The 72089-nt window shown below is 34.1% G+C and overlaps 6 protein-coding genes across 7 annotated transcripts; 4 read left to right on the forward strand and 2 right to left on the reverse strand.

Annotated features, from left to right (window-relative positions):
* Positions 1–12419: 12419 nt before the first annotated feature.
* LOC120133626 (receptor-like protein kinase FERONIA) lies at positions 12420–15183 on the reverse strand. Its single transcript, XM_039150179.1, has one exon. The coding sequence runs from the start codon at positions 15159–15161 to the stop codon at positions 12669–12671; it is 2493 nt and encodes an 830-aa protein (XP_039006110.1). The 5' UTR covers positions 15162–15183; the 3' UTR covers positions 12420–12668.
* A 9657-nt stretch (positions 15184–24840) lies between these two features.
* Positions 24841–35534, forward strand: LOC120133722 (probable UDP-N-acetylglucosamine--peptide N-acetylglucosaminyltransferase SEC). Its single transcript, XM_039150245.1, has 9 exons — positions 24841–24847; positions 32401–32457; positions 32952–33071; positions 33301–33363; positions 33469–33547; positions 34211–34455; positions 34539–34606; positions 34691–34793; positions 34903–35534. Exons 2-6 carry the CDS (start codon positions 32431–32433, stop codon positions 34243–34245), a joined length of 324 nt encoding a protein of 107 aa, XP_039006176.1. The 5' UTR covers positions 24841–24847; positions 32401–32430; the 3' UTR covers positions 34246–34455; positions 34539–34606; positions 34691–34793; positions 34903–35534.
* On the forward strand, positions 30856–32244 carry LOC120133721. The gene is made up of 5 exons (XM_039150244.1): positions 30856–31223; positions 31573–31673; positions 31758–31856; positions 31962–32012; positions 32114–32244. Exons 1-4 carry the CDS (start codon positions 31107–31109, stop codon positions 31999–32001), a joined length of 357 nt encoding a protein of 118 aa, XP_039006175.1. The 5' UTR covers positions 30856–31106; the 3' UTR covers positions 32002–32012; positions 32114–32244.
* Positions 35535–48198: 12664 nt separating the features above from the next.
* LOC120133719 (probable UDP-N-acetylglucosamine--peptide N-acetylglucosaminyltransferase SEC) lies at positions 48199–50834 on the forward strand. The gene is made up of 8 exons (XM_039150241.1): positions 48199–48299; positions 49276–49346; positions 49426–49501; positions 49583–49784; positions 49871–50038; positions 50279–50389; positions 50471–50557; positions 50639–50834. The coding sequence occupies exons 5-8, from the start codon at positions 49973–49975 to the stop codon at positions 50768–50770; spliced, it is 396 nt and encodes a 131-aa protein (XP_039006172.1). The 5' UTR covers positions 48199–48299; positions 49276–49346; positions 49426–49501; positions 49583–49784; positions 49871–49972; the 3' UTR covers positions 50771–50834.
* LOC120133720 (probable UDP-N-acetylglucosamine--peptide N-acetylglucosaminyltransferase SEC) lies at positions 50748–51892 on the forward strand. Its single transcript, XM_039150242.1, has 6 exons — positions 50748–50766; positions 50850–50931; positions 51035–51140; positions 51231–51377; positions 51516–51636; positions 51725–51892. Exons 2-5 carry the CDS (start codon positions 50916–50918, stop codon positions 51634–51636), a joined length of 390 nt encoding a protein of 129 aa, XP_039006173.1. The 5' UTR covers positions 50748–50766; positions 50850–50915; the 3' UTR covers positions 51725–51892.
* Positions 51893–56077: 4185 nt separating this feature from the next.
* Positions 56078–57298, reverse strand: LOC120133571 (germin-like protein subfamily 1 member 13). Of its 2 annotated transcripts, none has more exons than XM_039150134.1 (2): positions 57149–57298; positions 56078–56721 (listed from the first exon to the last, which is right to left on the reverse strand). In XM_039150134.1, exons 1-2 carry the CDS (start codon positions 57273–57275, stop codon positions 56183–56185), a joined length of 666 nt encoding a protein of 221 aa, XP_039006065.1. In that variant the 5' UTR covers positions 57276–57298; the 3' UTR covers positions 56078–56182. The 2 variants fall into 2 exon arrangements, with proteins under 2 accessions (XP_039006065.1, XP_039006064.1); XM_039150133.1 differs by having other exon boundaries at positions 56078–56727.
* Positions 57299–72089: the final 14791 nt, after the last annotated feature.

Raw genomic sequence — 72089 nt, forward strand, 5'->3', positions numbered from 1 at the left:
TGCACCACCTTTGTTAGAGGAGCTTACAAAACTTGAACAAATGGAAGATTTCAGAGAACTGAAACATAAGTGTTCTGAAAGGTCTAGCCATTGATTATGCTAGTTGTGTCATTTTGTTCATCTCCGGTTAAAATAACAAATCAAGAAAGATGGGCATACCATGATCTTCACGATGACCAAATCGATGAAACAAACCCACCTCTAAACCAACCTTTTGATCTTGATATTTTTCAAAGATTTGTAGCTATCAAAGATTAAAAGAGAATTTGATTCTTTTGATATCCAATGAACTCATGTTTTATGATTTGCTTTAATTGTAAAACCTAGAAAGAAGTAACAATTTCAAAAATTCCTTTCGATAATTTTCAAGATTTTGAAAATACGAAGAAGGAAAACATTTTCAAACAAGATAAGTTCTCTAGAAGCATATCTTGAAAATCAACGAATATATCTCCGAAGCTCAAAGATTAAGGATGGGGCAAGAGAAGCCAATTTTTTGGGGTAAAATTTGTTGGAGCAAGATCAATATTTTGTACATCAGATTTAAGCATGTTGAAGAATCCAAGATCAAGAATAAGAAATTCAAGATTCCAGGGTCAAGAGTCATCAAGACTGACAACCAGAGATTGAAATTTCTTTCCAAACCCTAACATATTTCGCATATGCATCAACACATGCATACATTACTCATGAAATTTGCATCTTTGCATTCATCATCATGTGCAATAAAGACCTTGATTTTTCCTCTTTTGAGGACAAATTCAATAAAACAGCAAATATATTTCATCTTGGCATACATCAAACATCCATCATCATGATAGTTGCATCCAAATATATTTTATAGATCTTTCAGGAGAAGATGAGATTAAAAGACAACAAGGCATCCTCATCAAGAGGGAACAATCATCTTCAGATTCAACATTTCTGATATAAATTGTGTCTCGCTTGAGACAATCTCATTTAATACAGATGATTTGTCTCACTTGAGACTGTTTTACTTGAAAGAATATTTATTTCCCTTGAGATTGTCATTCTTAAAACATACCTTGTCTCACTTGAGATTGTTTTACTTGAAAGAAGATTTATTTCCCTCAAGATTGTTTTTCTTAAAACAGACTTTGTCTCACTTGAGACTGTTTTACTCGAAAGAAGATTTATTTCCCTCAAGATTGTTTTTCTTAAAACAAGATTTTATCTCGCTTGAGATAGTTTCCCTCAAAATGGAAAATTTTGTCTCCCTTGTGATAGTTTCTCTTGAAACATAAACAAGATTTTATCTCGCTTGAGATAGTTTCCCTCGAAACAGAAACTTTTGTCTCCCTTGAGACAATTTCTCTTGAAACATAAACATTGAAAACATTTCCCTTGAAATGAATTTTGTCTCTCTTGAGATAGTTTCCCTTGAAACAAAATTTTGTCTCCCTTGAGACAGTTTCTCTTGAAACATAAACATTGAAAACATTTCCCTTGAAATGAATTTTGTCTCTCTTGAGATAGTTTCCCTTGAAACAAATTTTGTCTCCCTTGAGACAGTTTCTCTTGAAACATAAACTTTGAAAACAGTTTCCCTTGAAACAAAACCTTTGAATATGTTTCTCTTGAAACAAAATTTTTCCTCCCTGGAGACAGTTTCTCTGGAAAAAAACCTTTGAAATCGTTTTCTCTTGAAACATAAAAAACCTTTGAAATCGTTTCTCTTGGAACACAAAAAGAAAACCTTTGAAATTGTTTCTCTTGAAACAAAAAAGAAAACCTTTGAGCATTTTTCTCTTGAAACACCAAAGCTTTGAGTTCGATTTCAACTTCACAACGAAAGATATCGTGCTCAGAAGTTTCTAATTCATCTCAACCTCACGACGAGGGAGATATTTCATGATTTAAATCTAAAAACCAGTCTTAATATCGGATTTCAACTCTAAGATAGAGGATATTCGATATGGACAAAATTTGTGTCTTTTAATCTTTGCTCTATTTTTGTTACACGATAATGAGCAAAGAGGGTCAGCTGAAGACATCAAATTTTGACCCTTTCCATTCAATTAAAATTATTATATTTTATAATACACAATATGTTACTTTATTTACAGGCTTAAAACACGTGGCCCAACATCCCAGCAGCCCGTTTGGTAGACCCAAATCCACGTGTGCAGCCCAACAGCAGCTTCCAAGATAAACTCGTGCAGACTTAGGGTTTCTAAAAAACCCTAATGCATCACTCTCCTTCCATCGCCTTACCCCAGCGCCGTTTTGAGACTCCAACAGCCCGCGCCCGCATTTCACGGTAACACGTCCCCACGTCCGATTTTCACAGTGCCAACGTCCATCACTAACAACCAACAGAAAATAAAAGCATTAGAGTTGGAATAGGACTCCAAAAATAGGATTTTTACTCCTATAAAATGCTATGTAATTAGACCTATAGGAAGAAAAAAATGATATACGATATTAGGCACAAAAAAAAGCACTACGAAATATACAAGGATTCGAAACACTTGTACTCTTCGAAACGAGAAATAAAGGTATTATTTGTCTTACCTTTCGATTCAGTTTGTGTGTGGCTTGCATGTTGATTTTCTTTGGTTTTAAACTCGAAACGGCGAGGGCCAAAGGGGGTGGTTGTCGAGATCATTTTTGCTAGATCTACACTCTCACGAGGCATATTTTGAAAAACAAATTTGATATTTGAGTTGGGGAGGTGAAGGGCTTTTAAAAAACACAAAAAAAATCATTTTTTACCGTCGATAAACGGCGGCCGGCGCCGTTCAACAACGGCCGACTAGACGGCGCAGGGTGGCCATGGTGGCCGGATTTTGAAAATAGTGGCGGTGTTCATGTGTTCATGAAGAACACATGAACCAATTCAGAGGATTTATTTTTTAAGTTTGATTCGGTTTGGGGGGGAAATGGAAATGAGAATTGTTTTGTGGTGTTTGGGTTAATATACAACCCATTAAGCTAGCCCGAACCGACCCATGCGACCCGATCCATTACTAGGTAACCCGTGTGTTTTGCTTTAAAGAATGGTTAATAGCGTTTTTGTCCCCTTGGCTTTAAAAACTCCCATTTTGGTCCCAAAATTGAATTTGAACTCCAATTTTCTTTTGATTTGGCCACTTGATTTGTTTTCCTATTCAATTCAACCCCCTGTTAAAGTCAATCTGTGTTTCATTATTTTAGTTTCATTTATTTATTTTATTATTTAATATATTATGTTTTATTATTTATTTTATTATTATTATGGTATATTATTTTATTCTTATTATTATTGTTATTTTCCTTTTCATTTCTCGTTTATTTATTATTATTATTTAGTATTTTATTCCATTATACATACATTTTTATATTTGTATATATTCTTTATTTTATTATTTTATTTATACTATTTATTTATTTTCATTGTGTTTTTAGTTTCTTTGCTCTTATTATTATTTTTCATTTTTTTAAAACACTTTACCTTTTTTTATTTTTTGTATATATTTTCTCTTCATTTATTTTAATTTATTCAATTTAGTTTTTTTCAGTGTTTGTTTCACCCATCTATTTTCTGTTTATTCTTATTGACTTCATTTATTTCTTTCATTTACTCTTTAGTTTCGTTACTTTCTTCTATTAATATTATTTTCTTTTAACATCTTATTTTAATTTTTTAACGATATTTTTGTAAACTCATTAAAGGTAAGTAATTTGGGTCGATATTTTACCTTTTAATTTAAAGTTACAATTTTCTTAATTTAAGACAACTGGAAATTACGTATTACCGAAAGGGCAGTTCAAGGGTGTTAATCCTTCCTTGACTGTAACCGACTCCCGAACCTGACACATCACTGGTAAGACACATATCAGGAAAGAACTAAGGTATCCGATCTACCCATTTGTCTTGAAATAAAAGATCGGTGGAGACTCTAACCCATTTAATCCGAGTCGAAGACCAAATTCGGGGCCCAACCGAAAGACGGTTCCGACACTTATGATCCGTAAAAATGTAACATTTCTCTCCAAAAAGATAGTGTCTCCAGATCTTCAAGACAAATATCACTACTGCTACCTCCAAATCATGGGTCGAATAATTGCACTCATGCGATCGTAGCTGACGGGACGCATAAGCCACTACCTTACCATCCTATATTAGAACATAGCCGAGTCCTGAGTGTGAAGCATCACTATACACTGTAAATCTTTCTCGGACTCTGGTTGAATCAACAATGGTGCGTGATTCAAAACCGCCTTTAATTTCTCAAAGCTCTCATGTTGTGCTTCGCCCCATTCAAATGGGACATTCTTCCCCAACAGCTTCATCAATGGAGCAGCGATGATGGATAAACCTTCGAAAAATCGTCTGTAATAACCTGCTAATCCCAAGAAACTACGAATCTCAGAGACATTTTTTGGTCGCTTCCAACTCACAATAGCCTCAATCTTGCTCCGATCGACTTGAATACCTAGCGCAAAAATAATATACCCTAAAAATGACACTTCTTGAAGCCAAAACTCACACTTGCTCAACTTGGCATACAGGGCATGCTCTCTCAAGATCCGTAGAACGATCTTCAAATGCTTGTTATGCTCCGTCTCAGTTCGAGAATAGACCAGAATATCATCAATGAATACTACAATAAACTGATCCAAATATTGTCAGAATACACGATTCATCAAGTTCATGAAAGCTGAGGGAGCATTCGTCAGACCAAAAGGTATCACCAAGAACTCATAATGCATATATCTAGTGGGAATGGCAGTCTTCGCAACATCAGAACATTTAACTTTTAACTGATAATACCCCGAACGAAGATCAATCTTAGAGAATACAGTAGCACCTCACAATTGATCAAATAAGTCATTAATCCTGGGTAGTGGGTACTTATTCTTAATTGTCATCTTATTCAACTTCTAGTAATCTATGCATAGCCTAAGCTATCAATCCTTCTTTTTCACGAATAAGACTGGAGCTCCACAGGGTGATGTACTATGTCTGATAAATCCTCGATCAAATAATTCTTGTAACTGTACTTTCAACTCCTTAAGTTACTTTGGAGCCATGTGATAGGGTGCCATGGAAACAGATGCAGATCTTGGATAAGTCTCAATCTCGAACTCTATCTCTCTATCAGGATGTAACCCTGGAAACTCTTCTGGAAAGACATCAGGAAACTTGTTAACTGTATGAATCTCCTCAATCGTGGACAAGGAACCTTTAGTGTTCAAAATACCAGCAATGAAAGTCTCGTATCCCTTCCGGACCATACGATCAATTTCCATACCTGAAACTATATTGGAGAGATAACCACGACGTTCACCAATTAACACAACAATCCGGCCATCGGAAGTCTTTAGAGTAGCTCTCTTGTGTTCACAATCCAAATTAACCTTATGTTTATTCAATAAATCTATCCCCAAAATTAAATCGAACTCCTCTAAAGGAAGCTCCATAAGGTCAGCGAGAAAATTTTCTCCCTGAACCTCTAGAGGACAACGCCGAAATACCTTATTCACCAACACATATTGTCCTACTGGAGTCGTAACCATAACAGTATTATCAGTGTCCTCAATCAGAATCTAAAGGTTTCGAGATACTAAACTCGATATGTAGGAATTGGTGGAGCCATTATCTAGTAATACAAAGTATGAAACAAAATATATGGTAAATGTACCCGCAATAACCTCTGGCTCATCTCTGTTATCTCGACGTCTAGTAGCATACACTGTAGTTGGTTGTTTGGCCTCTGAAACTGTAGGATCTCAACTCTGCTGGGGTCGAGCTCTACTATCAGCTCTGGATGATGATCCGAAAAATTTTCCCTGACTACGACATCTGGCTGGAGTTTGAACTGATGTCTGGGAATGCGCAGGAGTCGGGTTAGTTGTCCTCTCAGATAAAGATAATTGTGGACAATCCCTCCAGAAATGACCACTAAATCCACACTGATAGCATACCCCATTTTCTTACGACACTCTCATGTGTGTCTCTAGCAGGAGCTAAGATCTCTACCTCCTCAACATCCTTCGCTTTGCTTACCAAAACATCAAATATCTCATCCTGGTGAGTCACAACCTGCCGGCGTAATTCATATTTGAGTCCAAGAGCGAACTTGTGGCATCTATCTCTCTCGGTGGGAACAAAGCTAGTACCATATTTTAACAACTTTAGAAATTCCATCTCGTACTCAGAAACTGACATATCCCCTTGCACCAAATCCTAAAATTATTTTTTGTCTCTCAACCAAATAATGTTCTCTTAGAAAACGCTTCCTAAAAATGCTCTTTAAAGAAATCCCAGGTCAAACGATCAGTCAGAACATTATTGGCCACTGACTCCCACTAGGTGTGGGCATTGCCATCTAACATCACTACTACACCAAGATATCTCTTAGTTGGGTCCAAACCAAAGTGATTCATACGTCTTTCAGTATCCTGGAGCCAATCTTCCATTTCAGTAGGATATCCATCAATCTGTCCTCTAAAAGTTCTGACTCTATTAGAAATCAGTGTCTGAAAAATAGGAACTTCAGATACAATGCCAATAGCTTTGACCGCTCTCTGAATCAATTGCAGAAATAGTCTACTAAAATTCTCATTTAATGTAACTCTGGTAGACTCGGGCTCAATATCGGTCGCTCTTCTAATCGGATTAGTCATGCCAATACCAGAGGCAGAAGGTAGATCCGTCGGGTCGTAGGAGCAGGATCATCTATCGTAGGCGAGGGATCTACACATATCTCATCTACCGGGTCTGCGAATTTAGCCACTCGGCCTCGCCTACGGCTAGTTCGATGACCACGTCTAGCACTCATCTTGGTGAATCTCGAGTTTACTACATAAGATAAAACCTAGGGTTAGATTGGTACATGGAGTCTCAAACACAATTTAAAATCGTAAAAACTTTATAACATGACCTTAGTAACTTGTTTTGTAAAACATTTCAAAATTGTATTTTCAGTTTTGACTCATTCACAGTCCGATGTTTAAAAACAAAAAGCTCTGATACCATTAAATGTAACACCCTAGACCCAACATATGCATTTCGAATAAGTCTAGAAGATTACATTAATGATTCTTAAAGACATTTTTCTAAAAACGTTATTTAATAACTTGAATAATTTTATAAATTGACATTTATAAAAGTATATAATAATTAGCGATAAAAACCCAACTCATGAATATAAAACTAAAAAGAAACAAATTAATTTAAAACACATCATAAAATATGAATCATGATAAACCGATTATCAGTAGCAAAAGCAGTAGTCGTTATCACATCAAATACTTCAAAATAAAGGCCCATGTTTCAATAATAAAGTCAACTTGCAAGATAAAAAAATTACATTCAGCTGGAATGTACGAAATGCGTCGATCCTCCAAGTGCTTGATCCGTGGTGTTTAACCAAAGTATCTTAAAAGGGAAAAACATTTTGAAAAGTGAGCTAGGGCATAGTGTGTCCCAATAGTACGATAAAATCATGGTAGGTACAATAAACCAATAATGGTTTAGTAAAACCTCATAAATCATAATGTAGTTTAGTTTTTTTTTAAACTTGTAGTTTAAAACCCTCATCCCGTACACTAATTGTAGTTCCCCAGAACTGCATCCATAAGGCTTACCCTAAGCACACAGCAAAAGGGAGCCAACCTGAGGATATGCCTTGTGGCCTATGTATCCTTAGGTTCGTAGCGCTTACCCTAAGCACACAGCAAATGGAGCCAACCTAATGGAGGATCTTGGGGCCCGAGAGCCTATCCAAGAGTCACATTAGGTCCATAAGGTTTACCAACTTGATCAGAGTTGTACCTCCGTACTTCAGTCCTACCCAAAATCGGTATATCAAAAATATAATTTATACAGTAAGCATAATTTCCATAAATCTGTAATCATATACCAGTGAAAACCAATAATCATATATCAGTCATAGTCCATAAGCCATCACCAGTAAATCATAAATTTTGGGGTACCACATGTCAAAACAAATAAAACAATTAAGTGATACATAGGGAACACACCTCGATAATAAGGTCAAACTGTAGATCTATTGAGTATTGGCCTCGCCACGCTCTGCTACAGTTTTCGAACCTAATTCATAATAATACTACATTACTAGTGGGTAACATAATTAATTTATGAAATTGTAAGATTTACGGGTCATACGAGTGAATACTAACACGCGCGGTCTAACGGATTTAGAGGAGCTGGGTCTAGCTGTCGAGCGATTAGGAGAGTCTTTTGTACCTTCATATAACAATAACTAATCAGTCTCAAGTCTTAATTTAATCATTCAAAGCTAAAACTCTTAAATATATATATGCATGTTCGGGTTTAACTGATAATTTAGAGGCTTTCGAGTTCGAATTTGGCAAAACAGACTTCGGATTCGAACTCAGGACGTCAAAAACATAAAATATAATTTTTCAAAATTTTTGACTTTTTAGTCAAAGTCAACGGGTTTGACTGACAATTTCGAGGCTTTCGGGTTCAAATTTGACAAAACGGACTTTGGAATCGGACTCAGGACGACAAAAACCATAAAATATATCTTTTCGAAAATTTTAACTTTTTGGTCAAAGTCAACGAGTCGGGTCGGGCAGTCAGGTCCGGTTGGACCAGGTCGGGTTCGGTTGGACCGGGTCGGGTCGGTCAAAATGGTTCGGGTCAACTATTTCAAGTTGTCCACTACGCGTGGACCTTCCCCACACACATGTACGGCGTGTGGGGGCGCGTGCGCTCGCTTGGGAGCCCGAAAAATTTCTAAAATTATTTAATGGGATTTTGAGACACTTACCAAGCTCGGTTCAAAATTTTGAATGGTGGAGAGCTCGATTTCAACACGTCGGAAACTTTAACTTCCTCACCTCCCTTACGCGCCGGTGATGACGGAGACAAGAAGGGCACCAGTGGACTCAGAACGACACAAGGAACACGATGGTGCGAAAGGTGTCGAAAAGGGAGCAACGATCGACGATGAATTGACGATTTTCCCGGTGGTGGTGTTAAAAAATGTCGAAACTTTGAATCGAAATTCATGGCGTTAGACAATTTTTCACTACAATCGGTTTACGGGGTTTTGTTCATCGGTCGAAGACGAACACAATGGTGGTTTCAGATCGACAAAGGATGGTCGGACGATGACTGAATTGACTTTGGAATGAGAGGTGCGGGAGAGTAAATGTTTAAGCAATTGTTTCTGATTTTGAAATCAGAAACCAATTTTGAACGCATTTAACAAAGGGTTGTTGACACTAAATGGGGGAATTATGGGTTAGGTCCCTGAATTTCCTTCAACTTCTAAAACAGCCTACAAGTTCTGGAAACTTTTAATTAAATCTCCAAATTTCTCCAAAATGCTTAAATATAAATAATTTTTTCCGGGTTGTTACATAACGAACATGAACAAAAATTTGTTGTTGTTCATTTATGTTCGTTTATTTATTAAATGAACGAGCATGAACATACCTTCGTTCGTGTGCATTCGGTTCGTTTAGAGGCCTACATGTGTGGACTAGAGACTAATGAAAATGTTTCGACCATTAAATGACTAAAGTGTCCCTAAAAGTCTATGGAGGATTAGATGTCTAGTTGTTTCTAGATTTACCGATATTAACTAGGGAGAGAGCCCATAACTGTGATTTAAATTACAGTTTCCATAAGGCTTAATACAAAAATAGGTCCCTAATATATATCCTTTTTTATTTAGGTATCTAAATTGTTTTCTGATCAATTTATATGTCTAATGTTTCCAATGTTACATTTTAGGTTTTTGGACCTTTACCTCCGCTAAATTCCTCCGTTAAATAACACGTGTCACATTTATAATAATTTTGAAAATTTTATTTAAATTGAAAAACATATATATATATATATATATATATATAAAGCCTAAAATTTTCTCAAATTAAAAAAAACTTTGATTGTAATATTAAAAATTTTGGCTAGTGACCAAAATGTAAGTTTTGAAAGTTTAGTGACCAAAGTATAAACTTTATAAAAGTTTAGGAACAAAAGTGTGATTTTTAAAAGTTATATATTTTGACTCGTAAATGAATAGTTTATTTTGAAATTGATGTTTTTGTCGGAATCAGAATTTTGATTCGAGATTTGTACTTAAAGCTATAAAGCAATAAAGTTCGATAAGAATTTGGATAATCGAATCGAATCAAAATTTCAAAAAATTCTCAAGGATGATAGAAAAAAGTTAGAAATATCATCCATAAATTAGAACGGTGAAATTTAACATTAATGAGTGGAATTAAGGTTGATTTTCTATGTTAAGCCAAAATTATGAAATTTTGTGATTAAATTGTAATTTTTGAAAATTGCAAAAGTCAAAGGTGGAAGTCGATTTTTATTTTTTTATCTTTGACTTTAGAATATTAAAACGGAAGATATTATGGTGGCAAGTTGAAATTACCATATTTCATGTAAGGTATAATGGTAATTTCCCATTGAATGAATTTTAAATTCATTTATATTAGAAATAAGTCAAGTGTATTAGGAAATAATTATAGAAAAATCAAGAATTTACTGTTTCATTTTACTCAAGCCGTGAACCACTTTTTAGTATTTAATGAAAGTAATGAATTTACTGTGTCGTTTATCTTAGTTTTGGAGACCCGTATTGTGCAGGTACTGCGGACAGTAACAAGGAGGAGGCATTTGATGACTACTTTTGACGGATCTTTGTGTTTCGGTTTCTTCATATCTATAGATGACGAATATAAACACAATTCCAATAGCATTAAAGTGTAGGCACGCAAGACTCGACCAAACTATTACATACACCACTTACAGAATTTGTGTATAGGAGTATGATTCCTTTAGGTCAAATAGTTAGCATCACACTGTATGCGTGTGTCACAATTTGATTAGAGAATTAAATTTATTAAATTAAGGTCAAATTGAGAGAATGTATAAATATTGAGGATCAAATGTATAATTAAACCAATTTGTTAATTGCCACACCATTAATTACGTTAAATACTAACGGCTAGAACATATATTGAACTAATTTAAATAGTTCAATGATCATATTGATACAAATTTGAATATGGTGATCATTTTGATACCAATCTCATAGTTGGGTGGTCATTCAAGTAGTTTACCCTAATAATAAATGTAATGTCACACAAAATAATTATAAAATAATTTAGAGTGGTCATTCAAGTAGTTTACCCTAATATTAAATGTAATGTCACACAAAATAATTATAAAATAATTTAGAGTGACCAAAACATAAGTAATCTAAAAGTTCAATGAATAAAAATAACTGAAAATATAATAAATGAAATAGAATAGAGAGTAAAGTTCAATTACTAAAATTATAATTTACCCTAAAAACAAGTAAAGGAATATCCCTTTGGAAGAATATAATATTTGTGGTGTAAAAAACTAATTGTAGCATAACCAAACTCTAAAACTACGAAAATCGCATCATATGATTGATTTTTCTTTTCTTTTTTAATAAAAAATGCTTTATATTTTTTAAGGGAAAATGACACATTTAGTACCCAACTACTTTTGTTTTAAAATCATATCTAATATTAGGTTTTGGTTTTATTTTAGTTACCCATCATTAAAAAATTAACGATGATTCTAACTTGTCACTATAAGATAGTGTCACATCATTATTGATTTTTCAAATGCTATGTCAGCAATTCTATTGCTTTTTAACATTACGTATAGGGATGAGCATGGGTCGGGTTGGGTCGGGTTTTTGGTCCACCTGACCCGACCAGAGAACAAGAAATTCTCCACCGGAGATCCGACCCGACCAAAACAAGATTCCAACCGACCCGAACCCGATATATAACTTAAAAACCCGACCCGGCCCGAAATAATAAAAAAATATTATTTTTATTCAATAAAGACAGTGACTTTATTGAAAAAAATAACATATAGAGAGGGGTATTATTATAATTATTCCTAAATATATAAGGTAAAATTATATTTTTTCAGGTCGGGTCGGATATTTTTTAGCCTAAACCTGAACCTGATCCGACCTGAACATCACATTGAAAAGAACTCGACCCAACCTGAACACGAACTTCTTTTTAAAAAACCCGACCCGACCCGATTAGGTTGAGTCTGATCAGAACCCGTCGGATTTGGGTCCCATACCCATCCCTAGTTACGTATGATTTAAAAAAATAAATAATAGTTAAGTTGTCAAAATAGAATAAAAATAACAGTTAAGCTACTAAACATGTAGCTATTTTTAAATTTTGGTGAGGCTGGAAAATTTCTATCTGAAAGACATGTTTAACTTAAAATTTGTCTCAAAATATTTGAAATTTAATAAAGTTGTTTTCCTTTTGTAGCTGTCAAAACCTTTTTCACAAAGGCATTCAGTACGGTTACCCGCTAACTCTCCTAGGTTTCCTCTACCTGTTCAACTTGCTTCAGTGAGTGTCCCTGCAACAACAAAGACTACAACACAGACTCATCACCACTTTCTGAATGTCCAGTCGACATAAGATTATTATTACCGTGAACCTATTAAGCGGCTTTAGTTGTATAAAAGAAGGTTATTTTCTTAACCTATTGACAATACACATACCTTATAGAAGCTCGAACTCAGGATGTTTATATGGCTCAACCATCAGGTTTCAAGAAGCAATGACAGGGTGGTACTATATATACTGTACAATTAAAACTATATTTATGGATTATTATAGCTTCGGAATTCTCAACGCCCGATCGGAGCTATGATCTCGGAGAACTCTACTCCTGGACTGAGATCTGAAGTGCCCTCTAAATGCGCTCCATTAACATCTATTATCGCAGACGATTCATCAGCTGCACCGCCGTCGCCATTGTTTTGTAAACAAGCACTCTCCTGCTGCAGCCAAGCCTGCTCCAAATTCCACAACACCTCACCCATTGTTGGCCTTTCAATGCCCTTATCACACAAACATTTCCTTGCAATACCTGTGAATGTTGTCAAACATGTTGGATCTATTGCACCTTGTAGATATGGATCAACAATTTCATCCAACCTCCCTGATTGGTAACAATGCAGTGCCCACTCGGCTAAATTTATCTTCTCTTGCTCTTCCTCCAAGTGTTCTGTTCCTTGTAGAATAGCAGGCCTAGCACATAGTACCTCAAACAACACTACCCCAAAGGAGTACACATCTGATTTCTCGGTTAACTTCTGACGCTTGTAATACTCCGGATCCAAGTACCCGAAGTTGCCCTTCACCATCGTAGAGACATGCGTATTCGATTGAGTTAGCATGTTGGGGCCGATTTTCGATAGTCCGAAATCTGAAACCTTTGCCACCCAATTTTGATCTAACAGTATGTTGGTGCTCTTCACATCACGGTGTATGATGCAGTGCTTTGAACTCGTGTGAAGGTAATGCAGCCCTCGAGCTGCACCGATGCAGATTGCGAGCCTTCGCGTCCATGGAAGTAGAGGCTTCTTCATATTGTATAGATGATCACGTAAGGTTCCATTTGCCATATAGTCATACATGAGTATCATTTCCTTCTTTTCCTTGCAACTTCCGATCAACGAGACTAAGTGACAGTGCCGGAGCTGTGACAGAAGAAAAATTTCGGTTTGGAACTCATTTAGCCCTTGGTGAGAGCGTGGATTGGCTCGTTTTATCGCAACAATGTCGGTGCCACCATTAATGAATCCCTTGTAAACCTTCCCATAACCCCCAGTCCCAAGAAGTAAAGCAGCAGAGAAGTTGTTAGTGGCTAACTTTACCTCATCAAATGAGAAGCACCGGAAATGGTCCGATGAATGGGACTGCAAAAATATTTCTCTCTGCCTTCTCCAACAAGAAACCACTAATTGCCATAGAGTAGTTAGAACAAGAATGCTGATGAAGATTCGACCAGAAATTACGACAGTTAAATAATTTCCACCATGTCTTGTCAATGGATTCGAGTACTTTCCAATTCCAAATGAAAATGATCCTGCAAGACTGTTGTTGAAATTGGACAACTTGAAAATTTCTAATCCGTTTAAGATCGCTGGCATGGATTTCTCGATTGAACCATTGCTGTTTCGTATTGAAACTGACAGATTTGTTCCCCTCTTGGCATGTTCGGCAAAGTATACGACGTAATCTCTATAAACCGGAACACCAACTCCATGAGACCAGAGAAATATATCTGCCTTATCTTCAGCAGTTTGATCCTCAATATAGACATGGAAAACTCTTTGACCAACGCCCTTAATCTTATTTGAGATCTCACAAAAATGGAGTCTAACAAGGTAATAGAAACCAGAGTCGACTGGCAGTAACCATGTAGCTCCATTTTGATTGCTTGCATCATAAGCAACTGTCCTTGCGGAAGCATAAACTTTCCCTGGAGCAACGTATGCCGACATCGTCGAACTTGGCTTGATTTGAACATTCGAAGAAAGGATAACCGTTGGCAGCCAGTATCGATATTCATCTGAAGGATATAATTCCCTGTTACTTTTATCAGTCGTCAAAAAACTTTCATCGGACACCCATTTCCGAAGCATGCCGGTATCTTCTTGCTCAGGGATCAAATCTCCACCTACGTTCAGTCGGTACATCATCTCGAGAGCTGTCGAGTTCTTGATATAATATGGGGAAGGTTGTCCAATCAAGGGCAGCGAAACGACTTCTCGGATGTAAAGATTCGAAGGCATGGAGACAACCTGAATCTTGTTCACAAATGCATATGCATCAGCAACATCCGGTGACGGGGTGAATGTTACATTAAGCTCCTGGTCGTCGACATCGATGCAGAACTCCGTCACGATGTAACAATCATCCGGAAGGCATTTAGAGTACGAAGCAGTGGATGTTTTCAGAAGAGTGAAGTGAGCAGCACTGACAGAGAACAATGCTTTGGAAATATTAAAGCCTGAATATGAGAAGGGATTGAAATGAAGGCGAATTAAATTGGGACCTGGAGATACAGGAAATTGGAACAGCAGCGGATGTTTTTTAGTAGTAACGCAAGGCTGTAGCTTTTCACTGTTACCTGGATTTGTCCCATAAACTTTGGACGCATGAGAAGATGGTTCATCAAACGAGGAACAGTCATAAGAAGATACTGCCTCAACAGAGATTGTATGCGTTACTACTAAAAACCAGATGAAAGACGACAAGAACATACCAAACTTAGAGGGTATTGAGCTTCTGGTTGTGTTTTTGCTCTTTTCAGACATACTCGAAGGTTTCATGTAGATCAGATACAGATACACTAGTTTCTTTGTAGGATTGAATATTTAGTTGTTTCAAGATTTATTGTATTTAGGGTAAACTACCCAAATGACTACTTAGTTATCGGGTTGATGTTAATATGACAACCATACTTTTAATTTTAACAATATGACCACATAACTACTTAAGTTGTTTCAATGTAGTCACTTACCATTAAAAACAGACGGTGTAACTTATAAGGACCTCTAACTAGCCATTAGTCAATAACAACCACATCAGCTACGCCCTCTATTTTTAACGGAAGGTAGCTACATTGGAACCACTTAGTTATATGGTCATATTGTCAAAATTGAAAGTACGATGGTCATTTCGACACTAACCTCATAGTTAAATGTTCATTTGAATAATTTATCCCTGTTTTTAACCACACACAGAGAGAGTCCATTACAGTGATTGGAATTGCACTTTCCATGATTTCGAAGTTCAAAGCTATAAAGATGATAGAGATCGGATAAGGCTAGAATTGAGAGAGTCTTCGCCGTGTGTATTACTTCGTGGCGTATACGTTGTAAAATAGCAATGGAATAGACCATATTAGCAGAGACAATATTACCTTTTGACTAAAATGTAATGAGTCTGCTAAAAGATATGTTGTGATGAGAAAGTTCATTAAATTCATTTTATTTTTTATTCAAGTTGGTTATTACGATGTCGATACGACATTAAAGAGATTGATATTGTGGTTCATTATATTAATGTAATAGTTTACACGTGAATAATGATTTAGTATAGGGGTTGAATTGATTTTTTAAATCGAGTGTGAGCGTATAATTGATTTTTGACCAATTTTGAGGGTATTGTAACGATCTAAATTTCTGAGTTAATATTGGAGTATTGACTCCAAACATGGATTACCTAATTAGTATGTGTGATTAGAGTCGCTATATAAAATATGGGCCAAATTAGATGAAAATTGAGCTTAATTTAATGTAAAAGTGGATTCTTGAATTGAGATTAAATGAGTGATCATATAAGTAATTAATCCGTTGATGAAAAAGGTTGATTTCTTTTTTATTTTTCCTCTAGGTCGTTCGGGTGATTATGGGTTAAAAATTGAATAGAGCTCGGATTTTAAAATCTGACCACTTAGTTATGGGATTGATGTTGATATGATCACCATACTTTCAATTTTTGCAATATTACCACAAAACTATCTAAGTGATTTCAATCTAGCCACTTACTGTTAAAAACAAATGGTGTAACAAATGTGGTCATTTGAATAATTTACCCCTGTTTTTAACTAGAGAGAGAGAGTCCATAACAGTGACTGGAATTGCAGTTTCCATGATTTCAAAGTTCAAAGCCATAAAGATGATAGATATAGATCATATAAGGCTAGAATTGAGAGAGTCTTCGCCGTGTGTTTTACTTCGTGGTCTATACGTTGGAAAATAGCAATGAAATAGACCATATTAGCAGAGACAAAATTACCTTTTGACTAAAATGTAATAAGTCCGTTAAAAGATATGTCGTTTCATTGAATTCATTTTATTTTTTATTCAAATTGATTATTATGATGTCGATACGACATTAAAGAGATTGATGTTGTGGTTCATTATATTGGTATAATAGTTCACATGTTAATAATGATTTCGTAGAGGGGTTGAATTGATTTTTTAATCGACTCTGGACGTGTTGGAACCGTCTTTCGGTTGGGCTCCGGAATTGGGTTTCGACTTGAATTTAACGATTTGGAGTCACCATCGATCATTTATTTAAAAGTAAATAGATTGATCGGATACCTTATTTATTACCTGATCTGCGTCTTACAAGTGATGTGTCGGATTCGAGAGTCGGTACAGTCAAGGAAGGGTTAGCACCATTGAACTGTCCTTTCGATACTATATAATTTCCAGTTGTCTTTAGTTAAAAAATAATGTAACTTTAAATTAAAAGATGAAATAGCGATCTCAACTACTTACAATTGATTAATTTGAAAGCGTACCCTTTAAAAGTTAAAATATGTATTAAAAGAGATAAATAAATAATAAAGAAAGTAAAACAAATGAAATAAGGAAAGTAATAAAAAAATAAAGTAAATATAAAAATGAATAAAATACATAAAATAAATAAAAATGAAGAAAAATAATAACACTAATATATACATAGCAAACAACTAAATAAAAATAAGATGATAATGTAGATAAATAAATAAAACAAATAAAAGGAAGATAAAAAGATAAAAATAGAGAATAAAAATAAAAGAAAATAGATAAATAAATAAATAAAATATAAAAAGGTAAAAGTATATATATATAAGTAAAAAATAAAAATATAAAATGGGAAATCAAAAGTAAGAGTATATAAGTAAAATAATAAAAATATAAAAATATAAAAATATAAAATGGGAAATCAAAAGTAAGAGAAAATATATACATATACATATAGGAAATAAAATAGGAAATATAAATATATATATATATATATAACAATACTAATAATAATAAAATTAGTGAAACGTAATATATATATATATATATATATAATAAGAAAAACAAGTAATTAAAAGAAACAAGTAATTAAAAAAACAATTAAAATTTAATAGGTAAATTGAAGTTAAAAGAGGTTAAATTGAAAAGAAAGGCAAATTGAGTGGCCAAATTAAAAGAGAATTGGGGTTTTAAAATCGATTTTGGGTCAAAATACAAGGATTAAAGCGACGGGGACTAAAAACAGGATTACCCCATTATTATTTAAAAATGTGCGGGTTGTTTTGGTTCCGGATCAAGTCGTGGGTTACGGGTCTTGTATAAAGCCCAAGTCAAGGCTTATTATTTTCATTTGTTTCATTTAGCCGAAATCAACCCCCTTCAAAATACTCTCGTTTGTTATTCCAAATGAAGAACAGGGACTGGCCATCTTCAGAAATCGGCCATACGCCGCCCTGAGCCACCTCGCCGCCGCCGTTGATCAGCGTCGGCCGCCGGTCATCGGCGGTAAAAGTTAAAAAAATTCCTTTTTCCGAAAGCTCTCTCCTTCCACTTCTCAAAAATCAAAGTTTTTTTAAAACCAAGCTTTAGGGAAGAGTAGATCTAAGAAATATTTTTCAAAAATAAGGGCCTCACTCTTTTCATCGGCAAAAACTTTTTGTTTTTTTCGAGCAAATATAACAAGGCAACCACGCATACAAGGAAGAATCAGTCGAACTAAAGGTAAAAAGGTATTACCTTTCTTTATTTCTTTCTTTTCGAACGTTTACAAGCCTTGGATCCTGCGTATTTTGAGTATTTCACGTGCAATATCTAGGTATTTTCGTGTGTAATCCATGCCTAATCTCTCCGTCCCTTGTGTGGTAATTACAAGGCTTATTTATAATACTAAAAAACCCTATTTTAGACTAGTCTTTGAGTCCTAATCTAACTCTTGTTTGTTGGTCTGCTTTTCTTGACTTGACTTGTTGGTTTGTTGCCGAGGAAACCAGCGTTGGTAAGACGTGGAGCATGAGAAGATCGAGAGCTTCGCGTGTGGCTGTTGCGATGATGAGGGGCATGTGGCGCTAATATCTTCGGGGTTCAGTCGAGCAGCGCTTGGGATGCTAGGGTTCTGAAAACCCTAGCTTGTTGTATGTTTGGGGTCTGTTGGGGTGTACGTGTTTGGGCTCACGTGTGTGTGTGGTAGAACACTCTGCTGGGCCACATGCAATCCAAGTTTGGGCCTAATAGAGAAACAATATAAATGTAAACGTGTTAATGTAAAACAACAATAATAATACTTATATATATATATATATATGTAATATATACATAATATATAAATATATATGTGTTTATTGTGGTCAGAAAAAATGTGTCTACAGCTGCCCCTCTTTGCCCATAGTCGTGTAACGGGGATAGGACAAAGATTAAAAGACACACTTTTCGTTTACCATAAATGTATCCAAATTTAACATCATCCATATTGGGGTCAAATCCCCATCGAATATCCTCTTTTGTAGAGTTGAAATCTGATGCTGAGATTGATTTATCAATTTGAATTGAATCTTGAAATGACTTCCTCGTCGTGAGGTTGAGTTATGTATGACTCCTTAGTTGCGATGTCGGGTTCATCTTGAATTGGAATTGAAGCAGCAATTCAGAATTTGAATCGGAATGTGGCTTATTGTTGCCAAATTGTAGTCAACTCCGGTCTTCTTCTCGGTTTAAAGACCTTGGTTTGAAAATTTGACTGGAAAATAATTCTTTGATTTCACCATGTGGTTGATAGACACTCAAGCTGAATGAGATCGAACTCGAAAGGTCTTCGTTGACATATAGCTTTTCTCGACTTAAGCTATGCTACCAATGATGTGCCTTTGAGCTGAGCGTAACTGAACTCGAAGATTTGGTGTTTCAAGAGAAACATTTTCAAAGGTTTTTTTTTGTGTTTCAAGAGAACAATTTTAAAGGTTTTTTTGTGCTTCAAGAGAAACTGTCTCAAGGTTTTTTGTGTTTCAAGAAAAACTGTTTCAAAGGTTTTTTTTCAAGGGAAACTGTCTCAAGAAAGACAAAATTTGTTTCAAAGGAAACTGTCTCAAGAGAGACAAAATTTGTTTTAAGAGAAATTTTGTTTTAAGAGAAACTGTCTTAAGAGAGACAAAACTTTGTTTTGAGTAAATTAGTCTTGAGCGAGATGCCCCCTTGTTTCGAGAGAAACAATCTCAAAGGTGATCGATAATCCTTTCAGAAGCTTTAATCGTTGACTTAAGGAAGTTAAATCTGTGGATGGTATGTTTATTATGACACTAAATCACTTCATCGGGCACGATATCATTCTTCGTGAAGTTGAAATCGGGGATGGCTCATTCGATATGAAGTTTAAATTGACTCTAGCATAAATCTGCAAAATTATGCATATATGTGATGCTATGGATGCGATGCTCTTATGTATGCCTAAAATGTATATTCGAAACATGTTATTTTAGGGTTTGGAGAGAAATCTCAATCTCTGGTTGTCAGTCTTGATGACTCTCGATGCTGAAATCTTGAATTTCTGATTATTAATCTTGGATTCTTCAATATACTTAAATCCGATGTACATAATGTTGATTTGTGAAGGGAATAATTGCGTGAGGAGTCTTCATTCTCTCAGTTTGTCTTTATTTCCACCGTGGTGTACTCTTGTAAACCTCAGCCTAAGACAATTTGTTTTCCTTTCCCTATCAAAATTTTCCCCAAAAATTTGGCTTCTCTTGCCCCAGTTTCAACCTTGAGCTTCGGAGAGATATTCGTTGATTTCCAAGACATGCTTCAAGAGAACTCATCTTATTTGAAAATGCTTTTCTTCCTTTGAATTTTCAATATTTTGAAAAATATCAAAAGGATTTTTGGAAAATATTGTCTCCTTCTAGGTTTCAGAATTGAAGCAAATCATAAAATAAGAGTTTATTGGATATCGAAAGAATCAAATGTTATTTTAATCTTTGATAGCTGCAAACCTTTGACAAATATCAAGATCGAAAAGTTGGTTTAGAGATGGGTCATTAAGGTTTGTTTCATCGATTCGATCATCGTGAAGATCATGGCATACCCTTTTTCTTGATTTGATATTTTGATCAAAGGCGAACAAAATGACACAACTAGCATAATCAATGGCTAGACCTTTCAGAATATTTCTGTTTCAGTTCTCCGAAATCTTCCATTTGTTCAAGTTTTGTAAGCTCATCTAACAAAGGTAGTGCAGAAATATCGGTCTAAAATTGAGATTCTTGAGTTCTTGTGTGTATTTGCCTATAACATGTTTTCCTTAACTCCCTTAGTCCATTTTTACCGAAACTTCTTATTTAGATTTACCATTAAATGGCTAGTTGGATCCATAAAGTCGGGGCGTTTTACCAATTGCTCTAGAGGAACAAATCAATATGTAAATACCTTTATCAAGTTAGCTTAATCTTATCCATAAAGCTGGGGCGTTTAACCAATTGCCTTAGAGGGACATCTCAAGCTTTATTGTATAGTATAATCATCTTTATCAGGCTAGCTGAATATTATCCATAAAGCCGGGGCGTTTAACCAATTGCTCTAGAGGGACAACTCAAGCTTTATTGTATATAAATAATATTATAATATGGGTATATGGGTCCAATTCCTTAAGTTTGTTAAGAAGAACCTGTTATAGTCTAGGTGTTTTTGAAGGTCAGAAAATCTCATCGTTAGAGTTCAATTCCCAGGCAACTGACCTAAACTAGATTCACATACTTGACTATTTCATCTGAGAAGATCATGATCATCACTGAACGTCTTAAACAAAAGTATAAACCAATTAGCTTTGCAATCTCATGTGCTAGTTGCCCCATTTTGTTCACTCCTAACACATACCTGAATACCAAACATTTGATGGACTCTTCATGAGAAGAAAAAACTAGCTCGATCCTTGTAAGAGAAGAGCGTGTAGTCTGATGTATCTTTTAAATTAGGACCAAGGGGTCTTTGTTTTGCAGGGTTTAATCTTGTTATTTGTCAAAGATTTACAACCTAAATTATTAAACATATTTTAATTAAGGTGATATTCAAGGAATTCAAGATTAAAATTTGTTCATTTCCTCAAAAGGATGCATTTTATTTAAATGTTTGAACGTCAAGTGAATTTTGAACATAAGAAGCACAAAAGAAAAACAATTTCAAACAAGATGAGAACACAACAAAACTCTTGATGGATGCCCCCAATCAACTCAATCAGAATGCCACATTACTCATTGAAAGTCAATGCCCCTGAATCGATCAGATTATAGACTATACGTTTCAATGCCCCACAGTTCTCAATGGTGTGCCCTGAGCTCCCGATATGATAACTGCATATGGCGTTAATATCATGGCCTTTAGGATATGGGGCCTCTCTAGGTTTGAATTGAACCGGAGTCACAAGATTCTTCTCAACTAGCGTTGGGAGCAACTCCTCATATGTCATTGGGATTGAACTGATGCGAGTCTTTTTATGGAAGACATTATGAGGTCTAATCCCCAGATTAGTCAGGTAAAATTCCCTTTCATTCCTTGGTTCTCTCTGAGTTCATTTAGAAGTACCGGATGCTACAACTACAGTGGTTGAGATCGTAACACCTTTGTTAGCGTTGTAGGTGTTGACATTATTGATCTCTCACTATTTTTTTTTCATGGGATGCCTCTCACTCGAGTCTCTTCCCTCAATTTTTCCTTGTTTTATAGCTAGCTCGATTATCTCACTAGCCATAACTAGATCTGAGAAAGTTCCCGATGTAATTGCCACAAGGTGCCCGAAGTAAGACGTCTTCAAGGTCTGTACAAACAGCTTTCTAGTTTTCTTATCATCCAAAGGTGGATGAACCTGTACAGACATATCCCTCCATCTCTGTGCGTACTATCGGAAACTTTTGTTATGCTTCTTTTCCAAGCTCTGCAGCATAACTCGGTCTGGTCTCATATCATTGATATACTTGTACTGTTCTAAGAAAGACTTGGCTAAGTCTTTCCATGTCTTGATATGAGTTCGGCTGAGCTGGTTGTACCACCGGATAACTGAACCGGACAGGCTCTCTTGAAAGTAGTGAATCAGGAGTTAGTCATTTTCCCCATATCCTGTCATCTTCCGACAGAACATAGTGATATGAGCAGAAGAGCAGCTATTTCCGTCGAACTTCTCGAACTTCGGGACCTTAAACTTTGGTGGAAGCACCAAATCTGGAACCAGTCTCAGCTCCATTGCGTCCACTCCATAGTAATCATGGTCCCCTTGGACCATCTTCATATGATCTTCTAACATCTTGATCTTCTCTTACATCTTCTTTGCCTTATCCTCATCGTCAAAATCCAGGATATGATAGTTTTCCGGATGATTGTCAATGTTGGTTGCGGAAGCTTGTATATTTGCACCAGATATGGCTTTTCCCTTGATACCAGATGAGTCCACTTGTAATCCGGGTAAGATCCCGGGTGAGACAACTACTTGTGGGGTTGGTGGTATAGTGACTCTTTCAGATGAACCTGCCCCTGGTATATTAGCTTGTTGGAGACCCGATAACTTGGCCATAATTTGATCGACCAAGGACTCCTGGTTCTTCTTGATGGACTGCAGGGTACTTTGACTGTTCTGAGACATCTTATCCTCTAGCTCTTTATGTAATTTTGCCATATTTTCTTCGATTTGAATGATTCTGGCCTCCATTCGCCTCTTTTTCAAGCGGATGTTATGCGGATGGGGTATGTCCAACGCTTGAGGTGGTGTATCTAGTATTTATTCCTTTTATTGAAGAATTCTTCTGTTAGTTAATGAGAATACAAAGAAAATAACAAAATGCAAAATATGTATAAATGCATGATGCATGAAATATCCAAGGCATTGATCCAAAAAATGTGTCTGTTATTATGAATAATCCTTATTGGGACAAAAGTGTCTTATCTTTTAAGAGACCAAAAATATCATGACAACTTCTGACATGCTGACTAGTCTTCTGCGTTCGTCTGTCACCGGTTGAATAACCTGTCGTACTGCTCCGGCTTCTCTGGATGAACCGTGTAAATGTTGAGTTGCTTTTTGTATTAGCCCAAGAAGTCTCGAATGACTGCATCTCGGGCATTTATCTTTTGTTGAGCATGTTCCCAACGAATACGTCATTGGAGCCCTTAATTGATAAGAACTATGTGAAGTTCATTTGTCTGTTTCTTGAATTCGTCAGCAATGGTCTCTAATTTCAGCTATCGTTTTGTCATTGTAGTCTTTGAAGGGACTCCCAAGATCTTGCCCTTGCAACCTCTGCCAGTCAGTTCTTCCAAGATAGACTTTCATTGTGCTTGATGTAGATCCGATTCATTCTGAGTCCTTTATAACGCAGCAGAGTGATATACCCTTCAATTGTGGGCGCCACGTCTTCTGAATTGAATGTGACACATAGTCGCCTTGTAGACTGTCCTCTGTATTTTCATCTATTGTATTACAACCCCTTTGTCCATTAATGCATATTATTCATTTTTAACAAACACGTTTTTCGTGGATCAACACCTCTTTTAAATGATGTAAGTGCTTTAAAACAAACCCAAAGGTAAAAAGTTAGCAAAATAAAAATGATAAAATAAATGATGAAAGAAAAAACAAAAAGTAGAAAGACAAACAAATAACAAGGTTAGGGTAAAAACATAATAGGTTTTGGAATGTGGTTTTGGAATGTGGTTTTGGGGTAGGCTCTAATTCTCCATAGTCTCCCGGTTTAGGTTCTAAAAAACGGTACCCGAGTTCTCCTTACCGGTGCCCCCTTGGGCTTGCTAGACCCTTAGTATTAAGCCTATTACAAGCTTGTGTGGATTAACTTAAACTCGAGAGGACACATTCCCTTATTCCCGCACGGTGAATAAATTCACACGAAGATATAAGGTATATGAATCCCAAAGGCTACTTACTAGGCCCGCACGGTGAATAAATTCATAGGAAGGCGTCGCTTTCACCCCCACTTAAAATAAGGTTCAGATCTCGGGTATAGAGCCTTAAGTGAAAAAGAAGCTTTGAAGGTCGAAAGCATTAGAAAACGTTTAGTACAACTATTTACTCGAAAATATAATCAAAAGTAAGCAATAAGGATCGAAATGTTACCTTAAAATTTAAACTTACCCTTTTCGTTAAAAAGACAACTGGAAATTACCTTAGCCTAACTCACTTACCTATGTCCCCAGTGGAGTCGCCAAGCTGTCGGAACCGTCTTTTGGTTGGGCCCCGGAATTGGGCTTCGACTTGGATTTAACGATTTGGAGTCGCCACCGATCATTTATTTAAAAGTAAATAGGTTGACTGTATACCTTATTTATTACCTGATTTGCGTCTTACCAGTGATGTGTCAGATTCGGGAGTCGGTTACAGTTAAGGAATGGTTAGCACCCTTGAACTGCCCTTTCGGTACTATGTAATTTCCAATTGTCTTTAGTTAAGAAAAATGTAACTTTAAATTAAAAGGTAAAATAGCGATCTCAACTACTTACAATTGATTAATTTGAAAGTGTACCCTTTAAAAGTCAAAATATGTGTTAGAAGAGATAAATAAATAATAAAGAAAGTAAAACAAATGAAATAAGGAAAGTAATAAAGTAAATATGTGTTAGAAGAGATAAATAAATAATAAAGAAAGTAAAACAAATGAAATAAGGAAAGTAATAAAAAAATAAAGTAAATATAAAAATGAATAGAATACATAAAATAAATAAAAATGAAGAAAAATAATAACACTAATATATACATAGCAAACAACTAAATAAAAATAAGATGATAATGCAAATAAATAAATAAAACAAATAAAAGGAAGATAAAAAGATAAAAATATAGAATAAAAATAAAAGAAAATAGATAAATAAATAAATAAAATATAAAAAGGTAAAAGTATATATATATATATATATAAGTAAAATAATAATAAAAAATAATAATAATATAAAATGGGAAATCAAAAGTAAGAGAAAATATATACATATACATATAGGAAATAAAATAGTAAATATATATATATAACAATACTAATAATAATAAAATTAATGAAACGTAATATATATATATATATAAATAATAAGAAAAACAAGTAATTAAAAGAAACAAGTAATTAAAAAAATTAAAATTTAATAGACAAATTGAAGTTAACAGAGGTTAAATTGAAAAGAAAGGCAAATCGAGTGGCCAAATTAAAAGAGAATTGGGGTTTCAAAATCGATTTTGGGTCAAAACACAAGGATTAAAGCGACGGGGGACTAAAAACAGGATTACCCCATTTTTATTTAAAAACGCGCGGGTCATTTTGGTTCCGGATCGGGTCGTGGGTCGGTTTACGGGTCTTGTATAAATCCCAAGTCAAGGCTTATTATTTTTATTTGTTTCATTTAGCCGAAATCAACCTCTTTTCAAAATACTCTCGTTTGTTCTTCTAAATGAAGAACAGGGGCTGACCATCTCCAGAAACCGGCCATACGCCGCTCCAAGCTGCCTCGTTGTCGCCGTTAATCGGCGTCGACTGCCGGTCATCGCCGGTAAAAGTTAAAAAAATTCCTTTTTCTGAAAGCTCTCTCCCTCCACTTCTCAAAAATCAAAGTTTTTTTAAAACCAAGCTTTAGGGAAGAGTAGATCTAAGAAATATTTTTCAAAAATAAGGGCCTCACTCTTTTGATCGGTAAAAACTTTTTGGTTTTTTGGAGAAAATATAACAAGGCAACCACGCATGCAAGGAAGAATCGGTCGAAATAAAGGTAAAAAGGTATTACCTTTATTTATTTCTTTTTTTAAAAAAACTTTTACAAGCCTTAGATCCTGCGTATTTTGAGTATGTCACATGCAATCTCTAGGTATTTTCGTGTGTAATCTGTGCCTAATCTCTCTGTCCCTTGTGTGGTAATTACAAGACTTATTTATAATACTAAAAAACCCTATTTTAGACTAGTCTTTGAGTCCTAATCTAACTCTTGTTTGTTGGTCTGCTTTTCTTGACTTGATTTGTTGGTTTGTTGCCGAGGAAACCGGCGTTGGTGAGACGTGGAGCATGAGGAGACATAGAGCTTCGTGTGTGATTGTTACGAGGATGAGGGGCGTGCGGTGTTGATGTCTTCGGGGTTTGGTCGAGCGGTGCTTAGGATGATAGGGTTTTGAAAATTCTAGCTTGTTGCATGTTTGGGGTCTGTTGGGCTGCACGTGTTTGGGCTCACGTGTGTGTGTGGTAGAACACTCTGCTAGGCCACATGCAATCCGAGTTTGGGCCTAATATAGAAACAACATAAATGTAAACGTGTTAATGTAATACAACAATAATAATACTTATATATATATATATGTAATATATACATAATATATAAATATATATATGTTTATTGTGGTCAGAAAAAGTGTGTCTACAGAGCGTATAATTGATTTTTACCAATTTTGAGGGTATTGTAACGATCTAAATTTTTGAGTTAATATTCGAGTATTGAGTCCAAACATGGATTACTTATAAATTAATATGAGTGATTAGAATCAATATATAAAATACAGATCAAATTAGGTAAAAATTGAACTTAATTTATTGAGAAAGATCAATCAAAATGATTATCTCATAGTCAAATGATATCAGGTCAATGGCTAATGCGTCACATCATTTTTTTATCAGCCACAATAATGATAGTTAATGTCAAATAATTAATTTATTATAAATAAAAAATTGTAGTGACCAAATCATTAGTTTTAAAACATCAGTATAAGAAAAAATTTACTGAAATATAAGTGACCATTTGTATAGTTTACCCATATTTTTAATTGTAATACATCAAACATCGAGTTAGTGATCAAAATGTAAGAACTCTAGAATTTAATAGTTTAATTAAAATAAGTGATAAGTTTAAGGACTAGTGTTTGGAAATTTTGTGTTAGGATATATTTGCTAAGAAAGAAAAGAGAAAGGGCAAGATGGTCTTTATCAACATATGGATTTTATATCCATTTTGTTTTAGAATAAATTAAGTGGATAAGGGAGGAATAAGAACTATTTGGGTACTTAACTATTTTCCCTTCTTCTTCATCTTTGGCTCGTGACTTCCTGGTTTAAGGTGAGTTGTTGATTTTCTTAATTTATGGGTTTGTATTAAAGCTTTAAGAGATAGAGAAGATTAAGGAAGCTTGGAAATGAAGAAAAACTAAGTATATAAGGAGTTATTAGGGAATGAATAAGATGCGTTTTGAAGTAAAAAATTGTAAATGGTTTGATAAATGGATTCTAAAGGTAGAATTGACTTGTCAAAATCATAGCTAAGAGATTTCAAGTGTTAGAAATAACTTATAACATGTTTGATTCAATGATATGATTCTTAGTTTTAAGTATATTATTTGGAAAATGGATGTTATAAGAAGAGAAATGGAGATAAATCGTCTAGTAGGAGTAGTAATGAGTTTGAGAAGTTTATAAGAGTTAAGAGAAAGGAAAATAAGTGATTATGGGTTAAAATTTGGAATGGACGAGTTGAAATCTGGATAAGGGTATCGGTAATGTAAGAACAATACCGATACTTCAAGGCTAAATCAATTAAAAATCAAGAATCAGTATCAGTACTGGTTGTTGGGGTACCGATACTAAGAGGGGAGTATCAATACCAAGAGTAAGGTATCGATACCATTTTGAAGCCGAAATTCCAGTATGTCGAAATGGTATCGGTACCGAAAGGGGGTATCGATACCATCAATGGGAAGTATCGGTACTGAAGGGGGACTATCGATACTACTAAGCATGAAATAAGAAATTCAGTGTTTCTTACAGATTAAGTTATTATGATTGAAGATAAATGATTCGAATTCTGATATTTATTTTCGATTGTTTTGTGTAGACTTTGAACAAAATAAACTTCCGGTCAACTCGACATTTTAAGTTCCTAACAAAAGAGTAAAGGACTTCAATGAGGCAAATGTGAGTGCCACTAAATTGTTTATATTGGATTTGAGGACGGCTTGCGACAAGCCAACTTCAAAGTTTTCGATCGAAAACTATTTTCAATTCTTTTATGCAATATATTATGATGTTTTATTCAAGTATATTTTCAAGTAAGTTCTATTGTTAATTGTGTTTGAATGTGAACATGTGATATGTGAATATGAAATGTCTTACGTGTAAATGATCTACGAGAATGTTCTAAATACAAATAAGATACACTTTAAATAGTGAAACTTAAAATAATTATAAGTTAAAGCCCAAGGTGTATATGTGAGAATTAGGGGTATAGTTGGCATGCCAAAAGTCGAAGGTTCTACGCGGTCCTTTGGGACAATCTATGTGATCCTTTTTGTGCAAAAGATTTGTTGCATTTTTTTCAGATTAAAGTTTGATGTAATGCTCTAATAGCATGTGGGTCGAGGATTGGTGGACCTTTTTGTGCTGGAAACAATATTTCTCAATAAAAAAGATTCGTGAAAACTATAAATATTATAATTATTTTATAATGATTAATAAATTTAATTATTATTCATGAAATGAAATTGTTATTTTATAATAATTTAATAAATATAATAATCATTTGATAAACTTATAATTATATTTTTGGATAAATTACACATATAGTACCTAAACTATTATTTTTGGTCATTTTAATTACATGAACTTTCAATTTTTTAAAACTATACCTAAAATTTAAGTTTTGTTTCATTTTAGTACCCTATTCAAAATTTAACTTTAATTTTTGGTATTAAAATGGACCAAAACTGACAGTAAATGCATAAGTTTTTAATGGTGGGATTAAAATAAAATAAAAACTAAATGTTAAATATGATTTTGAAAAAATTAAAAGTTCAAGTACTAAAATAGATCAAAACTGATAGTTTAAGTATCAAATGTATAATTTATCTTTTTTTTTGCGAGACACATTAAGTTGCACCCCCTAAATTATAGGGTCTCAAGACTATTATATCCTTATGAGCTTATTATGTTATTTATAACGTACCCATGTTACTTGTGATCTATTATATGATAGATTTATTTAACATTCACCAATTGTAACAACGTACATAAATAATTGATATCTATTGGGTTTCCCGTAAAGACAATATTCTTGCAATTTTCTTTGAAAAAATACATATTCAAAAACCATTTTCAGATGATGTGATATAATTTTATATATCAAATTATTAGAAATTAATATTTTTAATAATAATATTAAAACAAAAAAACTAAAGTTATCTACGGATTATTTCAAGTGATAAGTAGCTTGATATCATTTAAGATAATCTTGAGTTCGAGTATTGATATCGTTTAAGATAATATTGAGTTCGAGTATTTATGTATACATAAAATCTATGTAGAAAAAATCACTCACTAAAATCAGATGTTCAACTGAAATCGATCCGTATATATTAGAAAGTATGGTGCAAAGTGGAGATTGAAATGCCACTTTCGGGATTGGCCCCAGCAGCTATACTAGGGCTGTAAATGAGATGAGACAAATCGCGAGCTACTCGAGATCGACTAGGTCAAGGCTCGATAAATACTCGGATCGAATTGACTCGACTCGAACTCGACTCGAATTCTTAACGAGCCAAAACGAGCTACTTGATACTCGACTCGAAAAGCTAGTGACCAGCTCGAAAATATAATATAATAAGAATTTATTTTTTAAAAAAAATAAATTATTAATATTTATGTGTTGTTTTTTTAAATACAATAAGGCTTTCATGTATTTAAGATTCATGTTTGAGTTTGAGTTTAAAGATTCAATCTTGTTAAGTTTAAGATTTTTTTTCATTTCGAGCCTCTTCGAGTTGCTCACGAGCTTCAGTTCAGGATTTCGAGTTCGAGTCGAGCTTAAAAATTTTATGCTCGTGAGTTTTCGAATCGAGTCAAACTCTATTTCAGATTTTTCGAATCGAGTCGAGCTTAACAATACTCGACCTCGACTCGTTTACACCCTAAGCTATACCCAACAATTGAATTATTTTTTTAAACAATTCTTTTTCTTTGCTTTTCGCCCACTCTTTGAAATAAATGAATTCTACCACTATAGACAAGATTTAAAAAGGGGGAAGATTTAGTTTGTTACATCTTTATGAACCATGATATGATTAAGGCAAACAGAAGAGAATAAAAAGGGGGCAATCTTGGAGGTCCCCAAACACACACAGTACTACAGACGTGTCCCTAAGCAAACCCAGTTTTCTTTGTTTCTCTCCTAATGGATCTCTACCTGTACGGCCCTCATTTTCCTCTCTTCTTTATATAATCACTACTTTTTCCCTCAACAAGAATTAGAAGAGAGGAAGCAAGGATAAGGATAGCGTTTGATCCACTTCATTTACTTATTCATTCGTTCTTCATTTCTTATCCCTTTGATCTTATCAATTTTCAGGTCCTCTTTTTTGTTTTTGCCATTTTTGAATGATTGGGTTTTGTTGAGGAGGGAGATCGAATATGTTGTCGTGGCACAACGGAGTCGGGATCTCTAGGGCTTCCTCCCACGGAAGCGGCGTCACCGATCGTACTGATGTTATCTCCGACGCTTCCTCGGTGGTTTCCGGAAAAGACGCCGTTTATGGGGCCAAACAGGAGCCGGCTTCTTCCCTTGGTATTGCGCCTCATGAAGGCCATGATTCACTTGAAGGTTAGGCATCTTTGTTGTCTTTCTATCAGTAATAAGTATTTTTCCCCTTCTCTTTTAAGAATCTGGTTTTCGAATTTCGTATGTCAAGTTTATGTTTAATTGTAAAATGCATTTTCATTTAGTTAGGTTTGCCTTTTTTTTATATAAAAATCGTCTTCTGATGCACATTTTATTAATTTTAGGGTTTTTGTTATATCATCATCATTATACGTACATGTATTGTAATTCTTTAAATTTGAATTAAAATTATTGACTTTAGGCCTTTTAGAAGCTTTTATTGTATAGTTTCTACCATAAGTTTTAACTGATCGAAATTTTGACCAGTATGATCTTTTTTTAATTGTACAAGAGTGGAAACTACAAACAATCATTGGATCATAGCAATGCTGTTTATGACCAATACCCCTTCGGACAGATAATCTACTTCTTCTGGGTGCTATTTATTATCAGGTTAAAAAAGCCTCCCTTTTGATCTTTTTTATAGGATCCTGATTTTGTAGTACTAGCATTATGATCGTATGGTCTAAGGTTCAGTTGCATGATTATGACATGTGCATTGCCAAAAATGAAGAAGCCCTTCGAATTGAGCCTCGTTTTGCTGAGTGTTATGGAAACATGGCAAATGCTTGGAAGGTACTCATTAATCTTTGCATCAATCTTTTACAATAAAAGTAAAGTTGAATTTTAGAAAGGATTTTTGAAGAACTGATAACGGTGTATTTTTTCCCTAACATGTAGGAAAAAGGCGATATTGATGTTGCCATTCGGTACTATATGATTGCAATCGAGGTTTGTATATATGGTTATAAAACTTAATTTTTGTTACCCTCCTTTGCTAGTGAAATCTTTTCTTAGTTTGCTGATCTTTTTTTGAACTTGTATTGGTGCAGCTTCAACCTAACTTTGCTGATGCATGGTCAAATTTAGCTAGTGCTTACATGCTAAAGAGAAGATTTAATGAGGCTGCACAGTGTTGCAGTCAGGCTCTGCAATTAAATCCCATTTCGTATATTTTGATCTGGTTATATGTTATTTTAATCCATAAGTGTTCTAATTTTCAAATTAACAGGAAGTTATACATTCAATTTCAATTTTTGGTTTCTTCACTTTCTTAACAACTAAAGCACAACACGTTTCAATAAGATTTTTTGACATATATACTTTGATTTCCCTACAGGTTGATGCTCATAGTAACCTTGGAAATCTAATGAAGGCACAAGGGCTGGTGCAAGAAGTAAGTGTCGAGGATTAAATGTTTCTACTGTTTGATAGCTAACCATGGAAGTAGTAGCGGAAATTTGAATTCTTGGGCTAAATTATTCAACTGATGCATTCATGCCCTTGGCAACTCCAATGTTGAACATCTGCAATTTGAATTTTGGTTGGTTCTCATTCTTTCGATCTTACCTTTGTTTGGAGGAAGTGGTCTAATCTCTTGCCCAGCATGAGTTTGTATGCTCATTGCTGGATTAACCTGCCTAGATTCTTACCATCCTGCCAAAACAGAATGTTAGTGGAAATCATCCTTCCTAGATCTAGATTTTATACTGTGCCTTTTATCAGGTAAGTTACTGATGGAAGTAATTCATGTGTGGAACTGTGTCGATATTACAGTTCATGACAGATATCAAGTTGTTTTCCACAGGCAAGGGGCTCAGATGATGCTTGCTCTTGTTGTAACTTCCATCTTCAAAGACTCAAATTGTCAGAATCTAACATTTTGTGCAGGCATACAGTTGCTATCTCGAGTCTCTACGGATACAGCCAATGTTTGCTATTGCATGGTCAAACGTTGCTGGTCTTTTCATGGATTCAAGTGACTTAAATCGAGCCCTTCAGTATTACAAGGTATGCTGAATCTTGTTTCCATCATCATTTCTTTTGATTTTTTCTTTTCTTTTTCTAATGCTGTATTTTTCATTGTTTGCTTGCTTGCATGACTCATTTTTCATGTGCTGATTCTTTTTTGACAAGTTATGTGAGATATAATCTACCTTTTTCTGCACTCTTAATTTCAATTCTAGAGATATTTTAAATGCAGTTATATTGATTTCTATTTGTAAATTTCAAATGGCAGGAAGCTGTTAAACACAAGCCCACATTTCCTGATGCCTATTTAAATCTTGGGAACATTTATAAGGTAAGCCTTCTTGCCCTGTGCTCTTAATGTCAGTTTGCTGCAAATGATTGGACTGGTGTTTCTGTGTTGGAGCAAAACAATATATCTTGTTTTTGCTTTTTCCAGGCTTTGGCAGTGCCTCAGGAGGCTATTGTCTATTACCAGCTAGCTGTTCAAACTAGGCCAAACAATCCAATAGCTCTGGGTAAGTGCTGCTATACCACATGAATCACTTTCTTTCTCTTAATGAAGGTCAAAATATTCAGATGAATTGAAATGGGCTGCTTGATTGGTCATATATATGTCTGTGTTTTTTTCCTGCTGTTATGTTTAGGTGAATGACTAAATTAGACTTGTTTTATTTTTCTTTGAAACTATGATTTGTTTTCTGCAGTGGTTTCTCCTCTCATCTTTTAATTCCTTGTTTTTTCTCCCTTACATATTAATCTCAAAGTCACTGCATGTATACAAGTTTGGGTGCCAACCAACATTGATAAAATGTGATATATAGACCTTACTATGACCCGATAGTTGTGTTTATTTATTTTTATGCTTAGGGATATCCAGAACTTTATTACTCCCTCTGTCCCATAAAAACTGTCCTTTGTTGACTTTTAAAAAGTCAAATTTTTTAAACTTTGACATTGATTATTTTAAATAATTAAATTTTGTAAAATATAAATTTGAAAACTACTTACATGAAGGTTTTTAAAATATATTTTTACATATTTTTATCAATTTTAAATTTTAAAAAATAATTAATCAAAATTTATAAAAATTGACCAAAAAAGGTCAATAATGGACAGTTTTTATGGGACAGGGGGAGTATATGTTAAAGATATTCTTAGTTATGTTATTGCAATACCAGGTTTTGTGACTCCATCTTGCTGGGAATCTGGCTAGTGCATACTATGAGCAAGGACAGTTGGATTTGGCAATCCTCCATTATAAGCAAGCTATTGCCTATGATCAAAGATTTGTGGAAGCATACAACTATTTGGTTGGTTTTTTCAGTTTGTTTCAGATTACTTGGATTTGCTTTTAATTATTATCTTGAAGGGAAATGCATTGAAAGACGTGGGTCGTGATGATGAGGCAATTCAATGCTATAATGTAGGTTTTTTTTGTATTAAGTTTTATTTTCTCATTTACTGTTAATGATCTTTTGAACTTACCACTTCTCTTCGCTGGTGAAGCAATGTCTCACTTTGCAACCGAACCATCAACAAGCTCTTACCAACCTTGGGAACATATATATGGAATGGTATGATATCCTTGAAGATTAGAATTTAGCTTGTGATGAGTTTTTAGTGAATTATATTCTTACCAGATTTTTGGGAATTCTCAGGAACATGGTTTCTGCTGCTGCTTCTTACTACAAGGTTACATTTGCTGTCACAACAGGGTTATCTGCTCCATTTAGTATCCTTGCAGTAATCTATAAGCAACAGGTTGTTCTATGGTGTTTGATTTTCTGTTTTTCTTCTTCTGATACTAAATGGATGTTAAGTGCCCTCTTTCTTTTGCCTATATATTTATGTTTTTTTATTTATACCATAGGGGAATTACATGGAAGCTATATCTTGTTACAACGAGGTTTTGCGGATTGATCCATTGGCAGTTGATGGACTTGTAAATAGGAGTAACACTTACAAGGAGATTGGTAGAGTGACTGAAGCAATTCAAGATTATATCTGTGCTATTAATATTCAGCCAAATATGGCTGAGGCCCATACAAATCTGGCTTCTGCTTACAAGGATAGGTAATTTTCTTGGTTTCCATAGTTTCTTTTAATGGTCACATTCCTTGGCACCCTTTTTTGTCAAAAGGTTTTGCAAGGATTAGTAGCATCTTTTGATGTGACACTTCGGAAAAAAGAGGTTGTTTCCCAAAATGAAAATGGTGTTTTCATTTGGAATTATTATCCGAGCTTATAGCAATGTCTGTGAGCTTTCTAACTCCTGCTCTTTGCTAATGAACAATGCTGCCTTACTTTCATATTCTTTGTTTTGAGTAGATTTTTGTCATTTTAGTTTATTGCATCCCCTGCGATAAATGTTAACATATCAATATAACTTCAATATATATCATAATCCTTGTATAGTTGATTTCACTTCTTGAATATTAGTAACTTCTAAAATATACTCCTTCATAGTCTTTCATTGATTAACCATTTTAGCTCAAAATAGAAGAAGAATGTGGGTTGTTTACATCCAAAATGAGGAAAAATGAATTATATGCATCCTACTCTTGTTGGTATAAATGTTACATTGTATTTGAGATTCTTTCTTTTGGGGGAGGGGGTGAAGAAAAGGCCTTTTACTAGCAATTTGGTGATTCTTGAGTTCTTTTTTCTTGTAAATTTTATTTCAGTGGGCATGTGAAGGTTGCTGTCACAAGCTATAAGCAAGCATTGCTTCTACGTCCAGAGTTTCCTGAAGATACTTCTAACCTTTACATACATTACAGGTGTTATAGCTTGAATTTTAATTCTATGTGAAATTCATATTGTAGCAACCGTCTTTCGGGTGAGTCCGAAACTTGGTTTCGACTTGAATAAAATGATTTAGAGTCACCACCGATCATTTAAAAAATATTTAGGTTGATCGGATACCATCTTACCTGGTCTACGTTTTATCAGAAATATGTCGGTATGAATTAACCGAAAGAATCATTACCGATAATGCTAAAAACTTGAACAATAAGATGATGGACGCTGCTTGTGAACAGTTCAACATAAAACATCATAACTCTACTGTTTATAGACCAAAGATGAACAGAGCAGTAGAAGCAGCAAACAAAAACATCAATAAGATAGTGGAGAAAACAACTAAGACATACAAGGATTGGCACGAGAAATTACCTTTTGCTTTGTTCGCTTACTGGACCTCGGTACAATCTTCGACTAGGGCAACCCAGTTCTCATTAGCATATAGGATGGAGGCAGTACTTCCCATTGAGGTAGAAATCCCTTCACTTCGGGTTTTGTCAGAAGTCAAACTTGATGATGCAGATTGGGTTCAAGCACGATATGACCAGTTAAAACCTAATAGAGGAAAAAAGGTTGAAAGACATTCATCATGGTCAACTCTATCAGAAACGAATGATTCGGGCACATAATAAGAAGGTTCGTCCAAGAGTATTCCGTGAAGGAGATCTTGTGCTAAAGAGAATTTGGCCAATTTAAAAAGACTTCAGAGGAAAATGAATGCCAAATTGGGAAGTACCTTATGTCGTGAAAAAAGACCTTCGTAGGAGCGCTTATCCTGACTGAAATAGACGGGCCGAAACTATCTAATCCCGTTAATTCAGATGCAGTAAAAAAGATTTCGTTTAGGATGAAAACACGAGAAGACTTCCTAAATCAAAAAAATAATAATAAGGTGGGTCTAAGATGAAAACCTGCAAAAGGGCGTCTTGAAACTATAGATGGGCCCAAGTTGAAAACCCCGAAAGGGCGATTTGGATAATGATCTAGAAGAGGTCTTGAATCAAGACAATAAGGTCACGACGTCCAAATCTTCTACATACTTAACGACTTGGAAGAATGTTGCACTCTCCCGAACATTGTCGTATTTTCGAAGATCTCTGGACAAAGGCTGTATTCAAAAGTCATCTAACGATAAAAGGTTTAAAAATGCCCGCATTATTTAGATCTAAGGCATACATCTATCTTTCTTTTATGTACTGACTTTCCAAAATGTTTGTCAGGTACTGTTTGCTCTTTTTTTCCCTTAAAAAATAAAGACGACCATTTCACTAAATCAAGTCCTTTTAAGCATATTGATTTGAATTTAAATCTAATGATTCATTCACTCCTGGAAAAGATAATTGCATATTACTTTACAAAGATTTTTTGAAAAGTACAGATGCTCGGAAGCTGATCGAGATTTAGGGACCATACAAAAGATGGTTGAAAGACATTTCCCAAATCAAGAATAAAAACAATATTTTGTACAGCAGATTCAAGCATATTCCAAGAAATTCAAGATTCCGGAATCAAGAGTCATCAAAATTGACAATCAGAGATTGAGATTTCTCTCCAAATCCTAAAAAAACATATTTCACATATACATTTTAGGCATACATAAGAGCATTGCATCCATAACATCACATATGTGTCTCATTTTGCAGATTCATGAGTTAATTTTAACTTCGCAGCGAAGGATATTGGACTCGAGACAACACAAGATTGAATTTCAACTTCACAACGAAGGATATCAAACTCAAAGCCAATTTGGTGAAACTTACAAGATTGGATTTCAACTTCACAAAGAAGGAATATCCAACTCAAAGCCAATTTGGTGAAGCACAATATTGGATTTCAACTTCACAGCGAAGGATATCCAACTAAAAGCCAATTTGGTGAAACAATACTTGGATTTCAACTTCACAACGAAGGATATCTAACTCAAAGCCAATTTGGTGAAGCACAAGATTAGATTTCAACTTCACAACGAAGGATATCCAACTCAAAGTCAATTTGGTGAAACAATACTTGTATTTCAACTTCACAACGAAGGATATCAAACTCAAAGCCAATTTGGTGAAATTTACAAGATTGGATATTAACTTCACAACGAAGGATATCCAACTTAAAGTCAATTCGGTGAAGCAGTACTTGGATTTCAACTTCACAGCGAAGGATATCCAACTCAAAGTCGATTTGGTGAGACACAAGATTGGATTTCAACTTCACAACGAAGGATATCCAACTCAAAGCTAAATTGGTGAAGCAATATTTGGATTTCAACTTCACAACGAAGGATATCAAACTTAAAGCCAATTTGGTGAAACTTGCAAGATTGGATTTTAACTTCACAACGAATGATATCCAACTTAAAGTCAATTTTGAAGCTATGCAAGATTGAATTTCAACTCACGACTAAGGATATTAAACTCAAAGCTCAACTTCACGACGAGGGAGCCACCCAAAATTTGAACTTCACAAAGAATGATATCGTGCCCAATGGATCGATTTAGTGTCACAACATTGTCCTCCATCGACCAGATATCCTTATCACGTATGAGCTGTGTCAACCTTAGATAACCAGTTATCCAACTCGGTTACAACCCGACCCGGACCCGGTTGCAGCAACCCATACTCGTGCCATTTCTAGCTCCCACGTGAAGCACCACGCCCGAGCAACTCATGCCCATTATGCTCGTGCCATACCTGTCTGCCACCACCATGTTAGTGCCATTACCTGCAGCACTCATCACTCCATTACCCATATTTAATGGAAATCAACAAATTCCAATGAGGTGGTGTGTATAACATGTTAATGGAACAATATTAAAAGGAAGAATGTGGAGCAAACGAAAGTGGGGGAATTATTATTTAATAATTGTAATTTTGGGCTATAAGAAGGGAATGATACGAGTAGGAAGGAAGGGAAGAAAAGTGAGGGAGCATATATTCGTTTTGTAACATGTGTTAGGTGCATGTAAGAATAGCGCTCGGGGTCCCTCAAATTTTGTAAGAACTGCAATCAGGTTATATAATGAAGTTTTTATCTTTAAAAAAATCTAAAATGAATTGATAAAAACATACAATACTTAAACATGAATAAATTAAAGTAAGATGGCTAGATCTCAAATATAAGCATAATTATTCATACAAGCAAGGACAAAATCAAAATTCTCAACAACTAGTAAGCTCAAAATGAAAAAAGGTAAAAACTTCATTATATAACCTGATTGCAGTTCTTACAAAATTTGAGGGACCCCGAGCGCTATCCTTCCCTTCTTATAGCCCAAAATTACAATTATTAAATAATAATTCCCCCCACTTTCGTTTGCTCTCCATTCTTCCTTTTAATATTGTTCTATTAATATGCTATACCCACTACCTCATTGGAATCTATTGATTTCCATTAAATATGGGTAGTGGAGCGATGGGTGTTGCAGGTAATGGCACTAACATGTTGGTGGCCGACAGGTATGGGACGAGCATAGTGGATATGAGTTACTCGGGTGTGGTGCTTCACGTGGGAGTTGGAAATGGCACGAGTATGGGTTGTTGCAACCGGGTCCGGGTCGGGTTGTAACCGAGTTGGATGTAACTGGGTCTTTGTTTTGTGGGTCTGTAAACATTGTAATTTTGTTTTAATAATAATAATTTTTAAAGCCCAGACAAAAATAGGTGTTTACAGCTGTCCCTCTTTGCACATTCTTGTGTTAACAAGAATAGTGCAAAGACAACCAATTTTTTAGTTTTGAGATTTGTTGTTTGATTTGGGAGACGACGCTGCTCATACGTGATGAAGAGTTCGGATCGTCTAAGGGTGATAAAACTCCTACATAATGAGGAGATCTAGTCAGGGGATAACATTGCTTATACTATGATGAATCTTGGCCATCTTTAGGAAGGGTGATAACACGGTTTCTACGTGATGAGGACGGCTGATTATCTAGGTTGACATAGCTCCTACTTAATAAGGAAATCTAGTCGGGTGATGATACGGTTCCTACGCGATGAGGACGACAGACCATCTAAGGGTGATAACACGGTTCTTACATGATGAGGACGACTGATTATCTGGGTTGACACAGCTCATACATAATGAGGAGATATGGTCAGTTGATGACACGACTCATACGTAATGAAGAGTTCTGGCCATCTAAAGGTGATAACACGGTTCCTACGTGATGAGGACGGCTGGTTATCTGGTTGAAACGGTTGCTACTTGATGAGGACGGCTGGTCAGGGATGACATTGCTCATATTATGATGAATCTTGGCCATATAAGGATTTTGGTTTCAAAAGAAATCGACTTAGAGATGATGCTTCAAAAGAAGTTTCAAAAGAAAAAATTTTGTTTCCAAAGAAACAAACTAAAGATTTTTCTTAAGAAGAAATTGTCTCAAAAGAGATAATTTTGTTTTTTTAGAAAACACCATCAAAGGTGATAGATATTCTGCTTGCTCCTTCATGTTGAGGAAATATCTTCAGAAGATCTGTTTATCATTTCTGAACATTGATTTTTAAAAATAATGCATTTTTGACTGATTATTTTGGATATTATGATGGATGTCAAAATTGCACATGATGAATACAAAAGTACAAATTTCATGCGTCTTGTATGTATGTATGTATTCTTGGTGGGAATAATTACATGAGCAGGCATTCTATCCCTGATTTAGTTTGTCTTCATTTCCACAAGGGTGTACTCTTGCAAACCTCAACCTGAGAATTTATTTTCCTTGTCCCATCAAATTTTTGCCTAAAAAATTTTGGGTTCCCTTGCCCCAGCTTCGAATCTTGAGCTTTGAAAAGATATTCGTTGAATTCCAAGATATTTCCAAAGAACTTATCTTGTTTGAAAATGCTTTTCTTCATTTTAATTTTCAAAATTTTGAAAAATATCAAAAGAAAATTTAAAAATGTTGTCTCCTTTCTATGTTTCATAATTGAAGCAAATCATAAAACAAGAATTCATTAGATATCAAAAGAATCAAATGCTCTTTTAATATTTGATAGATCAAATCTTTGACAAATATCAAGATCGAAAAGGTTGGTTCAGAGGTTGTTTACCTAAATCATAAGGTTTGTTTCCTCAATTCGTTCATGACTTGCCTCTCTTTCTTGGTTTGCCATTTTAATTGGATACGAACAAAATGACATATCTAGCATAGTCAATAGCTAGAATTTTTAGAACAATTCTGTTTTAGTTCTCTGATATCTTTCATTTGTTCAAGCTTTGTAGATTCCTTTAGCCAAGGTTGTGCAAAAAATATCGATATAAAAATGAGATTTCTGAGTACTCGTGTGTGTTCGACTATAACAGGTGTTCCTCAACTCTCTTAGTCTATATTCACCGAAACTCCTTATTTAGTAAATTTGATTTAATTTGCCATTATCTGGCTAGCTAAATCTTTTTTCATAAAGCCGGGGAGTTTAACCAATTGTTATAGAGAGACATCTCAAGTTTTATTGTATATATATTATAATCACCTTTATCAGGCTAGCTGAATGATTCATGTCGTCACAAAGTCTTTGACTTGACAATCACAGTGGAACATACACCGAATTGCCAAATACCCGATCAATGTCATGGTTTGAATATAATCTATTCATAAAGCCAAGACTTTCGAGTTTCCCTCTATAACTAATTGCTTTAGCGGAATATCTCAACTTTATTGTATACATGTTATATATATATATTTGTTGGGTAAACGGATTTTATTTCTTAAGTTCATTGAGGAGAACCTGTTATAATCTAGGTGTTTGTTGAAGGTCAGAAAATTTCATCATTAGAGTTCAATTCCCAAGCAATTGATCTAAACTAAATTCACCTACTTAACCATTCTATCTGAGAAGATCATGATCATCATTGAACGTCATCAACAAAAGTAGAAACCAATTAGCTTTGCAATTTTATGTGTCAGATGGTCCATTTTGTTCGCTCTTAGCACATACCTGAATTCCAAAATGATTGATTGTACATACGAGGAGAGAGCTAGCTTGATCCCTGTAAAAGAAGGGTATGTGTTCTGTTGTATGTTTTGGATCAAGGGGTCCTTGTTTTGCAGGAGTTCAATCTTGTCATTTGTCAAAGATTTACAACCTCAATTATTAAAGAATTTTTAATTAAGGTGATATTAAAAATATTCAATATTAAAATTTGCTAATTGCTCATTTACTCAGAAGTAAGCATTTTATTTAAAATGTTTGCTCATCAAAACATTTAAACATAAACATAAAAATAGGTTCAAACAAGATAACATGCATCTGATGATGCAAAACTTCTGATGGATGCCCCAATAATCTCCTGATCAGAATGCCCCAACCATCTCCTGATCAGAATGCCCCATTACACATTGAATGTCAATACCCCTGAATCGATCAGATCTTGGACCTTGCGCTTCAATACCTTACAATTTTCAGTGGTATGCCCTGAGCTCCCAATGTGATAGCTGCATATGACATTAATATCATGGCCTTCAGGATATGTGTCCTCTCTTGGTTTGGATTGAACTGGAATCACCAGGTTGTTCTCAATTAGCACTAGGAGCAATTCCTCATATATCATCGGAATTGGATTGATACGAGTCTTTTTACGAAAAACATTGAGACACGGTTCTCAGTCTAGCTAAATCCACTATACTGATTTCAGCTCTTTCCTCAATGTCAGTATGGCTAGTACCACCTATCTGACCATTCTTGATAGCTCTTTCGATCATTTCTCTGCATATGACGATGTCAGAGAAACTCTTAGTGGCAACCCTTATCATGTAGTCGATATATGGGGACTGTAATGTATCTATGAATAGAGTGATGAACTCTCTTTCAGTCATTGGTGGATGCATTTGAGATACGATATCCCTCCATCGTGGAGCATATTGTCGAAAAATCTCATCTCCATATTCTGCAGCGTTATTCGATCAGGTACCATATCAATCATGTGCTTGTATTGGTTCATAAAGGCACTAGCCAAATCCTTCCAAGAGCAGACTCGAGTACGACTTAATTGGTTATACCACCTAGAAGCGGGTTCAGTCAGGCTGTCTTGGAAGTAGTGGATCAACATCCGATCATTTTTAGTATATCCAGTCATCCTTCGAATAAACATCGTGAGTTGAGCATTAGGGTAACTGGTTCCATTGTACTTTTCAAACTCGGGCATCTTGAATTTGGGCGGAAGCACCAAGTTAGGAACTAATATTAGTTATGTTGCATCCATTTCGTTGAGAGAGCTCTGTCCTTTCATTCCCTTGAATATCTCTCTGCCCTATTGTTTTAAATTCTCTGAGATCTCATTCTTGGCTCTTCTCATTGCCTTAGGAACGGATATGTTATGATCTTTAGAATTATCCTGAGGATTTAACACAGTTGTATGAATTTTAGTGGCAGAGAATCTTGCTTGATGGCTTGGAAGCTTGTGGGGCGAAATGAGTCGATTTATTAGCATGGGCCATCACACCTTCGGAGGTTCCTCTGATCGAAGAAATCTTCTCCTTGTCTCTTTCTTGGTTGAGCCCAGCCAATTTTTCTACCATTTGGTCTACTAGGTCTTTTTAGTTTTTCAAGATACACTCCATGGTGGTCTTTTGTGCCTGTTTCATTTTAGATTCCCACTCTTTCAGTTCTTTCTTCAATTGCTCAAATTTGACTTTCATTCTTATTACCGTGTGAATGTAGTTACTGTTAGAAGCACTTCTTCAAAGTTTCCCACAATATATGATTAATTTATGTAAAAATGCTTAAATGAATATCATGCAAATGCAGATGCAAAAATGTTGATCTCAACGATGGATATCATATAATAATTTTCACCAGAAATAAAAGCTTTCACATTACAAGACAGTCCACTTTACAGACATACCTTTGCTTAGGTGTTGAGTCTAAAGTGGATAGCCGCTTCATCTTGGATCTTCGTCCTTGAAAATGTTCCCCTCAATCATTCTGCTAACGCCCCGACGATGCTGAAGTGCATTACTCCTTGATAGTTGATGAAATGATCATAGATAATAATCTATTACTGGATTACTCATTGGATCAATGGATCATCATTTCAGTCTCGAATGTTGCACGATCTTCGAGCTCACTGCTTCATCTTGGATCTTCGTCTTTGGAATTGATGCCCCTCAATGCTCTATAAACTAATTTGGTTAATGCCTCGACGGTGCTGAAGTCAGTACGTCGCTCCTTGATGACTAGTTATGATATGATCGTAGATAAGAATCTACTGTTGGATTACTTCTTGGATCAATGGATCAACTTTCCAATCTCAAATGTTGCACGATCTTCGAACAAGTCTCATTCTGTATTTTGGACTTTTCTTAACCCTCAATGCATGTCTGTGTATGCGACTGCTTGATTGAATTTTTTTTATCTCTTGTGCAAAATTTCCACTTGAGTATCCCCTTGCGATCAACACTTTTGCATTATGTTATGTTGATGCAATGCAATGCAAAGAAAGATAAAAAATGATACAAACAAAAGAAATAAGTTAGTGTACACAAACAAAAGAAAAGAAATTAGTCAGTACATGTAAGATAATCGATACAGATAAAAATGTTATTCAAAGATGAATATAACACCTACCCCATCATGATATCTATCCAAACATGCTTAAATTAAATAATATTCTTACACAGACATGCTTTCTATCTACAATGATATATTTACAAGAAATTAATCCTAACCACATAGTATCTAGTTCGCATGCTTTTATTCGAAAAAATATATTCTACAAATTTAAAGCAAAAGATAAGGGTTTAGAAACGCTCCTCCTTTGTGTACACTTAGTTTGTGTATCTACTGACAGATAGAGGTTCGATATGTCTATATATAGGGTGACCATTCTAGGGTTCACTATATGCATGGTTTCGGCTCTAACAGGAAAAGGGTACTCAAATTATCCTTGATGTCAGTGTCCCATTGGGCTACTAAACCCTCGATCCTCACCCATTACAAGTTTCGAGCGGAACGAGTTCAATTTGAGAGGATACATTCCCTTATGCCTGTGCGGAGAATAAATTCACACGAAGACATAAAGTATATGAATCTCAAAGGTTACTTGTTCGGCCCGCACGGAGAATAAATTATCACGAAGGAGTCGCTTTCCCCCATTTAGAAAGGGTTCATAGCTCGGGTATAGAACTTATGTTATGCAAAAGCCCGTGATGTGTGTGAGGAGGAACATTCAACCTTTTGGCTCAAAAGAAAAACGAAACCTCTTGACAAAAACTTGAACATATCTGAAAGCAAAAATTCAAATGTTAGTATGACAATAAAAATAATGAAGCAATTAAAAACTTCAATAAAAGGATCATAAGTTAACTAAAGACTCGAACTCATAATTTTCACCACAACAACAATGAGTAAACGACTTACAGCCTGACTCTCTGAAAAAGTCTTCAGCGGAGTCGTCAAGTTATCGTAACCGTTTTTAGGTGGAACAATTGCTAGTTTTTAAAAACAGTCACGACTTTAATTTTGGAAAATTCGGTGATTTTGGATTAATTTGAATTAAATTGAAAATAGTCGCCATCAACCTTTGGGTTAGGTAAGTCGAACAACTGAAAACATCTTTTAAAAACAATTTTAAGAAAAATCTTTTTTTGAAGAAAAACGCTAGTCTACATTTACCAAAGATTCAATTAAAACGGGTTTGGGAGTCGGTTACGCGTGGGGAAGGATTGGCACCCCCACAGCGCCCAAAATTTTGGTACTGTGTCACACGTTGTCGTAATTGGTAAAAATCATGAATTGAATATAAAGTTAAAATATAATTCATTTATTGAATATTGTCATTTCGTTAAAACGTCATATCAGATTGTACTATATCGATCAAATGATACTTTACACGCCCGTTCTGTAAATACGTGTTCTTGAAAATATTTAGAAAAGTGATATTAAACATATTAGTAAGTAAAATGAGTACTTTCTGATTGTTCAAAAATATAAGTTATAAATAATACATACATGAGTATATGAAGATCAAAATATGGTAAATAAATATATACATAATCATAAAAATGAGAATATATTATATATGTATATAACTACTCGATATGTAGAAAAGTATATAAATGTTTAGTAAGTGTATATAATAAACGCATATATGCAATAAAATGTATAAAATACATTACTATATACAAACTATAAAACATTAATATGTATATATATATATATATATCTATATAATATAAGTCATATATATATTCGAATATGTGTATATATGTAAAAAACGCAAATGATAATATGGAAACCTTAAACAAGATTACAAATAAAATTAACTACACATACATGGTGATTAAGAAGGCTAAAGGATATTAATAATAACTTGTAATTCTAAACTACAAAATCAACAGTAAACTAGGACATTAATATTATATATGTACTGACGTTTTTCTTAATGATTTTAGATTTTCAAAATTTTATCTCAAGCTTTATACCCGAGCTCCGAACTGTTTAAGTTAGGGTGAAAGTGACGTCTTCGTGAGAATTTATTCTCCGTACACGCCTAGCAAGTAACCTTCGGGATTCATATACTTTATGTCTTCGTGTGAATTTATTCACCGTGTGAGCATAAGAGAATGTATCCTCTCGAGTTTAACTTAGTCCACATGAGCTTGTAATAGGCTTAGAACTAAGGGTTTGGCATGCATAAGGGGCACTAGCAAGGAGAACTCGAATACTTTTTTTTAGAATCTAAACCGGGAGACTATAGGGAATTATAGCCCACCCCAAAACCTCATTTCAAACCCTAGGCTACTTTGAGATTATTTCTTTTTTTATTTTCTGTTTTAAGCATGTGAACTAGAAATTTATGGGGTTAGGATTGGTTAAAAATTAACGTGTGGGATATAGATCATGTTCAGGTAGGAATAATAAGCATGTGGAGTATATATCATGTGGGGTAGAACATTTATTTTCATAATTGTTTTAATTATTATCTTTACCTTACTAACTCTTTTCATTGTTGTTCTCTTTTATTTTATTTTCATCATTTGCATCATTCAAAAGAGGTGTTGATCCACCAAAAACGTGTTCGTTAAACGTAAATAATCTTTATTAATGGACAAGGGTTATAATACAAGAGATGAAAAATTCAGAAGTCCAGCTATGGTTAGAGAATACTCAGAATGGATCGGGATTTACATTGTGCACACCAAAAGTCAACTTTTTGAGTTGACAATGGTTGCAGGGGCAAGACTCAAAATTGACATTTTTATACTATTAAAACTCAAGGCATTGAGTTGTTTATTTGAACATGAGCATTCTTCTAAGACACAACTTGGGGCATCTCCAGTGGAGTCGCTAAGCTGTCGCAACCGTCTTTCGGGTGGGCCCAGACTTGGCTCCGACTTGAATAAAATGATTTAGAGTCGTCAGCGACCATTTAAAAAATATTTAGGTTGATCGGATACCATCTTACCTGATCTGTGTTTTACCAGAAATATGTCGGGCTCGGGAGTCGATTACAGTCAAGGAAGAACTAACACTCTTGAACTGCCCTTTCGGTACCATTTAATTTATCGGTTGTCTTAATTGCGAAAATTAAAATTTAAATTAAAAATTTAAAAATTCGATCATAATTATTTACCTTTTGATCAAATAAATTTATCCTAAAAAAGATCATAAATAAAGTAAAAAAAATAAAACAAACAAAAACAAAGAGTTAATATTAAAATCGAAAATAAATAAAAGTAAATAAAAGGAATGAAAGAAAATTCAAATTAAAAAATTAAATTAGAAAGAATTAAAATTCATGGATCAAATTAATTCTAGGAATGAACTGCAAGAGAAAAAACATAAACTTAAAGGATTAATAGCAAAAAACAAAATTTTAAAGTACCAAAATAGCACAAACAGAAAATTAAATGATTAAAATAGTATTAACATAAACTAGAAGGATCTAATAAATAAATATGAACAAATAAGATTCTCAACAATAATTTTAAAAAAATACAGGGGCCTAAATTATAATAAAATCTAATTATGTGGATTAAAATGCAATAAAACAAATGATAGTAACTAAATAAAAATAAACATGGATCCAAATGTAAGAAATTAAAATTCAGTAGCTAAATTAAGATCTAACAAAGACTAAATTGAAATAAAATAAAACTACGTAATAAAATAAAAATAAATTAAAAACGAAAGGATTACTGACCAAAATGTAAAAATAAGGCTAAGTTATGGGGACTGAAATAGTGGATTTACCAAATAATTAAAATATGTATAACAAATAGGTGTAATACCAATTTTGGTCCTTATAGGGACCAAAATGTAAAAACACGGCTAAATTGGAGGCATTTAAGATGTAATTATACCATTAACTTTGCCTATATATACCAATCCTTTGTTTTTTTGTTTCATTTTCACACAAATCAGAAAAAAAAAAGGAGAGCTCTCTCAAATCACTAGGAAATTAACCCAAATATTCCTCGACGTTTCGACTTCTTACTCCGGCCACCGTGGTGATGAAACGACACCTTTTAGGTAAAACCTTTACTTTCTTTTTTAGAATATTCGTTAGCATTCATTTTTACTAAAAACGTTATTTATTTATGATTTTTGTTATTATTTCGAACAAGAAAAAAAATATGGCACTTATATTTCGAATACCAGAAAAAAAAAAACATAAAAAAAATACTTGTAAATATTGCTTCTTATTTTCTGAAAAAAAATCGAGAGGAACCGGGCTCCTTTCTTACATTTTCATTCGGCTTTTTATAGCCTTTTTGTTTTACAGATCTAGCATAAAAATATTATACACTTGATATTTGAATATAATATCTCGTGATTTTATTCCTTGTGAGTAAGACATGCATTAGTGGAAGTGGCGGCAGAGCACTTTGAGGCACCCAATTGTTTAGGGTTAGTGAGCCGGGTCGGGTCGGTTGGTCCTCGGGTCTGGACTTGAGTCGGGTCTCACGAGTTGGGTTGGATTCTGGACTCCAACTGGGTCTTGGGCTGCTGGGTTGTATTGGTGATTAGGCCTCATTTGGGTAATTGGTTCGGGCTTGAACTTAGGCCTGCAAAACAGTGTAAATATGTTAATAATAATGATAATAATAATGATAATAATAATAATAATAACAATAATAATAATATAATAATATATTTTAAGTCCGGTCAAAAACGGGTGTCTACACATATATAGGAAAAAACTACTTTTAGATGCAGGATATATAATTTTATGTAGTAGTATGATGCATTTCTTGGACGTGTCAATTTCGTTCTTGGAGTTCAACCTTCCTATGTGATCATATTCTGGCCGTATACTCCTAGCTCTTAGAGTCAATCACGTATTGAGTGAACTGAGGACAAGATTTATTCAGCTTGCTTCATTGATCATCATATGGGATTTACAACTTGGTCTTACTTCTAACTAACTCTGTGGATGAACTGGCTTTTTGTAGTGAAACATATTGAGTTGGGGATCTACTGATCTAATTTGATTTTATATTTTCAGTGTTTGTGCAGCTGGGATGATCCTGATAAAATGTTCACTGAAGTTGAGGGCTTATCCGAAGGCAGATTAATGTGAGCATTGTTATGCATGTTATTCTTCTATCCTGTTTTCCCCCCCAATGCAATTAACCACAAAAACCCTTTATCTCAGATGTCTGTTCTCCTAGTGTGCAACCTTTCCATGCTATAGCATTTCCCATTGATCCGATGCTTGCACTTGATACAAGGTATAAACATCTTTTCACAGCACCTTATGTTATTTTGCTGTGGCGTACTAGAGTTTTATAGTAACATTTCTTCCTCTGCAGCCGTGAATATGCTGCTCATTCCTCCTTGGCTGCATTTCGTTTTGCTCTTCCTCCTTTTAACCATCCTGCTCCAATTCCTATTAAGCATGATGATGGAAATCAGAGGCTAAAGGTTGGTTATATGAGCAGTGACTTAGGCAATCACCCCTTGTCACACCTCATGGGATCAGTATTTGGCATGCATAATAGAGAGAATGTAGAGGTTGTTCTCTTTACTTATTTTGGTGGTTAATCTTATTATGCTAGAAGTTTCTGGCCATGATTAACATGACAACATGGTGTTTGCAGGTATTTTGCTATGCCTTGAGTCAAAATGATGGCACTGAATGGAGACAGCATATCCAGTCTGAAACTGAGCATTTTATAGATGTATCTGCCATGACATAAGATATGATTGCCAAAATGATTAACAATGACGGAATACAGATTCTTATCAACCTGAATGGTTATACAAAGGTTGATATGATCAATTTTCTAATTCTTTGAGGAACCAAATTTTGTTTTCAGAGGCTTGCTATACTGAGTACTATGATACTATGATATGATAATTAAAAGTGAATCCAATATTTTTTCTTCAATTTTTTTGGCTTGTCTTATTAATAACACAAAGTTCCAAAAATGTCTAATATTTTTACTTTTCTGAATTATCAACTTTATGAAATTCTGATAAGAGATAATTTCTGCTCAATAATACAGGGTGCGAGGAATGAAATTTTCTCCATGCAGCCAGCACCTATACAGGTTTCTTATATGGGATTCCCTGGGACTACCGGTGCAGATTACATTGACTACTTGGTCACTGATGACGTAATAATTGATGCTTGAGGTAAAGTTAACCTCCATTTATGCTTATGTTCTTCAACTAAACTGCTATTTATATGCTTTCAGTTTGTCTCACCTTTGCGCTATGCAGATATTTATTCTGAGAAACTTGTCCATCTCCCTCATTGCTACTTTGTGAACGATTATAAGCAGGTGAGTGGACTCTTATTTATTTATTGGCAGTAGATTCTTATAACAGTAAATACCTGATTCTATAACTTTAATTGCTTTCAGAAAAATCGCGATGTGTTGGATCCAAATTCTCAGCACAAGCGATCTGATTATGGCCTTCCTGAAGATAAATTTATTTTTGCATGTTTCAATCAGTTGTATAAAATGGATCCTGAGATCTTTAATACGTGGTAATATGTGGATGATCCCCGAGTTTAGTGAATGTAATTTCCATATTTTGTCATTGAACTTACATGCATCTTTTTCTATTCAGGTGTAATATTCTTAAGCGTGTCCAAATAGTGCCCTTTGGCTGCTCAGATTCCCAGCTGCTGGAGAAATGAGGCTGCGAACATGTAGGTTCTGCATTTATGTTTTCTTTTCAGAACAAAGCCTTCAAAAATAATGCCTTTGTTTTATAATTCATATTTTTTTTATTGATGTTGATCTTCATTTCAGATGCTGTTGCTCAAGGGGTGCGGCCAGAGCAAATAATTTTCACAGATGTTGCAATGAAACATGAACATATCAGGCGCAGTGCTTTAGCTGATCTCTGTCTCGACACGTAAGTATTGTCTTCCCTGCTCTCAATCTTTAACAACATTTATTTTATCTGCAGCTCCGTAATGATGGTTGTGTTACTCTTTCTTTATAGCCCTTTATGCAATGCACATACTACTGGCACGGACGTGTTATGGGCTGGTTTACCTATGGTGATGCTGCCTCATGAGAAAATGGCTACACGGGTTGCTGGTTCACTTTGTCTAGCAACTGGTTTGGGGGAGGAGATGATTGTGAACTGGTAGGTGTTTAACGTTGTCCTAGGAGATTATGTATATTGGTATATGCATCGGGCAACATCATGTTCAGTCATCATTTCTTCATGGTCAAGTTGGCATTTCTAATAATTTTTATTGAAATTTCTTCCTGTGTTTTACAGTATGAATGAATACGAAGAAAGGGTCGTCACATTGGCATTAAATAGACAGAAGCTTCAGACTCTTACCAATAAACTCAAGGCAGCTCGTTTAACTTGCCCTCTTTTCGACACAGCACGCTAGGTAAAGCTTAATTAACGCTGCAGGTTATTATGTTTTGCATAATCCATCAGCATAAATGCTTGACAATTCGAGTTATAAACCGTGGCAGGTGAGGAATCTGGAAAGTTCTTACTTCAAAATGTGGAATCTGTATTGCTCGGGGCAGCAGCCCCAACACTTCAAAGTCACTGAAAATGACTTTGATTTCCCTTATGATAAATAAGAACAAACGGGGATTGTAGATAAAGAATGAAGAGGATATATTTATATAGAACAAGAGAGGTCCTACCTAGGATAAAAAGATTGCTCAGAGTTCATTAGTAGAAATGATATTAAGGTTGCCATATGATTTTACTGAGATAAGTTCCGTTTTCTTTCATGCATTTTATTTGCTTTATTTATGCCTGTTTGAAATTGAGATTGAAAAAAGGGTCAGAAATGGCGACCAACAATAGTGTTCCAGAAGATAACGTCGTCTTCATGAGATGAATTAGTTCAATGAATTGCAACCATGTGGATGGTTTCTTTCCTTTTTATGTGATGGCAACAGGATAATCTCATGAGCAGATTGACCAAATTTTTTGGATGGTGACAGGCTTTGATACCTTATCATAAAAAGGTACTTTCTTCTCTCTCTCTCTCTCCCTCTCTAGCTTTTTGAAAGCTTAAAGTTTTGAAACTACCATTTGTACAAATATGGCCGACTGGTTTTGCATAGCCCCCAAGCCAGGTGCCATGGCAGTCGTGTAGAATGCCGCCAACCGTGCCTACGGAGGAAACTGAGGAAACCGAGGCATCATGCTGCCAACCGTGCCTATGGAGGAAGCTGAGGAAACCGAGGCATCGACATTAAGGCAAACGTGCCTGTGCAAGATTGGCATTGGAAGATTGCATCAATGTGCTCCCCGTCTGATGCAAACGTGAAAACATTCTGATGCTTCCATATTTGCTACACTAGAAAAAAAAATTTCCAAGGAATACCATTAGAAAATAAGTTCAAACGTATATCCAAACAAGTACTAAGTTGGAAATTTATAATCTTATGACATGTTCACTATATCTAATAGGTTTTAACATATATCCGTACCAAGTTAGGATCAAGTATTAGGAGCAATGATCTATTAAGTGATTAAATCTAATTAAAAATTAGGAGGAATAAATTTTTTATCTAGCTAATTTTTAAATTAATAAGAAACTAAAATGTTGAAGAAGACCAAGGAAATGTTGAGATATTTACGAAATTGGACAAAGATAATAATATGAAACCATAAATAAAAAGAAAATGAATATATATATATATAATGTGAAAATTTTGGATGGTTAACTAATAACTATCATTAAAATTGTATTGTACAAGAGAGTTACAAATTTAAACATCATAATTCAAGAAAACTCTAGGTACATACATGCTTATCACATTTTAGATTGAATTGAACAAAATTCGGATTACAATTTTTAACAATTAAGATCAGTCTAACTTTAACTAGTTGTGTTGTTTGTTTGCTGTTGATTGAAGGAAGCAGACAGGTGTATTTATAGATGAAAACCTGTGAAAGTGGTCCTCATTTATCTACATCAAGTAAGTGAAGCTGTACGAATCTATTTACCTCAGTGATTAAAAAAAATATTTTTATTCTTAAAGATAATGAGTTTGAGAACCAGCGACCACGGATCCTTGCAATATTCCCCCGATGGCTACAGATTATATATTTTCAGGAAAGGTATATTCCTCAACAACTGCATTTCTTTATTACCTTTGCTCTGTCTCTTTGATTTATCCCAAGTATATATCATTAGAATAGTTCAAGGTTGTTGGAAAACATTTTCCATTATAGCTTCTGATACAAGACAAAAACACCCTACCAGCTAAAGAAAAAACCATCAAAATGGACAAATCAAGACTACAGGAAACTGGTACCAATGTTTTTGGGATGTTTTATCATTACCATTTAATTTGTAATGATTAAGTTCATAAAAGAGTGAGAACAGCAAATTTATTTATAATATATGGTATTGTGTATTTTAACCCAAAGTTGTACAGTTTTGTTTCACAAGAAGTTGGATGCAACTAAGTAGGCAAAAATAAGTTTTCAAGGTTAAAGAAAATTGCAGCTTTTTTTAATCATATGTTGTAACCATAATTAGTATAGAGAAGGATCCTTTATCTCACGGATGAACATAGCCATTGTATCCATTTTACAAATCCAAAGGAAAATCCATTTAACAAATCCATTGTTTCCGTTTAACAAATTTAAATAAATATACTCACTTAGCGGTCTCAATGATAAAATGAAATATTATTCTCCCTAGATGATTCGAATTCAAGGTTTGTAAGGTGTATATGCGCTAAATGGATACAATGGCTATGTTATTCTTCTAAGGGTGCATTTGATAATGCTGTCTAAGAGTACTTTTAGCTAAAAATCTTCTTTTAACCACAAAAGCAATATTAAACGGGTAAAAATTGAAAAAAAATGATGTGAAAATAATGGTTTCAAAATAACCGCAAAAGCACAGACTTTTAGCTTTTTCATTTTTCAACTTTACGTTTAAAAGAAAATTTATATACTTTTACCCTTATTAATACATGAGCTCCACTCATTTGTCTTGAAAAAAATTCAAATTTCTTCATTAGCTACCTATTTACATTTCATTTCAATAGTTTGATACTAATATATTTAAAAAATAATTCATTACTTAATAATTTATTTTAATTACTTAAAAGTAAATAAAATTTATGTTTTATATATTAAAATATTAATAATCATAGTATTAATAAGTGTAGATATAATTTAAATATTATATTTTTAATTTACAATATAATGTTTAAAATGAATGCTTTATCTTTTCAAAATCATTTTTTAACAATAATTTTAAATAGTTAAATTTTAAATTGTACTTTTGAAAAACACTTTTAAAATTTATTTTATGCATCGCTTTTGAAGGTCACTTTTCAAAAGAAATGCCAAATTGAAGAAAGACTATGCATAAATATTACTCTCTCCATCCCACTAAATGTATTCTTTCAATTTTTAAAATTCTCTCATTTAAAATGTTATATTAGAAAAGTCAATAAACTATACTTATATTTCTTTTTTTACCCATATGTTTTATTCTTTTACACCAATCAACACAAATGTGTCAAATCTATCAATAATTTTTTAGAGATAATTTTATCATTTTCCTGGATAAAATATATCTCGTAAAATTATGTTCATAATCAATATAAAATACAAATTATGAGACGGAGAGAATACCATTTATTCACGACATACTATTTAAAAAGATCCAAACAATTTTTTACCATTGACAGTCTAACAAAAGTAGCCATACTTATCTCTCTTAACTTTTTTTTTTGAGTTAATTGCATCACATGTGCTTAAAGTATGACATTAATTTTAAATTGGTCTCTAAACTTTTAGATATTTTAATTTCAACCCTAAACTATGACTACATTCTAAATTAGTCCTAAAACTTATGAACATTTTGATTTCATTCCCAAACTATGGGATTCGTTCTAAATTAGTCCACAAACTCTTTGAGCATTCCAAATTTATCCCAAACTATATTTATATACTAATCACATTCATTGTTAATAAAATTGTTAGGCTAAGTTATATTATTATATGTTTGAAAAAAAATTAGGTTAAATTGTGGTTGAAAATAATTCCATATTTGGATGAGTTTGGGGATAAAAGTGGAATATTCAAAAGTTTGGGGACCAATTTAGAAAAATGGTCATAGTTTAGGGAGAAAATTAGAATGTTCAAAATTTTAAGGACTAATTTAGAATGAGATTCATAGTTTGAGGATAAAATTAGAATATTCAAAAGTTTAGGGACCAATTTAAAATACGAGTCATAATTTAAGGACATATAATGCAATAAACTCCTTTTTTTCTTTCTAAAAGCTTATTGCGGATTGCATGCAGAATGAGTAGTAATTTTGTCTTAGCTTTTAACAATAGTCATAACTTCGCTTTGGATCCTCCACAAAGTCATATTCCATTATCTTATCTGAATGGGTATGGTGTGCCTTCTAAAGGAAAGTGTATCGTTAAAAATCTTTCTAACCCTACATGAAGGAAAATAATACATTCTCCTCCATAACCCCAAAGTCGTAACTTGCCTTTTGTCTTACCAAGTAATTGTTTGTATCATTCATTGGTTAGGTGAGCATTTCCTTTTATTAGGAGTGATATTTGAAAGGTTGGGGTTATGTTTGTTGTATCGTGTTGTCTATTTTTATTTTGTTGAGGAGAATGTATTTTTTTCTTCTATTTAGTGTTAAGGAGGTTTTTAACGAGACATTCTCTTGACTCTGTTTTTATGATTATATTAATAGAAATTATATTTAACAAGCAAAAAAAAAAAAAACCATATCTGAAATACTTTAAAAAAACAAAACATAAAGAGAAAGAGTAACATAAGATAGAATTGCACACTTCATAATGAACATGAAAACGAAATAGCCAAACATAAACATAGACAGAGAGGTTCAAAACTATAACAATGACAGGTGGGGGGAAAAAAACCAAAACAGCTCAAACCAACTCCATGTGATTCAATCAGAACTGTGTCTGAAGATATTCCACCAATTTCTTATCCAGTTTGAAGGCTTTAGCAAGCACATCAGGATTGATAGGTGAGTTAGAGCCGAACACTGCATTAGCAATGGTGATAACTCCCGGATTTTGGCTGCTAAGACTGGCAAAGGCGACGGCATTCGTCTTCCCGATATTGAATTGGAAATGAATGAGACCGACCGGGAAAACAAACACATCTCCAGTTTTAAGAACTTTGGTGAATAAACGATTATCGGGATTCGATGTCACGAAGCCGACGTACAGCTTACCCTTCGTCACGACTAGGACCTCGGTGGCTCTAGGGTGTGTGTGAGGAGGGTTTAGGCCACCATAAGGCGCATAGTCAATTCGAACCAGGGATATGCCGAGTGTGTTAAGTCCCGATATTTGATCAACATTGACCGGAGTGACCCTTGATCCCACCGCATTCGACGTGTTTCCGGCTTTATCGAGACCTGAAAAGAAGAAATCATTTGCAGTGACAAGCTTTGGGTCCTTGCAGAACTTCCCATTTACAAACACTGCAGGAAAAAAAACAAATGATGTTATTAGTTAACACAAACACTATCAAAAGACAATGTACAAGGTTAGTATGATTATATAAAAGGGAAAACTACGTGTTTTGTCACCTACTTATTCCTGCAGTTCTGTTTTGGTTACCAAACTATATTTTCTTTTAAAATCATACATAATGTTACGTTTTGATTCCGTTTTGATCACCCGCCATTAAAAAATAAACAAAACTAATGACGTGATGGTTTTTTTTTCAAATGATGACATTGCATTATCTTAAGGGGATATATCATTATCACCTTTAATTTTTTAACCACGAGTGACCAAAACGTAACTTTAGGTATGATTTTGAAAAAACAATAGTTAAGTGATCAAAATGGAACTGAAGGAATAGGCAAGTGACTAAATATGTAGTTTACCCAGTAAAAAATATACCAGCATTCTTGGTGCTATTGAGGGCTACACAGAAGTCCTGGAGAGAGCTGGGGTCTGAGGCTGAGGCGAAAGTGGAAGCCAAAGCCAAGAGGGAAAAAATTACAATAGAAGTGTTAGCTCCTTTCATTTTGGATCACTTTTCTATGTACTTTTAATTGTTTGCTTGATGAAGTTTTATTTGGCATACAGTGACTATTTATAGATGAACACTACTGGTCCTTGTATTTTTATTAATACTTAATATGGTTTCATGGCTACCTATTTTCTATTTCGGGGATGAATATATTATGCATGGCATCTCATTGGGACACCATTTGTCCACTAAAGCCCTTCGAAAAGACAAACATTAACAAACTAAACCAATGATAACAATCGGACATTAGGTAATTAGGACAAATTGAGAACATTAGGCATTAATGGTTTTATTCTTGTTTGCGCTAGAATCAAGAAAGGGTTTTTGCAATTAGGGTCGTAAACAAGTTGAGTTGAGTTTGAGTATTTTGCGCATGATTCGACTTGAAAATTTTAAAGTTGAGCTCGACTCGACTCTAAAGCTCATAAACTTAAAATTCTCAAGCTCGACTTAAACTCAAAATCAATAATTGAAGTTCGAAAAAACTTGAACGAAACATTCTCAAACTTAATTCGAATAAAGCTCAAACTTAAGCTCGAATATGAACCTGAATAAGTACATTAAGGACTTATTCTATTTTTTAAAAAAATAAACGTAAAAATTTGAATATATTATTTTTTATTAGAGTATCAAGTAGCTCGTTTCAGCTCGTTAACAACTCGAATTAAATGTATTTGAATTGAGTGATGATCGAATTTTTACTGAATTAAACTCGAATTAAATGTATTTTAATTGAGTGATGATCGAACTTTTACTGAATTAAACTCGAATTAAATGTATTTGAATTGAGTGATGATCGAACTTTTACTGAATTAAACTTGAATAATTTATAATTTGTCCATCTCATTTACGATATATCTGCCACAACATATTAACATTGTGCAAGGGCGTTTAGCGTCCGCCATTAATGAGGTGGGAAGAACTTGCCGAACTTGTAATATTATAATAAAGAGGAAATAAAGAAGATGAGTTGTTAAAAATTTGGTAGGTAGTTACGACATTCGGCCATGAATGAATATTGATAAAGCAGTGTGAGACAACATATAACTAAACACAACACTGAACAAAACTAGTGTCAATAGCCGACTCAAGATTCCAAAATTTTCTACAGGTTGAGTGCTTCTCATTATTTTAATATTAATCTTAGTCATTTATTTTTATGCATATAACGATCTTAAATCTATGTCAAAGAATTATTTTAGCTTAATAATTATACCATGCAAAATTATTTTAACTTTACATAGATTTAAGATCGTTATATGCATAAAAATAAATGACTAAGATTAATATTAAGATAATGAGAATATATTATCAGAAAAATAAGTTAATCTCAATCATCTATTTTTGCTCATCCAACGGTCTTAAATTATTAAGAGTGTGTATTTTCAGATACGAATATTATCCGATCCGAAATTTCATATATCCAAAAAATTTGGATCACTAAAATTATGATCTGAATTGGATCTAAAAATTCGGATATCTGAATTTTCAAATCTATCCAGATTTCTGAATTCAAAAATAAAATTTAATTTAATAAAAATTCATATTTTAATTATATATATATATATATATATATATATATATATTTTATATAACTTTCTATATGAATATACATTTAATTTTTCACCCACAATAAATAATTAAATATTTTAATTTTTAAATTCAACACTTCAAATATCAAAATAAATTTATTATATGAGAGCATAAGTTCTCCACAATTTAGAAATATTGTAGGATGCATGAATAATATGCCTATAACTTAAAATATATTAGTACTTTACTGGGTTATTGATTTGGTAAATTAAAGTTTGAGTTTTCAGAATTAACAGGGTTGATTTAAGTGGTAAGTAACTTGATATCGCTTAAGCAATGTTTTAGGTTCGAGTCTTTGTGTATGTAGAAAGTCTACGCTAGGAGACTCACCTACCAAAACTAGGTGTCTGACCCGGGTTAGTCCAGAATTAATCAAGACGGAGCCTTAGAACTAGAGGTAAAAAAAAATTGAGTTTTCAGGAATGTGTTTAATACGTAAAGTTACTTCAATTTTTTAACAGACATTTGTATTCAAGTATGTTGACTCACGCGGTGATTTATTTACTGCAGCAGGTTAAAGCATTTTACAAGTGTTAATCGGTTGGGTTTATGCTTTAATGGGTTATTATTGAGCTATATTCTATCTAAATTTTATTATTCAGCTTATTTTTGTGTGATATGTTATTATCTCATTGGTTGAAAGAATTATTTTCACTAAAAAGATAATTTAACGACTTAAAGCAAAAATATAATTTCGGGACTTATTTTTACTCTAAGCCTTTGGATGAACTATACCAATAGACTTTCAAGTATTGGTAAGTTTCTCTTTTAATCACCTAACTATGAAATATCATAGATAATCTCTATTCTATCCTTTTTTTGTCTCACGATTGTTACTTAATCACCGATAGTGATAAATTTAACAATCAATATTTATATTTTGTATGAATTTGATTTTTATTTTAATATTTTTGGGAACTTTCTTTTTAGCCCCAACATGTTCAGTATTTTCTCCAGAGGGGTATAGTCTACTCGGTGAAGCGTTCGGGGTGCCAACAGAGGAGAATCTAAGGGCAAAATTGGTCCAATAGACCAGGCGGATAAAAAATTTAGTTCATTAAGCCATCTCCAATACGACACAAAACAAATTATTTAAGGATTTACGACAATTTTGTGATTCCCCCAGAATTTTCAAATTCCTAATTTGGCTTCCTTTATAGTATTTTCATAAGATTTGATTTTCATTATGAGAGTAATTTTTAATTATAATCTGTAATTTAATTTGGTAGCCTAATACTAAGTTAAATAATTGCAATATCTAACTACATGAAGGTATCTAAATATTGATTTGGTAAAAATAAAGTTAAATAATGGCCTATATTATACAAAATGAGCATTAATTATTTTAATTTTCTAACTGGTAATTTATTCTACAAAACTATTTTAATTTTTATAAATACATTATTTATAGTAGCTCCGATCATGTCATTGATAAGATAGAACCGATACTTATTCTCGATTTTCACTTTAGTCAACTGATGATAATCAAGACAAAATCTCGTAGGTTTCTTCCTTAACAAACGAAAAAAGGGTCACAAGACGATATATTAAGTCGTATAAAATCTTCATCAAACAATATTCTAGATTTAAACTACGAGTTCCAAAACTATCGTAAAATCTCTAAAATCTCACCCTCTAAATATTGAAACATAATGTCCAATTTAGATTAAAAAATAATTCTCAAATTTTAGAAGAGTTACAATCATGACAAAATTGTGATCTGATTTAATTTTTTTTGGATCACGCCATAAAGTTACAATCAAGACAGTGATAAAAGTGTGAGGCTTGTAGGATGGGCGAATTTCCTTATTGTTGATCATGAAAGGATATTCAATTAGAGTAGCCTTTGCAAATTCCCTTGATTTTCGACCCCTGTAAATACAAAACAGGGAATATGGAGTTTTTATGTGAATTTTGTACTAGTTGTAACAAATTTTGTACTTCTTCAATGTAATGAAAATTTCTTTTCATTTGTCCGTGATTTTTCTCTTTTAGACTTTCCACATAAATCTTTATACTTTTTGTTTTATTTTTTTGATCGTTTCGTTTGCCATTAATTACACAGATAATCATAACAGAAGCTCGAAAGCTTCGAATAGGAGGAAACAGAATCTAAGATGGATTCATTATCTACGTGAATCTCTTGAGCATCAAATACATATTCTGAGATTATACTTCAGGTACCGCATACAAATCCGAACTAGAGAGGATCTGTCGGAGTCGGAGATCTACGAAAGGTCCTAAGTATATCATTCGTTGTCATAATCAAGGAATGACCAAATAGTTTGATATATGTATATATAAACTCGCACAAGTAGCCAAACATCTTAATAAAAACATAAACTGAAATCATATTACATTAGTTGTAAGTCACATATATCAAACACAATTACACTTCTAGGTGGCATATATAAGCATTAAGTCACACAATGATCATCATTTTAGTCTTAGAATCGAATAAAATTCGGCTATGATACCAAAATTGTAACACCCAAACTCGATTTAGACGAAAACCGAATATGAGATTCTATCATAGAACACAAAATCAGGAACTTTCAAACATGTGTCAAACATTGATAATAATTATCAGTTGAACATTTAATAATTCATTTTAAAATATTCATCCTTTAATGATAATATAAAACCTTATTAGTGATTATGGACCATATTATTTTTTTTTAAAAAAAGTTCAAAGACTAAAGTATAATCATCTAAAAGTTGAGGGACTATCTTGTAATTTAATACCAGTTTACTAAAGATCCAAATTTTAGGCCATATAACCCCATTTATTCAAATCAATCATCATATGAATTCATTATAAACCAATTTGTAAAGTTTAAAAACATAAGGGACTTAATTGTAATTTTCCAAAAGTTGATGGACTAATAAATAAATTAATAAAAACAATAAATTTAATAATTATTGAGGCCAACTATGATTTTATTCAAGTTATTATAAGCTTAGGAGTACTTAAAGACAATTAATCCACTTTATAAGGACTGACATGAAAGTCTTGAATCTCAAAGGACTAAACATGAAATTGTTGCACTTTTATTACAATATGCTCGAATATTTCAATCCTAAATCAGAAGTTCGATATTCTTACTCTAACTCTTACTTAAGCAGCGACAAGCCCTAATTGTATTCTTAGCCAACAAGAAACAATCAAATTGGCATCCCAATCTCAATAAATAGTTAACATGCACTTATTAACCCAACAAGCAACGAAATACATGCTTTTTTTTTTGAGTTAATCACTAGCATCCGATTTATTGACCGACTAATCCATATCGGATACTGCAGAGGCGGGGACGGCCCTCCCAACCCAGTTTTCTCCATTTGCAAACGCCAGGATTCGAATCTCTGACCTTGCTTAAGGGACCTATTGCCTCATCCCACTAGAACAACTGGTTGTAGGTCATGCTTTCTAATTACCATTCAAACCTATTAAAGAATGCTTTTATACTAAATGCAAATACCAATCAAACGTATATTTTTAACCATTCCAAATCTTACCATTCAAGCCTATTAAGACTTACACATATAAACATAAATATTACATGTTAAACCTATCAACCTAACAACATTATCACCAAAGCAAAAATAACACAAACTTAATTACTTACAAAGCATACTCCATATAAATATGACTTTGTGATGTAGTCCATATATTAACTTAAACTAAGGAAGGCAACCAAATTAATAACATAAAATAAAAGCAATGCAACTGATATGGAGAGTATATTTCACACGAAATCATTTATAATCTTTCTTGTTCTTTAAGGAAGTATAACATAGTTCGTTTTAAAGTTAAGCCCAATAGGAAACACGTGACTAAAGATACTCAAATACCTGCAACATCACCAATCATAACATAGAACAGTCATATCCTCCGACATCGCAAAAGATCAACGCTAAAAGATCGAAATCATACATAAACTCAATGGACTCTATGGCATGTCAATCGTATTCGAAACTCGACTTAATACCCAAGACAATATGATATCATGATTAACTTTACCTGCGTGCTACTGACATAGTTTAGTAGTAAAGATTGAAATATAACATAGTTGATATTTAACCTTAGCTTTTAATTGTCCAATAACCTTTTGAAGTTTAACAATCAAATACATAACATGCAAATTTACATTACATAGCAAGAATTCAACCAAGAACAAAAAGGCCTTATAATAAAACAAGCTTACCAAACATGTAATTGTCATCTAATATTGCTCTAATAAAGTCGAAAGATGTATTTAACTTTAGGTATTAAGACATAAATCGAATTTGCATAATCCCCAACATAGTTAAGGACGACTACTCTCATTGCAAATTCAAAACTATATAGGTGGTGTTTGTTTTTACAGAGGTTAAAGGTCTGCAGTCTGCGGATCACATTTGCAGGCATCTGCAGCAGAAGAGGTGGACCAAAAGTCTGCAGTCTGCAAGAAGAAGACTGTTTGTTTTTTAACGTCTATAGACTGCTAAAATGAACTGAAATATAAATAAACTGATTTTTAAACTTAAAAGAGTTTTGTAATGCTGAGATTTAAATAATTTTAGTTTTACAATACTGAAATTTAAATAATCCATACAACTACAATAATAAATTATTTAAAATAAATCAATCCGTATTTTAAAATAAATCAATCCATACAACTACAATAATAAATCAATCCATATTTTAAAATAAATCAATCCATACAAATAAATTATTTAAAATAAATCAATCCATACTAATAAATTATTTAAAATAAATCAATCCATACTAATAAATTATTTAAAATAAATCAATCTATATTTTAAAATAAATCAATCCATACTAATAAATTATTTAAAATAAATCAATCCATACAACTACAATAATAAATCAATCCATATTTTAAAATAAATCAATCCATACTAATAAATTATTTAAAATAAATCAATCCATACTAATAAATTATTTAAAATAAATCAATCCATATTTTAAAATAAATCAATCCATACTAAGAAATTATTTAAAATAAATCAATCCATACAACTACAATAATAAATCAATCCATATTTTAAAATAAATCAATCCATACAAATAAATTATTTAAAATAAATCAATCCATACTAATAAATTATTTAAAATAAATCAATCCATATTTTATAATAAATTATTTTAAAATAAATAACCTTATTAAATTATTTAAAATTATTTTAATAAATAACTATATTTTATAATTGTTCTTGAAGAGGTTTGAAAACCTTTGAAGACAAAACCAAGTCTGCACCAAGAAGAGCTCGCGCAGACGTTTGAAAAGCTTCTGTCTTCTAAAAAACAAACAGTCTGCGAAGCCTAATGTCTGCGCGTGGTCTGCGCGACGCAGACATAAGTGGTTTGAAGAGCTTGCACAGTGAAAACAAACACCACCATAGTGTCTTGGATCACAACTTCACACTCGAGAGTTTTTGATTTTGCTTTTAGTTAGAGATTTTCTTAACCATGATTTTATCTACCAAATGAATCAATATAATCAGATTAAATAGTTAAAGAATTTAATCCGTAATGATATTCAATTCAGTGCTTCTAAAACTAACTTGAAATAACTAGACGTTGGAGTCCTGTTCAGTGCCTGCAGTTTATAAATACACAGGCTTTCAAACCAGATTTCTCACCCTTCAAAAAGTGAGAATTTATTCAACCTCAAGACTGCTACTCACAACAATGAAAGGTGTTGGATTCCCTGTAGCATTAACACAAATGCAGTGTTTGGATCTAACTCATCCATTAACACAAATGTTCTATCCAAGGTATAAATTGGACAGAAAAATGGTAAAATGTCTGCAATCCAAATTCTGATGATAGAACAAAACGTTGAATTCAATTTCTTTGAGAAATGTAGAATAAAGTTGAAAATTGTTCAATGCCCAGAAGAAAGAACATATTCCATTAAAGATTTGTGAGGAAATACAACAAATACATTCCATGATACCAAAAAGAACAAATGAAGTTATCTAAAGAATTCAGAGCAAAATCTAAATGAGAAAATAACAAAACCAAAAGGTAACCTTTGGCTTTGATAGCTTCTTCACCCTTATCCTACAACAACAACAATATATTAACACAAAGTTTTTTTTGCTTATACCATTTTCTTGGAAACCATCCCAATTGGCAGGTGAAAAATCGACCGGTCGTCGATGGGTGAGTGGGCGATCACCTGTGATGATGATGTTCGGTGACGAATTTGAAACTCTTGAGGTATTTTCATAAAACTAAGAAAAATTGTGTTTTTTTAATTTATGAATTTTATTGTTTAAAGTTTTAAAGAAAAAAAATCAAACCACATGTAAAATATTGATTGATTGAGTAATTTCTAAAGAATTTTTTACGACCATTTCGGCATAAGCAATTGAAGTTTGTAACGAAAGGTACCTACATTGACAAAAAAAAAAGTTTTTTTCTACCGGTCGTCGATGGGTGAGTTGGTGATCACCGGTGATTATGATGTTCGGTGACGAAATTTAAGCTCTTGAGGTATTTTCATAAAACTATGAAAAAATGTGTTTTTTTTAATTTATGAATTTTATTGTTTAAAAATTTAGAGAAAAAAAATCAAACCACATGTAAAATATTGATTGATTGACTAATTTGTAATGAATTTTTTTACGACCATTTCGACATAAGCATTTGAAGTTTGTAACATAAGATATTTATATTGACCAAAAAAAAGTTTAGAAAAAAATGTACAATTTAGACATTTTTAATATTAATCCTACTATTAGTTCTAAACACGTTTAGTATTTAAATTATTACTTTTGTTTCATTTTGGTATTTAAACTTTATATTTTTAAAAATCATACCATTATAGTTAATTTAGGTTTCATTTTGACACCCCATCGTTAAAAACGTAATAATGATGTCAATGTATCACCATATAATCCCACGTCATCAAAGGAAAAAAAATAAAAAATGTCAAATCAACAAATTTGTTAATTCTTTAATTATCGGTATAAAATTAAAACATAAACTAAATCTTAGTAAGTAATGATAGTTAAGCTATGGGCGGATAGGGAGTTTGACTTCAATGGCTGACACTGTATAAATAGTAAAAAAAGAATCCGAGAAAATTCACTCCAAATCTCAATCTTTCTTTTCAAGACGTTAGTGCCAGTTTGTAATATTAGTGTAGAACTAAGTGGAAAGAACAAATAAGCAAATCCGTATTTTCTTTACCGTTCTCTCATTCAAAACAGATCCTGTTACTCTGATTTCTTCAATGGCTGACAAAGAAACATCTTCAGCAACAGTGGAAGAAACATAGTTGAAGAAAGAACTGCAGGGGGCAATGGATATAATCATTCTCGAAGAAGATAACTGTGGGACTGATTTGGTAATCAAATGTGTAAGAATCTTGTATCGTATGGCAGAGATGAAACTGCAACAATCTGTTAGTACACTCTCGGGTCCAGACCAGGTTAGATTTATTCAAGAATCTTTTCTAGATAAAAAGTTACTGAGAAATGTTCTAGTTCTTGGTTTTATTTAAGAATCGTTTGCAGATAAGAAGTTGCATTATGCATGCAAAGCTGAATTCAGAATCTTTAGTTACTACATTGTTTGATCTTGACCATGCCATTGTCTTTACTTACCATTTATATTCATCTGGTGTTCAGTTACAGATTCTGCGGTAGTGCGAAGAACATGGCGTTGCACCACTGAAGGTTGATCATTATAAGGAATGAGATCCGATGACCGATAAACATTACATTAAATCGTTGCTTTAGAGGTTGTCTTCACTTAGTGATCAGAAGAAAGTTGCTGAAGAGATTCAAAGTGTCAAGTATAGCTGAGGTTCAGCTAGGTGCAGTGCTCGGGTGGTTGAAACTGGAGTAGTTCTCGATGTTAGTTAGCAGTTGAGGTTGTTAGTTTGTTACTTGATATTGTTAGTATAGTTAGCAGCAGTTAGCTTAGCATTGTAAGCTGTATAAAGCATCATGCAAACTCTTGTAAATGTATGCTTGTATATCCTTTCTGAAAGTTTACAAAGTTGTTGATTTCTCAACATGGTATCAATCGCCAAAGATCCTGGTGACCTTTCTTGTGCTTTTGCTGCTTGATCATGTCGTTTGGTGAAGTGTTTTCCTCTTCCAGCAAAATCAAGATGTTTACAAACAAAAAGATTAATGTGGTGTTAAATGAAATGATTTTTTTGCTGTGGAAACAACAAGTACTACTTACCATTCGTAGTCATTGTCTTGAACGACTGCTTACTGGTGCAATGAAGCCTCCACCTGAGTTGATTACTGATGAAATTGGTGCAATGATTCCGAATGAAGATTATGAGGACTTTGTGGCCCAAGACAGTGCGTTGGCTTATTGGTTATTGTCAACTATTAGCAATCATTTGCTTTCTCAGTTTGTTGGAGCAGAGACTGCTTCTGCAGTCTGAATACTGTGTTACAATTCTTTGCCACCAGATCATCGACAAGAGTTATGAATTTGCATTGCAAGCTGCAATCTCTCAAGAAAGGTGAAGATAGTATACGGGTGTATTTGTCTTGAGTCACAGAAACGTGTGATGATTTGGCATCTTGTGGTGGTGTTGTTCCCATAGTTGGTCAGGTAGCAAGCATTCTAAAAGGGTTACCTTGGGAGTATCAACCCTTCATGGCAGTGATCACTACCATTGGAGAGTCTTTGTCTTTAGAAAATTTTTGTACAATTCTCATTGGTGCTGAAACACAGTTAGTAGGGTTCGCTGCTCAAGAATAGGTAGTATTGGCAAGTGCGAATGTTGCTTGTGGCTTCAAGCCTACTAAGGATGGCTCGCACTCGTATTCGCATTATCATCAATCTCATCAGCCCAGGTATTCTGGTGGGAGATCTAATGGTAGAAGTGGTCGTGGATGTGGAAGGTCGTGAGTTCAATGCTAGCTGTGTAGAAAGCTATGTCATCTTGTTGACCGATACTGGCATCAATATGATGAGAATTTTCATATTGTATCTCCTAATACCAATCAATCTCAGTTTACGAGTGACTCAGTCAGAGCTAATACTCTCTCTTTTGATAATGTTGGATGTGAATGTTGTTCGATTAATTCTCGATCTTAGGGGTGGTGGATTTGGGTGCCACTCATCATGTGACACCAAAGTCAGGTAATATCACTTATCGGGTAGAGCGTGGTGGCCCAGGTAAGCTTATGGATGGTGATGGTATTTCTTTACATGTTAATATGATTGGTGATCCTACCTTGGAAACATCAACTAGGTCGTTGTTGCTAAATGATCTTCTTTATGTGCCTAGAATAACATAAAATCTTCTCTCGGTGTCCAAGTTTGCTAGGGACAATGGAGTCTACTTTGAGTTTCATGCTCAAAGATGTCGCGTTCGTGATGTTACTACTAAGGACATTCTACTGCGTGGTCGTGTTGAGGGTGGTTTGTATGTTTTCTTAGGAGATCACGTTTCATATGCTTGTCGAAATGCTGCTGCTCATTCAACTGTTGCTGTAAATAGTTTCAGGCTTTGGCATCATCGATTAAGACATGCAACATATAGAACTGTTGCTCATGTTTGTAAAACACTTGATGTAATGCTTTCTAAGGATATGAATAACATGTGTGAAACTTGTTGCATTGGTAAAAACCATAAATTGCCTTTTGTTGATTCTACTACTGTTTATACTGCACTGTTTTAGCTTGTGTTCACTGATATTTGGGGACTGACCCATGTAATGTCCAATGGTTATCTTATATGATCTCGATTATGTGTTTTGAGTCATATACGATGTTGCCCGATCATGATTCTAGTTAGAACTTCGCAGTGCTTTGATTGAAGAAAAGAGGGTAAATGAAGTCATAGGATGAATGTGGACATCCTACATGTCCAAATCATCTTGTCTCTTCAAATTCCTTGCTGATTTTATCACTTATTTTGGTGGTTAAATGAAATAAAACCAGCCTTCATTTCTTGTTCCCTTATAGAATATGATCAGCCTTCAAAAGATGATAAATGCCTTGAATGCTAAGTTTTGAATGCTGGTTATTGCATGTCCCATTGCTTGAACATGAATGGCCTTCAATGGGTGATAACATCAACCTTGAATGCCTTGGATTGGTGAATTAATATGGCCATCAATTGATTGTCTCTTGGTAGAAGATGAAAGGACTCTTCCTTGGCTCAAACTCATCCAAATCATCCTTGCATAAAATTCCCGTAATGAAAATTCCAGCCTGCACTGTCTTTAGTAAATAGACCATATCTCAAGCTCCCGATATCGAATTGAGGTGATTCAAAAGGCATTGGAAAGATAAGAGATAGAGGAATAATTTCCATTTGATTTATGGACCAAAAAATGTCTGTATCACATCCATTATTAGAATACATTCTGCCTAATATTCTTGCATCTGTTGAAACCATTCAACTTCTCTCATGCACCTAGACACAAAGGTGAACTTTATTCAGTATTTAATTGAAAACATACATGTTACAATTAAGAGTTAGTCTAATAAATAAACTAATTTGATGAATGAACTAGTTTAATTAATGAACTAACTATGATAAGCATATCCTAAGAGGTAAATACAAACATATGATAAAATATAGTGCATAAATGAGCACATATAGGATGAAGTACGGTAGAAATCCCTTTGAATCAGCCTTGGTGAACTTCAATGATTTAATCATATCAAGGTGAAAGTTAGGGATGATTGAGATCACATCATTATCGTTACTATTTGTCATTTGTAGATGCATATTCAAGGCATTCTTGGGTATACTTCCTAACATATAGGTCACAAGTTATGGCTGTTTTTAAACAATTTTAGAAAATAGTGTTGACTCGGTTTGGTGTGCCTATCAAAGCTGTTCAAAGTGATTGGAGTGATGAGTATAGGAGTATTTCTTCTGTTTTAGCTAAAGAGTATCATTCATCGGGTTGCCTGTCCATATACTTCTGAATAGAATTGGGTAATTGAGAGGAAACACAGACATATTGTTGAGTTGGCTTTGGAGCTTTTGGCCCAAGCTGTAATCCCTCTGCATTTTTGGTATTATGCGGTTGTCATGGCTGTATACATCATCAATCGTTTGCCAACAAAAGTGTTAGATGGTGTGTATCCTCTTGAGAAGTTGTGGGGAAAGAAGCCTAAGTATGAATTGATGAGGATGTTTAGATGTAAGTACTATCCACATTTGAGAGTGTTTCAGAGGCACAAGTTGGACTTCAGGTCTCAGTCGTGCACATTTTTAGGGTGTATTCCACATCATAAGGGTTATGTGTGCCTAGCTACTGATGGAAGAATTTATATATCTAAGCATGTAATTCTTTGATGAGTCAGTTTTTCTATTCATGAGTATTGCTGCTTCTCCTATCACATCCAATATTATAACAACAACAACAACAAAACCCTATTCCCATATGCAATGGGGTAAGGGGTAGGTAGGGTAGTAGGCTGCCCCCAACGCCAGGTTGAGAGCAGCTTCCGTGGAAGACCTCCGGCAGTCAGAAAATTAAAAATAAAGATAAAATGCAATGCATGTATAAATAAATACATAGTTGAACAATCTTCATATGTAGTCTTCATATGCGCATCTGTAATGGGAAGTAATCTCTGCAAATAAATCCCTGCGTAAAAATCTCTGCATATATATAGAAACGTAAGACCCGCCTAAATTTAAAAAGAGGAAACATGAAGAGAAGGATACACAAAAGTCAACGATACCAAGATACGAGAAGGAATAAAGTCAAATGGGTTAAAACCTAAAATAAGGTAACAATACTATGCTACCCTAGTTCTAAGCCTTCATAAATTCCAATGATAGAAACATATTAAAAGTAGAAATCATGGAAATTACTAAAAATACATTTAAAGAAGACAGAGATGATACACTTTATGGATGTGACCCGCACTACTCGACTACCCTGGTCTTAAGTCTCCATACTTTCCTATCAGAGGTCATGTCCTCGATAAGGGCTAAATCCTTCAAATCAGATCTCAAGCAGTTTTCCCACTTCCGCCTTGGTCGTCATCTTCTTTTGGCACTGTCGACTGTAATCGACTCTACCCTCCTGACCACATCGAATGGTTTTCACTTAAGGACATGCCCTCAATTTTTCGGATACAGGCACCACCCCAAGGACATCCTAATAGCATAGTTTGGTTTCATGTCCCACAGAGTCCTACCACACGCCCATCAAAGTATTCTCATTTCTGCGGCCTCCATCCTCCTTACATGATCCTTCTTGATTGCCCAACATTCTAATCCATACAGCAGCGCTGGTATTATTGTCATTCTATAAAATTTTCCTTTAAGTTTTAGAGGCACCTTCTTGTCACACAAAACTCCAGTAGCATACCTCCACTTTAGTCATCCCGCCTTTATACGGTGTGTAACATCATCATCCACACCCCCATCTTTATGTATCATAGACCCTAGTTACTTAAAACAATCCTTTGAGGGGAGAACGTGTCCTACTATGCATACTTCTACATCTTCATCGTTTTGGTTCCCACTGAAGTTTGAACATAAATACTATGTCTTTTCAGTATTGATCCTTTGACCTTTTCTTCCAGAGCAGTCTTCCAGGTAGCTAGTCTATTATTAAGCTCAGTTTTTGTTTCAGTAACTAGGACAATGTCTTCAGCGAAAAGTATACACCGTGAAACACTGTATGGTTTCGGTTAGTAGATGTCATCCATAATCAAGGCGAAGATATAAGGGCTAAGAGTCGACCCCTGGTGAAGTCTGATTTCCACCGGGAATGCCTCGGTGTCGCCAACTGTAGTCTTGACGTATGCAGTAGATCTACAGTACATATCACAAATAGCCCGGATATAAGCATTTAGGATTCGTCTCATTTCCAAGGTCTTCCAGATCGTATCTCGAGGGAATGCAATCATACGCCTTTTCGAGGTCAATGAACGTCATGTGAAGATCTCTATTTTTTCCCTATATTTCTCCATAAGCTGTCGAAGTAGATGAATTGCCTCCGTAGTAGCTTGACATAAAGCCAAATTGGTTTTCCGAAACCCTAGTAACATGTCTCAACCTAGCCTCTATCACCCTTTCCCATAGCTTCATGGTATGGCTGAGTAGTTTAATACCTTTGTAGTTTCCACAACGTTGGGGATCTCATTTATTCTTATAGATTGATATCACCGTAAACTCTCTTCACTCTTCTAGCATCTTGGCAATCTCTAAAATAATATTAAAGATGTTGGTCAACCACTTAACTCCCTTT

Source organism: Hibiscus syriacus, unplaced genomic scaffold, assembly GCF_006381635.1.
Source record: "Hibiscus syriacus cultivar Baekdansim isolate YM2019G1 unplaced genomic scaffold, ASM638163v2 tig00110584_pilon, whole genome shotgun sequence".
NCBI lineage: Eukaryota > Viridiplantae > Streptophyta > Magnoliopsida > Malvales > Malvaceae > Hibiscus > Hibiscus syriacus.

Coding starts and splice junctions, on each gene's coding strand:
- LOC120133720 (XM_039150242.1), top strand. Junction 51,141..51,230: donor GCTGATCTCTGTCTCGACAC/GTAAGTATTGTC, acceptor CTTTCTTTATAG/CCCTTTATGCAATGCACATA. Junction 51,378..51,515: donor GAGGAGATGATTGTGAACTG/GTAGGTGTTTAA, acceptor TGTGTTTTACAG/TATGAATGAATACGAAGAAA.
- LOC120133721 (XM_039150244.1), top strand. CDS start 31,107: ATGTTATCTCCGACGCTTCCTCGGTGGTTTCCGGAAAAGACGCCGTTT. Junction 31,224..31,572: donor AGGCCATGATTCACTTGAAG/GTTAGGCATCTT, acceptor TAATTGTACAAG/AGTGGAAACTACAAACAATC. Junction 31,857..31,961: donor ACATGGCAAATGCTTGGAAG/GTACTCATTAAT, acceptor CCTAACATGTAG/GAAAAAGGCGATATTGATGT.
- LOC120133626 (XM_039150179.1), bottom strand. CDS start 15,161: ATGAAACCTTCGAGTATGTCTGAAAAGAGCAAAAACACAACCAGAAGC.
- LOC120133722 (XM_039150245.1), top strand. CDS start 32,431: ATGAAGGCACAAGGGCTGGTGCAAGAA. Junction 33,072..33,300: donor GAGCCCTTCAGTATTACAAG/GTATGCTGAATC, acceptor TTCAAATGGCAG/GAAGCTGTTAAACACAAGCC. Junction 33,548..34,210: donor AAACAATCCAATAGCTCTGG/GTAAGTGCTGCT, acceptor TTGCAATACCAG/GTTTTGTGACTCCATCTTGC.
- LOC120133719 (XM_039150241.1), top strand. CDS start 49,973: ATGATTGCCAAAATGATTAACAATGACGGAATACAGATTCTTATCAAC. Junction 50,390..50,470: donor ACTACTTGGTCACTGATGAC/GTAATAATTGAT, acceptor ATATGCTTTCAG/TTTGTCTCACCTTTGCGCTA. Junction 50,558..50,638: donor TTGTGAACGATTATAAGCAG/GTGAGTGGACTC, acceptor AATTGCTTTCAG/AAAAATCGCGATGTGTTGGA.
- LOC120133571 (XM_039150133.1), bottom strand. CDS start 57,275: ATGAAAGGAGCTAACACTTCTATTGTAATTTTTTCCCTCTTGGCTTTG. Junction 56,728..57,148: donor CAATAGCACCAAGAATGCTG/GTATATTTTTTA, acceptor TTGTTTTTTTTC/CTGCAGTGTTTGTAAATGGG.